The 70,081-nt window shown below is 32.4% G+C and overlaps 9 protein-coding genes, 1 non-coding gene and 1 pseudogene across 11 annotated transcripts; 7 read left to right on the forward strand and 4 right to left on the reverse strand.

Moving 5' to 3' along the window:
- The first annotated feature begins 201 nt into the window (after positions 1–201).
- On the forward strand, positions 202–1,001 carry LOC118043756 (zinc finger CCCH domain-containing protein 14-like; annotated as a pseudogene).
- Positions 1,002–6,129: 5,128 nt separating this feature from the next.
- On the forward strand, positions 6,130–11,631 carry LOC118043755 (delta(12)-fatty-acid desaturase FAD2). The gene is made up of 2 exons (XM_035051818.2): positions 6,130–6,288; positions 10,221–11,631. The coding sequence occupies exon 2, from the start codon at positions 10,232–10,234 to the stop codon at positions 11,396–11,398; it is 1,167 nt and encodes a 388-aa protein (XP_034907709.1). The 5' UTR covers positions 6,130–6,288; positions 10,221–10,231; the 3' UTR covers positions 11,399–11,631.
- A 6,113-nt stretch (positions 11,632–17,744) lies between these two features.
- LOC118043896 (VQ motif-containing protein 17) lies at positions 17,745–18,530 on the forward strand. The gene has a single exon (XM_035052006.2). It carries the CDS (start codon positions 17,865–17,867, stop codon positions 18,393–18,395), a length of 531 nt encoding a protein of 176 aa, XP_034907897.1. The 5' UTR covers positions 17,745–17,864; the 3' UTR covers positions 18,396–18,530.
- Positions 18,531–21,021: 2,491 nt separating this feature from the next.
- LOC118043895 (probable plastid-lipid-associated protein 13, chloroplastic) lies at positions 21,022–26,432 on the reverse strand. The gene is made up of 7 exons (XM_035052005.2): positions 26,088–26,432; positions 24,619–24,740; positions 24,448–24,531; positions 24,193–24,289; positions 23,462–23,678; positions 22,408–22,460; positions 21,022–21,256 (listed from the first exon to the last, which is right to left on the reverse strand). Exons 1-7 carry the CDS (start codon positions 26,346–26,348, stop codon positions 21,161–21,163), a joined length of 930 nt encoding a protein of 309 aa, XP_034907896.1. The 5' UTR covers positions 26,349–26,432; the 3' UTR covers positions 21,022–21,160.
- Positions 26,433–30,332: 3,900 nt separating this feature from the next.
- Positions 30,333–30,405, reverse strand: TRNAA-UGC (transfer RNA alanine (anticodon UGC)). The gene has a single exon. It is a non-coding gene; the product is annotated as a tRNA-Ala (tRNA).
- A 39-nt stretch (positions 30,406–30,444) lies between these two features.
- LOC118043892 (DNA polymerase delta small subunit) lies at positions 30,445–36,110 on the forward strand. Its single transcript, XM_035052001.2, has 14 exons — positions 30,445–30,594; positions 30,715–30,844; positions 31,458–31,564; positions 31,687–31,813; positions 32,401–32,508; positions 33,051–33,166; positions 33,255–33,338; positions 33,722–33,790; positions 33,907–33,978; positions 34,074–34,165; positions 34,244–34,371; positions 34,551–34,652; positions 34,759–34,826; positions 35,641–36,110. The coding sequence occupies exons 1-14, from the start codon at positions 30,448–30,450 to the stop codon at positions 35,698–35,700; spliced, it is 1,410 nt and encodes a 469-aa protein (XP_034907892.2). The 5' UTR covers positions 30,445–30,447; the 3' UTR covers positions 35,701–36,110.
- Positions 36,111–36,460: 350 nt separating this feature from the next.
- On the forward strand, positions 36,461–37,718 carry LOC118043894 (uncharacterized). The gene is made up of 2 exons (XM_035052004.2): positions 36,461–37,149; positions 37,336–37,718. Exons 1-2 carry the CDS (start codon positions 36,784–36,786, stop codon positions 37,423–37,425), a joined length of 456 nt encoding a protein of 151 aa, XP_034907895.1. The 5' UTR covers positions 36,461–36,783; the 3' UTR covers positions 37,426–37,718.
- A 2,234-nt stretch (positions 37,719–39,952) lies between these two features.
- LOC118043893 (probable protein phosphatase 2C 68) lies at positions 39,953–43,896 on the forward strand. 2 transcript variants are annotated; one of them, XM_035052003.2, is made up of 5 exons: positions 39,953–40,161; positions 40,655–40,977; positions 41,725–42,089; positions 42,977–43,213; positions 43,302–43,896. In XM_035052003.2, the coding sequence occupies exons 2-5, from the start codon at positions 40,665–40,667 to the stop codon at positions 43,569–43,571; spliced, it is 1,185 nt and encodes a 394-aa protein (XP_034907894.1). In that variant the 5' UTR covers positions 39,953–40,161; positions 40,655–40,664; the 3' UTR covers positions 43,572–43,896. The 2 variants fall into 2 exon arrangements, with proteins under 2 accessions (XP_034907894.1, XP_073266135.1); XM_073410034.1 differs by lacking the exon at positions 39,953–40,161 and having other exon boundaries at positions 40,190–40,977.
- A 1,126-nt stretch (positions 43,897–45,022) lies between these two features.
- On the reverse strand, positions 45,023–47,562 carry LOC118043891 (actin). Its single transcript, XM_035052000.2, has 5 exons — positions 47,473–47,562; positions 47,081–47,150; positions 46,586–46,979; positions 45,542–46,155; positions 45,023–45,242 (listed from the first exon to the last, which is right to left on the reverse strand). Exons 2-5 carry the CDS (start codon positions 47,138–47,140, stop codon positions 45,177–45,179), a joined length of 1,134 nt encoding a protein of 377 aa, XP_034907891.1. The 5' UTR covers positions 47,141–47,150; positions 47,473–47,562; the 3' UTR covers positions 45,023–45,176.
- Positions 47,563–59,917: 12,355 nt separating this feature from the next.
- On the forward strand, positions 59,918–64,018 carry LOC118043890 (nudix hydrolase 23, chloroplastic). Its single transcript, XM_035051999.2, has 7 exons — positions 59,918–60,415; positions 61,078–61,209; positions 61,701–61,777; positions 61,986–62,121; positions 62,210–62,350; positions 62,432–62,490; positions 63,633–64,018. The coding sequence occupies exons 1-7, from the start codon at positions 60,110–60,112 to the stop codon at positions 63,691–63,693; spliced, it is 912 nt and encodes a 303-aa protein (XP_034907890.1). The 5' UTR covers positions 59,918–60,109; the 3' UTR covers positions 63,694–64,018.
- A 1,744-nt stretch (positions 64,019–65,762) lies between these two features.
- Positions 65,763–66,676, reverse strand: LOC118043888 (small ribosomal subunit protein eS27y). Its single transcript, XM_035051998.2, has 4 exons — positions 66,520–66,676; positions 66,338–66,439; positions 66,216–66,244; positions 65,763–66,089 (listed from the first exon to the last, which is right to left on the reverse strand). The coding sequence occupies exons 1-4, from the start codon at positions 66,520–66,522 to the stop codon at positions 65,963–65,965; spliced, it is 261 nt and encodes an 86-aa protein (XP_034907889.1). The 5' UTR covers positions 66,523–66,676; the 3' UTR covers positions 65,763–65,962.
- Between the last annotated feature and the right edge of the window lie 3,405 nt (positions 66,677–70,081).

A 70,081-nucleotide genomic window follows, 5' to 3' on the forward strand; every position in this document is an offset into this window, starting at 1 on the left:
GAATTTCATTGGAGACTTGTTTAACTTATGAACTACAAAAAAAGATAATTGCTTGCTGGCACTGAAGTTTATGCTATGCTATCTTCTAATCTGTGATGAAGGTATTCCAGTTTGGAGTCTTGTTGCCTTAGTTCTTGGTATAATGGAGTCTTAGTTAAACATCACTTCAGCTGTGTTCAGAATTGACTTACTGGACTTTTTTTTTTTGTTGGTTATGCTTTGGATCGCAGCACTGCTGGCTGTCCATTTGGTGAGAGCTGCCACTTTCTCCACCATGTTCCTGGTGGCTACAATGCTGTGGCCCAGATGATGAATCTGGGACCTACTGTCACCCCACCATCCAGAAGTATGGGGGCCCCACTGCCAGTCCCTAATGGCTCTGCTTCGTCTGCTGTTGAAGGCCGGCTATGTAACAAATACAGTAGTGCTGAAGGTTGCAAATTTGGTGATAAATGCCATTTTGCGCATGGTGAGTGGGAACTTGGCAGGGCTTTGAGGTGTTCCAGGATATTTGAGCGGTCGTGTGGAGCAACCTCCTCCTGGCCGTGCCACCAGCTTTGGTGTTTTTGCCACCACTACAAGAATCAGTGCCGATGCCTCCCTTGCTGGATTCATCATTGGTAAGGGTGGTGTGCATTCCATACAGAAATGCCACCAAACAGGAGTCAAGCTGTCTATCAAGGAGCATGAACCAAATCCAAATCTCAAGAACATCGAACTTGAGGGGTCATTTGAACAGATTGCCCAAGCTAGCAAGACGGTAGAAGAGCAAGACGGTCATTTGAACAGATTGCCAATCCAGGAAGCAACTATAAGACCAAGTTGTGTGACAATTCTGCCAAAGGGTCTTGCACTTTTGGTCAAAGGTGCCATTGTTGCTCACGGAGCTGCTGAATTGCGCAAGACAGCAGCGTGAGTGTTAAGTTTTCCGAGTTTGGCTCCATCTGTTGTGCAGTCATGTATGCGTGAGAGGAAATTATGATTTTACATTTCTTGGCTTCTTCTATACTTTCTTACAACTATCATAGCTTTCGCCCTCCAATTTCCCCGCTGTCTGCATCTGATGTAACATACTTTGCCAGCCTGTCCGTGCCGGCCATAGTTCCGTGTTCCGAGTAGATGATAGTAGCTTTGTCTAATTTGCTAGAAACCGTTGAATTTTTAACTTTTGTAGAATTACTTTAATAATTAAAATACTTTAATAATTTCTATTGCGAAGTGCGATCAGAAGCCAAAGCCTTTGTAGAATTATGTCATGGCATTCTCTGCATAAATCATTACCTCGTGCAAGATTTTCTATATCTGTGCAGTTTCTATTATGATTTAGATGGTTAGAACCATTGTTGTAAATCCTGCGCAGCCTGTGGATTTACCTGTACAACCTGAGGTCTTAGCAAGGTTTTAGGATTTACTTTTGAAATTGTAATAGCGGTTTAAATATTTTTTATTTAAAAATATATCAAAATTTAAAATGTTTTAAAATACAATATAAATACACTTATACGGAAAAAATCAAAGTTGCAGTTGTAGTTGGCAAAATCAAACCTGAGAAACGTAGCATAACCTGAGTGAGATTTAATTTATTTTTTTTAATAAAAAAGCAATTTCTTGAGTCTCTTTTATCAGTAAGTTCCACGGCACCTTGTGTCTTCTCCTATGCATCTGGAGGTTCTGGTCCCTTCGGAATCTTTGGCCGCAGATCTCACAAATACGAAGGAGAAGACGAAGAAGAAGAAGAAGAAGAAGAAGAAGAGAAGAAAGTGAAATTAATACACAAAGAACAAAGAGTAGTACCGTGTTAAAGACGGACACATTCTTCAAATACATTTCATGGATTGTGTAGGCTTCAGCGAACACGAATTGACGTTATGGTACCATGTTATTTAAATTACTTATTTTTTTTTATTTAAAATAATATTTTTTATTTTTAAAAAAAATTATTTTTAAAATCATTATATTAAAAAAATTTAAAAATATTACAAAAAATATAATTTTAAACAATTATTTTTTCAAAACTTGACAAAATAATAGTATGCACAACCAGATATTATGAGTATGTGTAGAATGTGGTTGTGATTGCTTTTCAAAGTGTTTTTTATTAAAAAAAAATATGTTAATAATATTTTTTTTTATTTTTTAAAATTATTTTTGAGATCAGCACATCAAAATAATTTAAAAAACATCAAAAATATATTAATTTAAAGCAAAAAAAATTATTTTTTTTTCAAAAACGCTTTTAAAACGTAGTGTCAAATGCTCTAAGAATTTGTTTTGTATTGTGATAGTTTTTGTTGTTGTGATTTGAAAAAGTTGTTTTATAAAAAGTACTTTTGGTTGAAGTTGGTTTGGTATTTATACATGTTTGCTTAAAACTGTGGTTGAAATTAAGTTTGAATAAAAAGTAATTTAATGTGTTTAGTTAAACATGCTTTTCAAATTGAGGTTATAAAATAATTAAAAAAGATATATATTAATATTGATGTTTTTTAATTTAAATATTGTAGATTTAACTACCATTCTTACATTATTAAATAAAAAAAAATATATCAAATGTTTTTATTATTCCATTAACTTATCTACAATTTTCATCACGTATGAAATTCATCTGATAAGGATTATAATTTTCATGGTTTTTTGAACATGCAACAAAATCATGTAAAATATCATCAAATACAAAATTGAAATTGTGATCAAATTTCACAAATGCTACATCATCATGCGATGTTTTTCTAGTTTATGTAATGTTATTAAATAATATTAAACGCTAATATTTCAAGTAAAACACAATTTTAAAAAAATAAATATTTTTTACCGAGTCAAACGCAGTCCAGTGAACAATGCCAGGTGAATCCTTCTTGCGTTGCTAGGTGAATTAATTCACCTAGCATGGGCACTGCTCACTTCAAGAAGTGAACATTGTTCAGGTAAATAACACAAGAAAGCAGTTTTCAGCTGGTGTGTGCAAAATGATGGTTTGAGAAAAACATTTATGTGTCTTACCAAACAGTAAATTGCTTTTTTCATATTACCAAATATGATATTTATAGGATTTGCTTTAAAAGCTAAAGTTACCACGTAAATAAACACCATCATGTCAGTTGCCTCAAATGAGGTTACAAATTCTATCATAAAAAAATTACAAAATAATTTGAAAACTAACTAAAATCAAAGGAGAAATAAAATGAATTAACAAACAAACCAAATATTTAATGAAAAATACCGAAAATTTAGCATCGATCAATTCACCTAAAACAAACCCAATAAAAAATCATTGTTGCATAAAGTTGAATAAAAATAAGTTATAACACACAATAATATATATATATATATATATATATATATATATATATATTTCAATAAATTTTTTTATTTTCCCTTTATTTAAAAGTTAATGAGCTATTGAATCACTTTAAGATCGGAACAAGGAAATTCACGGTTTTATTATCACATACATCGATAATTTATTTTGTTTATTATGCATGCAAAGTGAATAGTAATATTCTTTTTTTATTACATCTACGGTTTTTTTAAAATTATTGTTTTATATGAGTATGTTTAAACTAATAATATTTTTCTCTTACGAACTATGATTTTTGAACTTAAACCAAAATAAATGAAGTCTTTTTTGTAGAAATATACATGTGAAATAATGATCGTAGAAAATTACTGCAGGAACTCATGGATAGCCGAGCTTCGAAGTTTGTAGTATGTTGGATTTGAACAATTTTTTTTTATTCTTTTAAAGTTATTAAGTTTTTTTTTTAATTTGCTAACTGATTTTTTTTTCAAGAAACAAATAACATCATATTAGATGACCTATCTTGTTGCCTATCTTGTTGACCTAGCTTGTTGCCAAGACATAACATCTTCGTATTGAGATGATTGAACTTCAGTGATTATACATTAAACTGAAAATCACGCATGGATGGTTCATATGCCTTTTCTTATCGCCTCCCAATCTTGACGAAAACCTACATCCTCCTCCTTCTTCGATCCACCTTTTACCGACATAATAAAATGGTGATTATATTACCGATATAATAAAATACAAAATAAATGTCACCCAAATAAATTTCTCCAACAAACAATAACCGCCAATACACCCATCATAAAAATCATGCCGACAAAATCAATTTCCAACTATCGGAAGCGTATTCGATCAATAAATTATAAAAATCGGGTAGTGTGCCTTCTTGACTTTCCACAGTGAGAGACACCGAAGAGGCGTGAATAAGATGGAAGATGGCATCCATTTCTCAGGAACAATTATTGGGGTCTGGGAAACAAGATGGAAGCTTCTGTAAAGAATAATTCCTCATAATCCATTTCAAACTCAAATAATTCGAGTATAGTTCATATGGATTGTAATAATTTATGGAATATCTTTATTTATTTTAGTAGGAAAAGTTTTTTTTTTTCCTGTTATTTCACTCTTTAAATCATAGTTTTTACATCTAACTTAGTTCAAGGCCAGGGTTTCGGGTTGTGACTGGGTCACTGGGTTGTCCGGTTCAATTTTTTTTTAAAATCAAAACAACGTCGTTTTAGTTAAAAAAAATCAACGTGTTTTTAATCGGGTCTTACTGGTTCAACTGAGTTTCCTGGTCACACTTGATTTTTTCTTCTTTTATTTTTTTTTAACCCGACCCGATTTTTATCCCAGCTCGACTAGATTTCAAGTCAACTTGTTGAATTGGACTGAGTTTCAAAACTATACTTTAAATAATTATGTCATTATGAAATCTCATTTGAAAATAATTACGAATTTTTTTTCAGCGATAAGATTCTTCAGTTGGTTTTGTTAAAGAATCTGATAATAAACTAATTTCCTATTTTAGATTAAACAACACAATAATGAATCATCAAACGGATTTAATTTACAGCACAGCAACACACCAGAAAAGGTGAGGAGCCAAACAGACTATTTCAATACTTATCATCTCACGTGCGATGGCTATCAGATAACTGTAAATTAGTCAAACTAAGAGGGACAATTCCGTGAATATAGTCAGCAGATATTTCAACATCACGAATCTCAACCATATATTGTTGCGAGGAGCGGTTAAGATTGAGGCCACGTCGTCGCATAGATTGGATACATGTCTGGCAAAGCAGCGCATGCGACCAAAATACCACTGACAAGGCGACACGTTGAAAAGCATTTAAGAACTATAAATTAAGTCATGACGTCAATTTGAATTTGTTTTTAATACTTGGTATCAGTAATAATAATGATTTAAAGTATTTTTTATTTAAATATATATAAAAATAAATATTTTTTTAAAAATTATTATTTTTAATATTATTACATTAAAATAATATGAAAAAAATCATTTTAAATAAAAAAAATAAATTTCAAAATTTTTTTAAAAATAATTTACACAGTATTTTCAAACACATCCTAACTCTCTAAATTGTCATTAACCGTCCTTTTAAAATGATTTTTTACAAAACAAAATTAATTTTTTATATTTTTAAATAATTTTAATATCTCAATATTAAAATTTATTTTTTAAAAAATAAATTATTATTTTAATATATTTTCATATAAAAAACACTTTAATCAATAGCAATTACCCCACTTGAAAAATATCTGTTCTTTAGTACCCGCTTTATACTTTTCATAAAGCGTTTTTATAAATTTCTCATAAAGTAACCTTTTTTGGCAAAGTTGATATAAAAAAATATTAATACCCATTTTCTTTTATAAAAACCTGTACACACTAAAACACACATTGGTAAACTATCTTTTGGTATATATACTTTCTTATTTTATAAAAAAGCTCTATTCTAAAGGCAAAATTCAAGCCATCTATTGAGAGTGAAATTGTATTTTAATAACCCAAGTAAAATAATAATAATAAAATTTGAAATTTTTCTTTCATCTATCAACTCTCAAGAAAATGACATTAATCTAAATTTAGTCGAGATTAACAAGGAAACGCTGACATCAATCATCATTCAAGAAAATTACAATAGTTTGTAATTTGGAAGCGATCTGAAATATAAATAGAAGTTGAGGGACCGATTTGTAGTTAGGCCAGTCTAAATTACCTAGGAACAGATGGTATATGTGGGGCCCAAGTGCAAGAGCAAGTGTAGGAGGAAGGGAGCGTCGCGACTCGCGATATTGCTTCAAATACAGGCCTCTCCCCCTTCTGCCTTTGCTCAAGGGCCAGCTACGCCTATTATTGCACGCCCACAAGCACATAGAAATAGAGGGGATTTTGGGAAAAGGAGAAGCGAGGCTTCAAGAGAAGGAGAGTCACTCCCTTTCTCCCTTATCAGGTAATAATACATTTCCTCTCCTCTTTAGCTCTCTGCTCTGTTTCAATCACCAACCTGCATTTTTGTGTTTGATTCCTTTGCGGTTTTTGAGCGCGAATGCTTGTTTTCTTCTTTCCTGGGTCTTAGATATTTCAGATCCAGGTAAAAACGATGATCTTTTCTCTGATGTTTCTGGTATTATATTCGAGTTAATTACAGTATTATTTTGTAAGAGATTGGTTTTTGGTTAGATCTGTGTGCGGTATTGTGTTTTTTCTCCGTGAGGTTGGATTCTGCTTAATTCTCTCAATTTGCCGAGTCTGTTGCTTTCTTTCTTTTCTTCTTCTTTTCATTAATTGAAAATGGCATCTTTGCAAGCTATTTTTTAGTTTTAGTTTTTAACGAACTCCGTACTGAGCAAATTAATAATAATAATAATAATAATAAAATAGCATCTTGATTTTGAATGTTTTCAAGATATCGTCTGGTCGTTGTTTTTTAATGCTTTCTCAAATTAAATAAAATCTTGTTAGACTCAGGTCAAATAAAGATCTCAAACGGTGTTGGTGAATCTTTTAATAGTGACGGTACGGTGTGGGTGGGTGGCTCTTCGGTGGTGGGTAAGGAGGCCGGCCTTGTTAGATTTCGACTATAGCTGTTTTTGTAGGTTTCTTTGGCCTTGTTGTTTGAAAAAAAAAAATTTCTCCCACGCCGCCGCTCTGCTTGTGAATGATATTACTTTTAAATTTTTTTAATGTGCGGATTTTTCTCCTTGTTAATTTTTTTATTTTAAATTATTAATTAATATTTTTGATGTTTTTCAATATTTTAATGTTTTAATTTTAAAAAATAAAAAATATTTTTTAAAAAAAATAATAATCATTCTTCCACACATAAAATAAAAAAATCAACTTGGATTCTCAAGCTGTTGGCTTTGCGAAGGACGTTTATCTTGGAATAAAAATAATAATCTCAAAGTCCATTTTATAGCCTTGATGGAGAGGCGAGATTGACAAATTAGTAAAATTGTGTTTTTTTTTTTTTCAAAAAAAACATTTTTTATATATAAAAAATATTATTTTAATATATTTTTAAATAAAAAACAATTCTCAACTGACATGACATATGACATATGAATCGAGGAAAAGAAAAAGGGAAGGGAAAATCCATAGAGATATAGGCCCCGTTTGTTTGCAGGAAAGTGGTTTTTTTTTAGAAAGTGAATTCCGGGAAAAGTGAATTCCTGGAAAATGAATTCCGGAAAAATATTTTTCGATGTTTGGTAGTGTTATGGAAAATGAACTGGAAAATACTTTTCAGTGTTTGGTTGTGTTATGGAAAATAAACTGGAAAATAATTTAATAATGAATTAAATTTTTTTTCAAGTTTATCTAATATATATAAAATATTTAATCACTTACAATTGTCATAACCCAATTTTGACCTTTTTTATTTTTATTATTTAAAAAAAAATGATGAAAAATAAAAATAAAATAAATGAAGGATGAATTAAAATTTGGGTTAAGGGTAACATGATTGGAAGTTTAAAGATTTAATTAAACTCTTGACTAGTTTAATTAATTAAATCAAGGGTTTAATTGGAAATTGATTTAATTAAATTTTAGATTATTTTAATTAATGAAATCAAGAGTTTAATTGAAGAATTAAGTACTTAATTAAACGTCAAAAAAATAAAATAAACCAAGAGAACCGGCTTCGTCTTCATCTTTAGGAGCAGCAGACCACACCTTTGCATTTTAATTCACTGCTACATTAGCAGTGAATTATAATTCGTTACCTCTGCATTTTAATTCACTGCTACAGTATCAGTGAATTATAATTCCCTACTACAGTAGCAGTGAATTATAATGCACTTGCACGCCAAAGGAAAGTGTTTTCCTTTCTTTAACCGAAGGAAAACACTTTCTTTTCTCAAAGCAGTGATGTTATGTTGACTGGAATTAAGTTTTTGTTGACTTACTGTTTAAACTTGTTACCAAACATGGAAAAGTAAGGAAAACAAATTCCAGGAATTCGTTTTCCTTGAAACAAACAAAGCAATAATAGAATCAATTATCTAAAGAATTGGAAAATGAACTGGTAAACAGTATGTTAGAGTATGACCGCAAGGGCAAAACAGTAAACAGAATGTCAGTACATAGGCGGCGGATGGTCAGCATCCTTTCTTCAATATTTCAATGATTCATGATGTCCCTCTTTCATTTACCTCGTATAGTCGGTCGTTCAAGTGTGCGGGGTTGTTACAATCTTTATTGATTTTTTAAAAATTAGCACATAAAATTAGAGATATTGACAGGAGTATATTTTAAAAAAATGCATAAAATAGCACTGTTTATAAATTAAAAAAGTTGATATTTATAATTTGTTGCTATTTAAAATAATAATGGAGACGGGAGGGAGATAAAAAAATCTTGGAGAAAAATTAAATCTTTGATTATGATATCAAAAAATTTTATTAATGATCATTTGAGTGGGCTACACTTGATATTTAAAGATGGCGGATGGTGTACTTGTTTTTTTATGGCAAGTGTGATATACTTAGTTTCATGTGATTTTTTTTTTGTTGTTGGATTTATCTTACTAATATTTTTTTTAATTATATTAGTGGTGTTATAATTAGAGTTTTAGTATGTTTTTAGTGTTTTTTTTTTTTTTTTTTGTACTCATTTAATATTTTTTGTTGGATGTTGTTATTATGAATAACAACAAGTTATAAATATATTGTGCTTTTTTAATCATGACAAATGGGGTTATTTTATCAAAAAAATTTATTTGTTATTTCATCGTTCTAATATCTATAAATATCCCTATGTTTTTCAGCCGACTTTTCAATTTTGTGGGTGCCATGTTTGAAAAGTAGTTTACAATAGTTATTTCATCAAAGAAAGAAGAGAAATAAAAATATCATTTTTTATTTTAGTAAAAATATTTTTAACATTTATAATAATTTTTTTTTAAGTGTTCAATAAATAAACAGGGAAAGGTGTCCCTTTGTTTTGGTAAAAGTCCTCGTTTACATGTCTTACGTACCCCTTTCTTCCTCCTATCACTCCTTTGGTCACCCCTAACCTACCCCACATCCCACTAGCCACGAGTGGCATAGGCACTTGATCCCTTCTAAAGTGCTGAAGGGCAGCTACCTCACGTCTTTGGTCCACTCCCACCCTTCCACGTCTCCTCTTACTGTCCATATTGTAAGGAGTTTGTTTATCGATTGACGCCCGATACACAGTGGAGGTCGTCGTTCGACCTATAAGCTTTCTAGGCCAAGTGTGGATATGTTTATATGGCAGGACAACACAGCCTTTATTTTACAACCACAAAAGGGAAATATCATGATCTTTTTCTAGCATAAACTCCTAATGTATACAAGCTACTTGTCGATGATTGGACCGAGTCTGATTGTGTCTTTCGTACCAAGGAATAAAAAAAAAAGAACGATTGTGTCTCACCATTACTTCAACATGACCCAGTGGCCGAAATGATAAGCCATAACTATTGAGTTCTCCCCATGTGGTCATGGAGTTGATTAATCTCCGTCAAACTCAAGATCACTTCTTTTTCCGAGTCGTTTGCGTTTTATTTTGAAACAGTCTCCTTGCTTGTGCTGATAAATCCCGAGCTTATGCAAGTGTTTTCTTCTAATAACCAATTAATAAGAGCACCACCTGGCTCAAGCTGTACGGTCAAAACTTGGAAAAAAATCAAGGCAGTCTCTTTTAGTTGTCTTTGCTTGGATTGATACGAAGACAAAGAGGTGTAACTTGTTGTTCCTCGCACTGTACAGAAGCAGGAAAAGGTGGCTGTTGACGTGGTTGGATGTTTAGCAGCCGAACATTAATGCCAGTAGTTTTCCATATATAATCTTTGATATAATGCTCCTAAAGCTTCAGCATAGGGAAAACTAATGCTTGTAGTCTCATTCTTTTCAGGTCTTGAAACGATGGGTGCTGGTGGTAGAATGTCTGCTCCTCCTTCCTCTGCTAAGGTGGAATCTGATGTTTTGAAGCGAGCTCCTGACTCGAAGCCGCCATTTACACTCGGCCAGATCAAGAAAGCCATCCCACCTCATTGTTTCCAGCGTTCTGTTCTGCGCTCATTCTCTTACGTTGCTCATGACCTGATCATTGCCTCTATCTTCTATTATGTTGCGACCAATTACTTCCACCTCCTTCCTCACCCTCTCTCCTATGTGGCCTGGCCGATTTATTGGGCTGTCCAGGGATGTGTCCTCACCGGCGTTTGGGTTATAGCTCATGAGTGCGGTCATCATGCCTTTAGCGACTATCAATTGCTTGATGACATCGTTGGCCTTGTCCTCCATTCTTGTCTCCTCGTCCCTTATTTTTCATGGAAACATAGCCATCGTCGCCATCATTCCAACACAGGCTCTCTGGATAGGGATGAAGTGTTTGTACCCAAGAAGAAATCTGGTATCCGTTGGTACTCCAAATACCTTAACAACCCAGTAGGTCGTTTCCTCACCATTACCATCACTCTTACTCTTGGCTGGCCACTTTACCTTGCATTCAATGTTTCAGGCAGACCTTATGATAGGTTTGCTTGCCACTACGATCCATATGGCCCTATCTACAATGATCGTGAGCGTGTGGAGATATTTATATCTGATGCTGGTGTTCTTGCTGTCACTTATGGGCTCTACCGCCTTGCAGTCGCAGAGGGACTTGGTTGGGTTCTTTGTGTTTATGGAGGGCCATTACTTGTGGTGAATGCATTCCTTGTTCTGATCACATATCTGCAGCATACCCATCCTTCATTGCCGCATTACGATTCATCTGAGTGGGACTGGTTAAAAGGGGCTCTAGCAACTGTTGATAGAGATTATGGAATCTTGAACAAGGTCTTCCATAACATCACAGACACTCATGTAGCTCACCATCTGTTCTCAACGATGCCACACTACCATGCTATGGAGGCAACGAAGGCAATCAAACCAATTTTGGGAGATTACTACCAATTTGACGGAACTCCAATCTGTAAGGCAACGTGGAGAGAGGCCAGGGAGTGCATTTATGTACATCCAGACGACGAGGATGACGATAAACAGAAGAGCAAAGGTGTCTTTTGGTACAGAAATAAACTGGATTGAAGATGCCATAATAAATGTACCGGGGAGGGGAGGTTTCTGTTTGTTGCTAGGGATTATAGCCTCCCTGTCTTGTTGACATGGAGTTTGTTTCAGTTGTTTTTGTCGAACTTTAATCTTAGCTGTGCTCCTTTTTTGAATAATCATCAAGGTCCAGCATGCATCAGCATGGGACATTCAAGAGGATGCTCCAGTTCCATACATATGTGAAAAATATACTGGACTTTTTCCCCAAACCTGATGAGAGTGCATTTACAGTTTCAACATTTGTTACATACAGGTGAAAAACATGAAGTATTCAAAATGGGTGTCCTTAATTTATAAAATACATGAAGAAGTATCTTTCCCGGTCACCGGCAAGGTACCAACATTGGCGTTGACAACTAGATTTTTTCAACAGAAGTGCTGAATACAAACAATTGAGATCTTATTTTTCAAGAGGAATCCAACCCCTGTCAGCATCACGGGTATTTTGAAAGATAAGTGCAAAACTATTGATCCAATGGAATATAAGTGGGAAAAGAAATTAATTGATCAAATAAGAAATCATCTCGCACCTCACACACAAGAAAAGATAAGCATGATGATAAAGTCAGAAAAACTTCTAATGAATCTATGCCTTGAAACTATTTAATGGGTCTTGAATTATTTATTTATTTATTTTTTAGATTTAGGCTTGGGCTAGTAATCTTCTTCTTCTTCTTCTTCTTCTTCTTTTTTTTTTTTTTTTTTTGGGGGGGGTCAATTGGGCTTGTTTCCACCTCTTATTTGGGTTTCATATTGGACTTGTGCTAGAGCTATTCAGCGAGGTTGTGCTGGAGTTGTTTAGTTAAGTTGTGCTGGAGTTATTTGATTGGACTTCAGATAATAAAAAAAGTTGGTGTGGAGAAAATAAATTGAAAAGGGAAAGTAAACCTTTGAAGATTTTTTTTTTTTGGTATTTAGGAAACGCTGTCGAACTATTTTAGAAAAAAATTAAATTTTTTTTTAAATTATTTTGAAGTGAAAAATAATTTTTTAAAAAAAAAAAACTTTAAAAAAATAATTAATCAAACCCTACCTTGAATTTGTATTCCACTAGTGTCATCAACAATGACATGTTTCTATTTTTGTCAGCTTGTTTATTCCTCTCAACTCGACACTACACAAGCGTCTTTCTTCCCTGAGTAAAGTACTTAATCCTTAATTGTATGCAATTTTAAAATATAAATCAAAACACTTATGTCTTCTTTACACCTAAAAACCACATACTTTCAAATTATTGGAAACATCACAAATCATGGGTTTTGTCTTAAGATTATCTATTTATTTCTCTTTTACGGTGTGGTGTGATATATATTTTGCTAAAATTATAAATTTAAAAAATATTGGAACATAAATCTTACTAAAAACTCTTTTTTAAAATTTTAGCTAAAAAAATATTACAATTTATAGTTTTCTAATATTTACCTTTTCAAATCGCAAACACAAAAGGTAAAAGTATTACTCCATAACAAGAAAGACTATCCAAAATATTACCATTGTTAAAGTTATTTACTATGTTGTATATATTCATTTAAAATAAATAAATCATTATTAATTTTTATCCCATTTTTATCCCAAGCTTGACGAGTGGGTAATAAGTTGATAAGTTGATGAATGACTATATTGTATATTAGTCACTTTATTATTCAAGAATCCATGTAGAGTAAATGAACAATCATTACTTGTTATTCTAGGTTAATGACGAGTAAATAATAAATTGATATATTGATAAATAACTTTAACATGTTCAAAAATATTTTTATAATTAATATCATATTTTCCTTTTAATTCTTCTAAATAATAATAACAATAATAATATGAAAAAAAAATTCTTTTTTTTTCATCGTACATCCATACCTGTGGGTTTGAGGGTGCCCCGATAAAACCTTTCCAAACTATTATCTTAACTATCCAGCCATTTATTTTTTAGGTAGGATGTATATGATGGTTGTCATTTTTTTTTTTTGCATGGGTGTCCGGGTCAGCTTGCGCGCACCACGACTAATTTCACGGTCCACTGAACATCCTGCAAACCCAATAAGCATGTAAGGCACCGCGGAGGTGACAGCCGTGCACAATGAGGTTTGAACCCTGGTGTAGAAGAAGGGAACAAACCCCTACCACCACTAGGTCAAGACCTCAATTGCGGTTGTCATTTTTTTTTTAATTATATTACTAGTTATTTACCTAGAGTTTCTGAAAAGCGATTAGAATTTCTAGTTATTATTAAGCCAGATAATAATTTATTTATTTTTATCTTTTTTATATGAAGTTCACCTTAATTAATTTGCTTTATGAAAAACATGAAATTCTAGAAAAAACGAGCGTCCAACACCTATTTGCAAGGTGAAGAACCTCCCACTTAGTATGGGCTATATTTATTTTTATATGTTCTCATCATTAATTCATTATTGATCTCAGGGTCTTTTCTTTTTTCTTTTTATATATATATATATATATATATATATATATATATATATATATATATATATATATATATATATATATTTTATATATAAAAGAGCCTACCCGAGCGAGGTGTGGAGGGGGAACGATGATGGTGGCCACTCTCATAGCTCTGATTTATTGGTGATCTACTTTTGGAGACCACATTTAGGGTACCTAATTTGAGAGTGTTCTTCACGACAATGAGAGCAGCTTCTAGCTAGGTAGAGTCAGATTATAATGGTACTCTTGTCTAATTTTATTTTCTTTATTGTGTTCATGAAAATGGGCGAGCGAGAGAGGATTTGTTTGGTTGCTTGGCCTGAGCTCCCTCCTTGTGGTTATTTTTTAGAGTGAATTCCAGGGAAAGTGAACTCCTGGAAAGTAAATTACAGAAAAGTATTTTTCGATATTTGACAGTGTTATAGAAAATGAACTGGAAAACACTTTCCAGTGTTTAGTTGTGTTATGGAAAATGAACTGGAAAATAATTTATTAATGAATTAATTTTTTTTTCAAGCGCCGCGCCTTTCCTGTGTCTTTGTTGCTATTTGGGCTTAATTTTACAACCATGTCGCCTGACAAATTTCATGAACAAAATAAAGTATACAATATGCTTAAAACTCGATTGATTTACATCGTGTGTGTGTTTAAGAATATTATCAAGGCATTGGAGGATTAAATTAATTTGAGAACAGAAGATCGTGCAAAGGGCAGAGATGCAGAGAAGATTGCAGTCCTGCAGCCCCTCAACAATGGCGAAGAATAAATGGGTCCCTCTCTTTCTCTCAGAGACACACCTTCTTGTCGTCTGTTAGGGTTTAGCAGGGTGGCTCCCGCCGAGGAAACGCAATCCCCATGGCGCTCACGTCCCCACGTGGCAGTAACGTCTTGCAGTATCAATGTACACGATCTACACGGTTTGTGTGGGCCGGCTGGCGCAGCCGGCACGAGACCCTTTGTGATGATCATGATGACTTGAGCCTTAACCGAGCGTCCGATCTATTCGAATCTCTACTTGGCGTGCACATCCAACGGTTATTATTATCTCTCTCTCACTCGCACGTATTAGTCTTAATGCATCGTTCAATTTATTTGCTCTGGATTTATTTATTGCCTGCTATCATGCCCTCCACCACCCTTTTTCTGGGATTTTTTTTTTAAAAAATTTAATTCTAAAATATGCGTTTTCTTCTGTATTACAGTGGATTTGCCAGGACGAAAAAATTTCAACAAGCAATCTATTGATAGAGACTGCAATAGGATAGATGAAGGGGCAAGGAAATGTACCATTAATTTATAAATATGAAGAAATCTGATTAAAATAATGAGTTTTTAATTAGCGTTGTAGTTATTACACCAAGGCACAACTGCCCCCCAGGATTTGATGGGTTATGGAATTTCCATTTGGAATGTGAATCTGCATGCAGTTTTGTAATGGGATCCAGGTGGGTACACATTCATCTGAAGAGAATTAAATGCACAAATACAAAACCCTAGCTAGCTAGCTACTCTTCTTAATTCCGTTGTAAATATTGTAATGAGCCTGAAATTGCTATGGAAATTTATATATAGACTTGTTTTTCATTAGTTACGTATATCATCAACTGGGGGAGCTTTGAAATTGATTAAATTTTATGCAATTTAAGGTTGAAAAGGGAATGATTCTATGTAGTATAGTTGCTGGGTGCTAAGAACTAATTATCACCATTTTCCTGGTCCATTGTAAGCCCAGCAATTAAATTAATTGATCATGAGACTCCCATTTGATTTGTTTATACATAATCACTTGAAGCATTTATAAAATATAAGTGGTTTTTGTCCAAAATATTGCTGGAGATCTAGCTGTCCATCCATTGAATTATACAAGATTGGACACATATAGCTAACCTTATTATTATTTTTGTCTTGAAAAAGTTGTGTTTTGTAGTCGAGCTCTTGGAGATCATGGTTGTTTGGATGTGAAAGCTCCATTTGTGAGCATTGACAAGATCAAAGCTTGGAGACAAAGGAAAAACACATCAAGTGATCAGTTACAGAATGAAGAGATTGAGACATACCATTAATTTATGCATCCCTACTGGTTTGGTTCTTTGATATCTAACTTGATTTGAGACAGTGAATTGAAGAATATGATTTGTTACTTGTCTTGAGTTTTGAATAGGTAAACATGCTCGAATATCATTTTTCCTGGACTTTTTTATGTGGTTCCTGCCGGTTTAGAGACCGAGTAAGCATTTGCCTGGAGTGTTTTCTAGCTATAAAATCAAATTAACCCTAGCTAGCTAGCAGATTAAATCATCATGTACACAATCTTTTATATGAAATTACGTATGGTCTATGGACCGACCCTGCTGGTTGTGATTTGCCCCTAAATTTGATCTCTCGTGTTTTCTCTTCACATATCTAGCCAGAGCTGGCTTAAACCTAACAATATGAGGGGGGGAAATTGATACACTCGTTTTAGTTTAAAGAGGGAAACATATATAGAAAGAGAATCTTACCAGCAAGAACAGCCAACATGCACGTTAATAACAAAAAGAACAGTGCCTTTTTTCTTTTTTTGTTTTCTGTCTGGTGCAATATGCATATGTGTGGTGGAGGGTAGAGAGAATCTTTCACCATAAATGGATAAAGGGAAAAAATTTGTGTGGAAAAAATAATCGCAACATCATTTAGCGCTGACGATCGATGTGTTACGGCTGCCGTTCATGGAGGCCATGACACTCGTTTTTGTTCCTTCCGACCACGCGGATTCTTTGTCATCACAAGTAGTCGTAGTAGTAGTGGAATCACTGTAAACAAACCTAAAATTACACACTTCTTGACCTCCCTCCCATATTTAGGATGTTGCTCATTTTACAATCTTGGGCTCGTCAACAATGGTGATGCTAAGTATAATTGTTTTGGTTAATTTGTCCTTTTGTTGAGGGTTCTATGTCTTCTGCTACATTGATAATAGAAGAAGACGAAGAAGACGAAGAAGAATCTAACATATATAATATATATATATATATATATATATATATATATGTTGCAAGAAGGAGAGCAACTCTTCTTTAGATTAATTGTCCAATAAGAATGATGCATTAGTTGTTCTGTAATTAATGTCTGTAAGATTTTCCACGTCTGTGTGTGTCTTAACCAAAACCCAGTTTGTTAATTGGTGTTTATTGCTCTCTATATATAAATTATAATTAATAAATCAAATCCTACTTAAGCTCCCAAAAACTTGATTCAAGGAACATTAAATAATGAATAATACTGTTGCAGCAAGACTAACCGATATCAAACCATGATCATGTATAGTTTTTTTAAAATTAATACTGGTCAATTTTACGGGTTCTAAAATTAATAAATTTTTAGCGGTCATAAAATTTATAAAACTTGAATTATTAATTTTTAGAAAATAAATCTAAAATTTGACATGTATTCCCAAGAGTTATTAATTATTTCTCGTTGAAGTAGAGTGTAAGGGGAAACAATTCGTCTGCTGCTGATGTCTTGCTAGCGCTAGCATATGCGTGAATTTGATGAGAGGAAGTCATGAAACAATTAACCACGAGAGCACATTTTTCTTTCCGAAACACAGGAAAACTATGGAATTTAAAAGCATTACGAACGAGCCCAGAATCGACCTAGATTCAGAGAACAGGGTCTTTTCAGTCATTTCAAGCATGATTGAAAACATTATCATGTAGAAGAGTACAGTTGTATATATTCAAATTAAAAATTTGAAGAGTTCGATCTTTTTTTTTTTTTTTTTAATTATAAAGATCGTGGGACCAAAATGGCTTCTGTTACTTTATTGACTCTCTTGGCTCACACACAACAGACAGCTATAGCTTGTTTTTCTCTTCAAAATTTCTCCCTTGTCCTTCCACTGTCAGCTCTCCTCCCCTCCCTCTATATATAAGGAAACCCTCTCCTTTCCTCTAAACAACTCCACCAACTCCCTGATCACCTCTGACCTGATCTCTCTTTAATTCTCTCTTCATTAATGGAGGATCTTATGATGAGGAAACGACCAGCCTTTATGCCTGGTTCAATCACTCCTGCATCACCACTAACCATGCATAGAGATTCACACACAATAGACAAAGTAAAGCCAAAGATACGCATAATTCACATCTTTGCTCCTGAAATCATCAAGACGGATGTTGCAAACTTCAGAGAGTTGGTGCAAAGACTTACGGGGAAACCAGCTGTTCAAAAGGGGGGTTGCAAGAAGAAAGCAAGAAGCGCAAGAACACAGGATCAACCAAGAAACTGCAGCAGCAGCAGCAACTACTTGTGTGACAACAAGCCTGTTATGACCAAGAAAGTTGAGCAAAGGAGCGGGTTTGGGAGTACTTTGGGGTCTAGAGAAAGAGTTAAAGAGGAAGAAGAAATATGGAATGGTCCAAATTCAGGTGGGTTCTTAGGTGGATTTACAGATTTGGATGGTTTTATTCAAGAGCTTGGTGAATTTCCATTGCTGCCAATGGATGCTAATCACATGCAAGGGTTCGGGGAGACTCAACTTGCCTAAACGATCCTTGCAAATGCTTGATTATATCTGGCTTTTGTGTTTTTTTGGGATTATATAATATGGATCTAATTTAGATATTGGTTTAACTCATGAATTCTTCTGCTTATTAATTTGTTCATTTTTCTAATTCATTTATCTCTATTTCATCTCTCTCTTGATGTAAATAAAAAGGAAAACTTTCGCTTTTTAAATTGAAGAACAGAAATTGCATTTTCTTTTATATATATGCTTCTGCCATGTGGAAGTAATCGGAGTAAACTGGAGCTGCTCTTTCTTTTTTGTTAATTTCCCAAGAATTTCTACTGTAGATTGCTTTTGTTTCTTTTGACCATTGTCTTATCTATGCTCTCTCTCTCTCTCTCTCTCTCTTCTCTGATCAGTGATGAAGAGCACCATTGTCTGGTTTGGCAGACCAAACATGAACGTGCAAAACTCTTAACACATTTATGATAATTATTAATAAATTACTTTTCTTGCATGACTTTAATTGCATTTCAAGAGAATTTTTTATTACAGCTAGTTGTCTCTCCATTATTTATCTTCTTGGTACATTGTGCATTCTCTCTCTCTCTCTCTCTCTCTATCTCACACTATCGCTAATTATCTTAAAAATATTTAATTTTATGTTCGGAAAGTGTTTTTAAGAGAGAATTTAAAAAAATTTATTTAAAATTAATTTTGTTATATTTTTAAATTGTTCTGATGTGTTTATTTTAAAAATAAATTTTAAAAAATATTATTAATATTATTTTAAATAAAAAAATATTTTAAAAAATTATTATTATTATTATTACTATATTAAATAAATTTATATTCTCAACTTGAATGACTCGTAAAATTAACCTAAAGAAGATGTATATTCCAGTAATTTTTGGAATAAATTCCTACACAAGTCCAATGCTTAAAATCGTTTGCAGTCATGATCAATTAAATTAGGAATTTCTTACAACAGCATATATATCGATGTGTTAGGATCTGGCAACGTATGATATGGCTATGAGTGACCATATAAAATTAAAATGAGATAAAGAAGAACCACATTCTATGTACACTCTTCAATTTTTATTATAATTCCACCAATAAGTTTATATGATGTTAATCTTGTTTGTTTGTTTGTTTTCTATTAAAAAAAAATGGTTTTTATAAAAAGTAAATTTTAACTTTTTTTAATATTTAATAAGTTATAAAAAATAAATTGAAAAATATTTTTTAATGTTTGATTATGTGGTTAAAAAAAATAAAAAATAACTCCTTAACATTTTAATTTATTTTTTCAAGTTTATTTAAAGAATAATGATCTAATTAGACGGATAAAAAGATTGAAAGAAAATAAAATTTAAAAAATTAAATTTTATAAATTATTTTAAATAAAATAAATTCTAGTAAAAACCAGAAACTAAATTTTTATATATAATTAGAGAATAATTTCTGTAAAATTAATCACTTTTCATGTAACAAACAATAACTTAATACCTGGATTCCAATTAATCATGCACAAGGAGCAAATTAAAATATCGTTTTTCACTATTATTACTTATGTGTTGTTCTTGAACGAACAAGCATTTAAGTGATTTGAGACATGTCAAGATGATACACTTACTTGGCCATGAATTTCCATAAATCCCCACAGGAAGAATCTTCCACTTTGTTACTGGATGCGTCTTTTTTTGAACATTTACAAGAGATAATGTGGATGATTTTGGGCCATTACAACTACTTCACGGTCTGGATTAGCAGCCTGAGGTCATAAAAACCCTAACGTTTTTTTCCAGAAAGAGGTTAGAAATTCACAGGCTATGAACTCCTCGAACCCTAGGCCATCAAGCCCTGACAACTTGTGCTAACACTTGCGGATTAGGTTAAACTGAATGTTGGAAAGCTTCCACTGGGTTTTGAAGGCATTACGGGTTAGAACTTAGAGGTGGGATTGTTTCAGGAAATGGCATGTCTGTTTCTGATGCGTAAAGCCTGCCATTAGAGCCCGATCGATGCAAGCCAGAGCAGTATAAATCAGGGAGGCTACAGGTTTCCTCTATTTTTCGAGAAGCCAAAAACAATTTACATAAAGATCATCATGGACGTGCTTCCCCCATGGGGACGTACAGAATGCAAGTCAAAGGGGCTAAGCAAACTTACAATCAATACTATCGACCCTTTTGCTCCTCCTTTGTTTCCAAAGGCCACAAATGGAGCTTCCCATGCTCATTTTCTTTTTTCTTTGTTATTTATTTATTTTTGTTATTTTTTATATGGAAGTATTGTTATCATTGATCTAAAAACATCAAAAAATATTAATTTTTTTTTTTAAAAATTAAATACTTCCGTGAATGGCGTGAAGGCAAAGTTTTGAAACAATTGATGCGGTGAGGTTTTATCAGCATTAGAGCAAAGCATGGAGTCGCACAGCACGGCACCCTCTTGATCAATCATATTCACACTCGTCACCAAACTTTTCTCATTATGTTTTTCAATCCTCTACAACTTTTGGCAAAAGGCTTTCAATTTCAACCAGTAGAACATACCCTGGGTCACAATTTTATGCACAGAATGGAACCATATAGTATGCAGATTGAGTGAATTTGAGAGATGGACAAGAGCCACGAGGGTTGAAAGTATGCGCAGATAATGACCCTCAAACAAATCCACCCACTAATTTTGTATTGAAACCAACAACTTAATCTCAGCAATTATCTTGAAAGTATGTTTAGTCTACATTGTATTAGAAGGGTGAGAAAAAAAACAATAAACAGTAAGTTTTCACATCTCTAGCTCTCATACTCTGCAGTTGGTTCTGCCATTGGAGAGGCTGGTGCATCCAGCCTTGTAAGAACTTCAGGTGCTCCAGCAGCATCCCTTACTATCTGTGTCAAAAACCAGGAAAAATACTCAAAATTTGATAATGTCTACTTTCCTGGTTTACGTTCTTACATATCTTTCACAAAGCTAACTGCTAGTTCTTTGAAATTATCCTTTTGTTTTGCAAATATATATTTATGACCATGCAAAATAGATACTTCTGCATGACCATCCTTTTGGCAACAGCAGTGCAAGTGGTCATATTATACAAGCTATATCTGTAGTGAAAGCCATGTTATGTGTTGAACCTAAAATGGTCGCAAGAGATGATAGGAACATGTAATGAAAGAAAACCAAATAGGTAAATTCAGGCTCCTTGTAACCAATGGCGGATCCTGAGAACAATTCTTGAGGAAGTAAGATCAATAATATGATATTATCTATTTTATTGTTCATAGATATAGTTTATCTACAAATTGATCATTTTTAGTGGAAATCACATGCATAAATTAAACAAGAGTTTTTTTCATCAGCTTGAACAAATATTTTTGACATGTGCGTTAAAAAAAATCTAATTTTTTATAAAAATATTTGATTTAAAACAATCATTTTCTTTCATCATATGTATTTCATAAATACACATAAATGTTATTCATAAAAATCAAGGACCAACATACAATTTTGCTATTTACAAGAACGCAACTAATTAAACAAATTTGTTTGACATTAAGAATAAAATTTGTTACTTTTAAAAGCGCATGGACCAAGATGTAATTTTCTCAAAACCTAGAGGGGCTATTGCCCTCCCCTGTGCCTTCTAGGATCCGCCACTGCTTCTAAGGGACCCGAGAGAAAAGCTGGGAGAGAATGTATGAGACTTCATGAATCTTGGTAGATGGAGACATTCATCCATGATAGGGCTCCCAAGTTAATAATACAACAGATAGTACTCTAGAATTCGTAAAGCTCCTTTTTTTGTATATTATCGCATGAGAATGAAATATGGCATCTACTTTTGACATTTTCATATTATTTCCTTTTAAAATATGTGCAAAGACTACTCTTGATGTGCTACTGAAACAAGATTCAGATGGCAGATTAATCCTATGTGCAGTTTTCATCCACTTCTGCAATGAGAACATTTGAATAATAATTCAAGGGAAAAAATTCTATGCTTCAGAATGATATGATAAATTATAACAAGTTGAGTACTTACAAGTATTTCATCATCAAGATACGAAATCATGAAGAGTCTCTGGAAAGTACTGGCTGCAGGCATAGACAAATAAACTTAGCAATTTAAAAACTCCAAGCACGAAAAGCACAGGGCATCATTAAGTATTATAAGTTTATAAGCCCTGAAATTCAAGTTTCTTCTCATTTAAAACTTGTTGTACCAAGCAGGATATTAGCAGTGAGTAACTGCCACTGTGACAAAAAAGAAAGAGGTAGAACTTTGAAACAAGATGATCATCTCGTATTCATAGACCAAGTTCAACAAGGGATTCCAATAAATTGAAAGAGAGTGAAATTTCTGGACCTGTGAAACTTCATGGATTGAAATAATGCTAAATTGCTATAACATAATTGTAGGTCTAACACAACACAAGCAGTTGGTTAACAGCAGCACACAAAATGTATGGCAATTAATCAAGTCTTGATATATGCTGCAGGGTCAACTTTCTTGAATACAGAAGAGTGTTGGAAACCAGCCTTGAGGTTCTTTACATAGCATGACCTCAAATCAGTGTTCTCAAAAAGTGCCCTTGGTATAGCAATGGAACACGGTTCACAAACACACAAAAAAGAGAGTACATAAATAACTAATCATCGATGAATTAAAAAGAAAAACAGTTTTTTGTTTGGAACTATTATATATCTACAAAGAAGAAATTCAAATGAAAACATCAGGGATGCATATGATATTTACAAACATCTTGGGGTAGGTTTATGACCCAAAATTTGAGTATATCCATAAAAGAATAGCAGAAACATTTCCTAGAAAGAGTTAAACAACCTGAAAAGGTAGACCAGATGAGCAATATAAATGTCAAGCTACAATTACAGCTAAATGAGTTACTAAAAGGGAGAATCCCCAAAATGTCCAAGACAATGGTAGGAAGGGGCTGGGGTACGGGGACAACAAAATGGCTAAAGCTTCAGATCTTATATGACTGAGGTCTAGAGGTACCCTGTTCTTCTTTGTTGGCTAGGAAGGAAAATTCTCAAATAAGATAGAGAGAAAATGATCCAAACATCAAAATGCTTACTTAGAGGAATTTTCAGCCCGCTAGAAAAGGAATCCCTAATAGGAACAGGAAGTTGTTGCACTGTGTGAACCGCCTGACCAAATGCACCTTTTAGCTGTTCTGGTACTGTTTCTTCAATGATGGTTGGTGTCTCAAGAATCCCTTCAACATATTCCTCTTTCATTCTAAGAGGTCCCTCCACAGTTAACTTGGAGAGCAGAATGAATTTGCTTTCTATCTGCATTACACAGAAGAGAAAAAATCAAACAAAAGCTCAAAAATATACAAGAGCAAACATAAAATATTCACACCTTAATTGGAAGTTGTCTTCATCTGTGCTTGGAAAAGATTTGGTGATATATCTCAAGGATGGGTTCATGTTTGCTAAAACTTCAAACCTTCCATGATATTTACAGGCAGGTTGAATCAAGCAATTGTTTGGGAGAATACTTCATTTCTGTTACACAGATATTATTATCAATGGGTATGTTGTTATTATATATGTTGAGAACTTCAGAATTTTGAGGTGTGATTTTGATCATGCATAAACTTCGGCCTTGATTTCAATACACCTACCCAACATCTACATGAAGTATGCATCTCCAGAAGATTATGCTTACTGCATAACAGGTTTGAGAAACTTTCCTCCTTTATTTGTAAGAAATTCAGTGCAAGAGAATTTCTCTAATTCTATTATTGGTAGCAAAATTTTGCAAGTATTGCAACAAGAGCACTAAAAGATAGAAGGGTACCGAGTATAATAGTTTCATATTTGCTGTAACCTTTGCATTTCCATCCTTAATCACCATGTCCATTTTAGACAAATCAGCGAAAGTTTTAGGAAATCTCCTACAACAACCAAGATAATTAACTGTCATTTAAATTGACAAACCCAGCGAAGTAAAAACTCCCATATAAGTTGCAACCATAACAATATCACATTCCTTGTAGGAAATAGAAAAGGCTGGAAGATGCAAAATAAGAAACAAAGACCCATCAGTACTCACTCGGATATAAATCTGGCAGCAAATAATCCAGGGCTTCCAGCTCCAAACCACTCAAAACTCCATCTACCTTCCAAAAATGGTGACCTGCGTAGCTCAATAACAAGTAGACATCTCAAAAAAAATGACAAAAACAACATATAAGCAAATGGAAGTGCTTTGTTAAGCACCTACGTAGTTGGTCGTGGAGTTGGATTGAGCCGCTCAAGACCATTTATCCTTTCATTCACATCAACCCGCTGCATATCTGTTGTCTTTCCAGTCACCAGAGCTTCAAAACCGCCAGAATCTTTGAACTAAATCATTGGAAATGCAAAAAAAAAAAAAACCTTTAACAAACATCAAGAGTTTCCAAAGCAATACTATTTACTCCATTAATGAAACAAACCATAAATGACCAACATTTAAAGCAAGAGTTTTGTTGTCTGCTATACAAACTAGTGCATTAATACTGTGAAATTAGTAAACTGGTAAAACCAAGGAAGCAAAAACACATGGACTATGAAAGTGCCAAGGGATTCCTTTCAAAGCTGGAGAAATCTTAGGCCATTAGCTTGGAGTCATATTGATTATGCTATTTGTAGTTTCAAAATGACATTCTGTTGGTGAGACAATTGGCAACAAGGGCCTACTGATAAAGGCTTGTGGGAAAAGGTTTTTTCTTTTTCATTTTGGTATCCAAGGGAATGCAACAGTTGTTTCTGTTATTCAAGGAAATTATTGATAATGGCTTCCTGAAAACTCTGAAGCAATGGCAGAATAACAGGCCAAAATTTGCGGCTTAATCTTTTCCAGTTCAGATCAGGTTGATTGGCACAAACTGTTATGGGCCTCTCTAGACATTCCCAAGAACCAGTTTTATAGCTTTATCAACTATCCTAAACAGGGAGCATCAACAAATGAGAGATGGATATGTACAGGGAGAAGCATTAATCCTGTCTATATCCTATGTAATCAAGCATCACAGAGCAAGAACATTCACTTATTTTTCTCATGTCGAAATACAAAAAATAATTTGTTTGGCACAGAATCTTACATACGGGATTGGGATATAAAATTTATCTGGGCCAAGAAGAATCTGAGAAAGAGTCATTTGTGTCTGTTCTGCAAAAACTAGCATCCCACAATCGCTAGCTTTTGTGCATATGGTCTCGAAGGAAATGGAACATTGGGGTTTTATTTTTACAAAGAAAACAGGTAATGAAGGTTATTAGAGCGGTTCTGAATATTTTGATCAGAGTCAACATTTTCTTTATGCAGCAATTGGAGACTTAGTACTCCAGTTTCTTAGCTACTTCAGTTTTAGTCGATTTTACAGCATGGTTTTTGCTTTCTACTTTTTATTATGTTTGGTTTCGCATTTTCTGCTTCAGGAATTGGGGATTTTATTCTGTTTCGCTTAGCATATATATATATATAAAGAAGAAGCAGTTTCTTGCACAAAATCTCCGTTTTGAATTCATTTCTTACTTTGAATCCACTAACTGCGAACTAAGAAATGACTTTAATTTTTTTAGGATTTGAGATTATCCACTCAAAAGCATTCAACCGTAGGTCAAGATCATTGAATTGCATCGAACTTAACTTCAATACAAAGAAATGAATAAACTTTCTTATAATTCAGGAAGGGAGGGAGTAATTACAGCGAGAAGCAGAGATTCTTTAGCAGAGAGTCTCTCCATTTCCTTAGCATAAATAGCTGGAGCCCCATGTACAGCCTGTTGTACCATAGCGGTGCAGGCGATTCGCCGGTAGCCTGAGCTCCTCAGGCTATTATCTGGTAACTTGGTCAAACATAGAAAAGAATGTGCCGAAGATGAATGGCGTGAGCGAATTGCAGAGAATGAAGGAAGTGAGCCTCCTTGGATTAAAGATGATGATGACGACGATGAAGAAGAAGCCATTCAAATTCCAAGAGCTGCTGAGATTTTCTTTCAGTGCTGTGAATTGTGTTCGTGTGTACTGTCATGTTCTGAGCAAGAACCGGTTTTTACCCTTTTATTTTATTTTAATAATTCTATATTGGAAAGTGATTAGAGCAGAAAACACGTTTCGTTTCATGTGGGGCCTAGAAGTGGGAAATTACATTACTCGAAGTAAGGTAGTTGGGTCATGATAACGAGAAAGTGCGTTTGGTAACGCGCTAAGCATGCTTTAAAAATAATTTTTAATTAAAAATATATTAAGAAATTAATTTTTATATTAACACATTAAAATTATAAAAATATACTAAAAATTAATAATACAATGTTTTTTAAGACAAAAACAATTTAAAGACATCTTAAAAAATAGAAATTATCATTATGCAAACTTATTGAATACATAGCCAAGCGATCCTCCAATAAAGTTAAAATACAACCCAAAAAGCTAAAATAGATATGATAGGATTGTGATACGATGAAAATCTATCATAAGACACCAGCATTATTAGAATAAAAACTCATACCCTACGAGTATTAATTCGTAAACGAGAAGTATAAAGAAGACGCTACAAAACCAATTAATTTTTGATAAATTAATTTAGTTTGTTAAAGAACTAAAGAAATTGAAAATCTCTCTCACACAAGCTAAATACACTCGGCAATAGTAATATTATCAAGTTTAAATATTTTTTCCTTACAAAGAGTATTTATACTCATGAAAATAAAAGTATGATAAAACTATTTTTGTGGATTAAATTTGCTCACTTATAAAATTGATACAAAACCTATACCAATACACCGGAAAACATAGATCCAAACAAGTCTTAGGCCATAGTTGAAAATTAATTAATAATTAAGTTCAAACAAGCATGGGTCTTAGCTAATTAATCAAATCCAAAAGTTTAAAAATTCTCTCCAATCAACCAAAATAAATAAAATATAATTGAAACTAAAATATTTATAGAGCTCATAAAAGTCATACATATCTAAAGAAAGAAATTACTTCAGTTCTTTAATGAATTTAAACCACACTAAGAACTCTTGTAGCCAAAACTAGATAATAAAAAACATTTTATCATCAAATTGCCAAAATAGTAAAAGCAAATGCAACCAGTTTACATAATATGTTATTGAACTCCAATTAACTTGAATTTTTACCACAATTTATTCTGTATGTCTAGTATCTTCTTATAAGATTTTAGTTTGATTTGATGTGTGGTTTGAGAGATATATATGATCTCATAAAATTAATCATTAGGCATTTTCATGCAAAATTCAGAACTAATTTTGTTTGTATATCACCTCCCTCTTTGAAATGATTTATCCTTGAATCCAAATCAGAAAAATTAATTTGATGCTCAATTTTTTTTTATAACAATCCACTAGAAATCTCATTAAAAAAACATGTTACCAAACTCTCCAAAATAATAAAACACAAACACTTGGAATAGAGGGGTTAAATTTATTACTATTAAAATAAACTTCCTTGTAGAAAAGTAGGATTAATGGTTGGTTTTAATAATGGGTAGATTTAACTCACCCTATTTAACATAAAATTGAGATTATTTCTTTAATTTTTCTACACAATTTATACTTAGCTCACTTACTTTTTTCCACTAATTAGGTCTTAGTTCCACTCTCAATCAAATTTGGATTTGTTGTAGAAGTTCCTCGTGTGGTAATGATTGGCTAACCTTATTTATTTTCAAAGAGTTTTACCTTGCATAAGTGAAGACTGTAGAACCACTACAGAAGATGGAAGAATTGTTTTTGTATGGCTGAGTTTGGAAATGCGGGTAATTTGTATTTTTAATAAATTTAAATTTTTTTGTAAAAAATTAATTTTTTTATATATTTTGGATTGTTTTAATGTACTGATTTTATAAATAAATTTAAAAAAAAAAAAAATATATATTATTTTGATGTATTTTAATATAAAAAATATTTTAAAAAAACAACTATACACATATTTTCTAAGAAGTATGGAGGTGATGAACTATTAAACGTGGGTAATTTGTATTTTTAATAAATTTATTTTTTTTTTTGTAAAATATTAATTTTTTTATATGTTTTGGATTGTTTTGATGTACTGATTTTAAAAATAAATTATAAAAAATAAAAAAATATTATTTTAATATATTTTAATAAAAAAATATTTTAAAAACAATTATAAATATATTTTCCAAGAAGTATGGAGGTGATGAACTGCTACATAGGATAAGAAAAAGTTCATGCGGTAAGATATAACAAGACCATCACCTGTTTCTCAAGCTAAATCATCCACTGGCATTTGGAAGTCTTTTCACTCTTGAGATCCAAAATCTTTATTTTTTTGTTAATTATAGTTTTATTTAATGTCTTTTGTTAATAAGTAAAGGGAAAGAACATGAATCAACTAGTAAAAACACGTGTCACATGATTAAACAGGTTGTCATATCATCCATCATGTAATTAATGAAAGGAAAATATTAAACAAATTTATTTAATAAAGTGAATTAATCAATTTTGAAATTGATAGAGGGATTTAATTAACCAATTAATGTATTACAAGAATAGTTCACTTAAAAAATAAACTAAGTAAAATCAGGAGATGACATCAAAAGTCACTATAAAAGGAAAAACAAATCATACAAAATGTATTTTATCCCATATTAAATGCTTGAAGGCAGTAACAAAACAATTAATTTTGTTTAAAAAAGTTTAAAACTTCAACGTACAATAAAATTGTTTTTTTCAATTAGCTAACATGAAAATAAAAATAAAATAGAAATTCTTATCACCTTTCTTGTCATGGAGTAATATTTTTAGTGTGTATTTGATATTGTGGTAATTTTTTTTTATTATAATTTGAAAAGTAAATATTAAAAAAACTATAACCTATAATATTTTTTTAACTAAGAATTTTAATTTTTTAAAGTAAGATTCATGCAAAACTGTGGTATGTATTTATTAATTAAATATTTTTAAAATTTAAAATTAAAACAAAATATATACCACAACACAAAATAGAAATAAACTAAGATAATCTTAAACAACCCATGATTTGTGATGTTTCCGCTCGTTTTGAAATATGTGGTTTTTAGGTGTAAACAAGTAGGGATTTAACCTAAAGTGTTTTGATCCATTTTTTTAAACTGCATGTAAAGATAAAGTACCGTTTGGAAATATAGTGTAAATTATATTTTATAAAAATTTAATTTATTTTATATGTTTTAAATCATTTTGATATATTAATTTTAAAAATAATTTTTAAAAAATAAAATAAAATAATTTTAATATATTTCAATATAAAAAATACTTTAAAAAATAATTACATTTTCAAATAATCACGGAGTATTTTACTAGGAGAAGAAAGACGTGCTAAGAGTTTCAAGTGGAGAGGAATAAACAGGTGACAAAAAGAGAATCATGTAATTGTTCATGAGGCTGGTGGAATACAAAGGTAGGCTTTGATATTATTACAATGATTTTTTTTTAAATATTTTAAAACAATATTTGTTTTTTAAAAAATCATTTTTAATATTAATATATCCAAATAATAATAAAAATTTTAAGCAAAACAAATTCAATTTTTTAGACCGTGTTTTCAAGTACCACAAAAAAATTTAGCTGCTGTCATTTGTATTATAACTTAGTGTTGAAATATGATTTGAAAATTTCTGAATTATTTTTTAATTTTAAATTAATTTTTTTTAATATATATATATATATTTTATTGTTTTAATATACTAATATCAAAAATAAAATTTTAAAAATAAAAAAAATATTTTTTTGATATATTTTTATATTAGAAATACTTTGAAAAAATATCTCTACATCAATTCTAAACATGAAAAAAAACCATCAATCATAGACTAATAAAAACGTTTTTCTTATTTTTATTTTTTACCTAGAACTACTTTGTCGTACCACCAGCTAGACAAAATCGGGGAAAACCAGTAACAAAGCAATCCTGAGTGAGAACATTGGAGATGCGGGGGATCGAACCCCGTGCCTCTCGCATGCAAAGCGAGCGCTCTACCATTTGAGCTACATCCCCGTTTTATAAATGCTATAAGAACACTTTATATAATTAATATATATGATGAGCATAGTACACACTTTATATACTTTTAATCTCTCTGTGTTGGCTGCTGCCGCTACTTGTTTCCGTTTTCCCGCCATGACTGGAATGGAAATCGACAGAGAGAAAAATATCCAGAGAAAGCATTCTACTTACCAATCTCTGGTCGCTATTTCCCATTATCTCTTTCTTTCTCATTCTTCTATGTCCCAAAAATATCATTTGTTTCTTACTTTTTCCTTTTGTTTTCTAGGAAGTGTTAACTTATAATTGCTAAAATTGCAGGATGAGACCTTTGATATTCAAAAAGAGACCTATAGAGGCCAGCAATATAGTCAAATATACTTTGCTCGTCTTCACTTGATGAGAACTCTGCTTTACTCTCTCGTTACCGATTGGAAACCCCATGTCCCTGGTACCTCTCTTTCTTTCTTTCCTTTTTTTCCCCTTGTTGAATTGAAGTTAAAGTTTGCTTTTTTGTTTGATTAGGTGATGTGTGTTTGATTTGTTTGTGTTTTTAGCTTACTTATGGCATTTAGTGTTGTAATTTTGGAGGTGGGGGAGGAGTAATTTCTGATATATTTCTCTTAGAGCAATTTTATTTTTTAACTGAGTTGTCTTTTAGAGTAAAGTTGGGGTTTTATGTGGGTTTCTTATTATTTTGCTGATTGGTTGGTAGGTAAGAGGGAATCTGTAGGTTATGGTGGTATTTAGGGCTTAGGGTTTTGGTATATTTTTTTGTTGGTTTTTGTTGATTTATTTCATAGAAAATTTGGAAATTTTATCTTTTTGTAATTGCTCCTAGGATTTCAATGGAATTGGTTGTGAGGTTTACTATGTTGATTGACAGAGGCCAATTGTACATGGTGTTGGTAAATTTCCTGAGTGGTTTATTTTTCAATTTCTCCTTTTCCCTCATTTGTAAAGGTCTTGGATGTAGGTAGTTTGGATTCTTAATGATTTGATGATGTGACATTGTTATAAGATGCATGGAGTGGTCTTTATTGACCGGCATCTTTTTGTTGTAGTTTGTACGGTTTTGGGGTTGGAAGAAGGCAAGGAATGCATCATTGTTGGGACCCTGTACAAGCACATGAAACTTAAACCTTGTGTCCTTGATGAATATTCTAAGGAGGTATTTGGTTGTTAATAATGAATTTCATGACGTTGTCATTTATATCTTTTTTGTTTGAAAGTGAGAAAGAAATTGTACGTTGCAAGGGTGTTTGATTTTTTAAACTTGAGTGCAATGTGCAGAGATCTGCAGTGCCTCTTGTCAAGCCTCATAACTTCATGCATCCGGATGATCATTTGGTTTTGGAAGATGAAAGTGGAAGAGTTAAGCTTGGTGGCACCGTGCTTTCACCTTCAAAATATGTTACAGGTACCTCCCATGTACAAAAATAATAAATTCTTGTGAGGTCAAATGCAGTTTGTTGGCAGCTATTAGAGAGGCACAACTTTTTTTTTTTTCAGGAACAAATTGGTAAAGTCTGCTTAATCACTGTTTTTTCCAGTTGTTGTGTTCATGTTTTTGTCAAGCATTATCTTTCTATGACATGAAAATCGTGTGGTAATAATTTCGGTCTCCTCATGCTTTTGTATTTAATGATGAATCTGTGGTTGGACTGGAGTTGTGTTGATGACTAGCCTTGTTTGGCATTGCAGTCTAACCATGTTTTTGAAAAAATTTTGAATTTTTTTTTAGCTTCATTTTTTTTTTGATATTTTTGAATCGTTTTGATTTGCTGATATCAAATAAATTTTAAAAAAATATAAAAAAATTATTTTGATGCATTTCCAAGTGAAAAACACTTTGAAAAGCAACCCCCACCACACTTCCAAATAGGCCCTAAGGTAAGAATAGTTCTCATGAAAATACTTGTTTTCCACAACCTTTTAAACAATATGATTTTGAATATTTTATTTGTCTGACAAACCAGTTTCACATTGATATGATGCATTTGATAGGTGGTGTCGTTGCTTTACATGGAAAGGAAACTACTGCTGGTGACTTTTTGGTTCTAGATGTCTTTGAAGCTGGTTTAGCACCACAAATAGAGCCCCAACTTAAATCAAGTATGATATAAATTATATTTCTGGCATGATTTCTACTTGGATCAGATATATACAAATCTTTATGTTTCTTGGTTATCACATCCTTATTCATTAAGTCTTTTTGAAGATGTATTCATCTGCATTGTCATCGTCATCTATACGGCTTTAGAATTAAAAGAATTACATACAACTGAAGATAAATTTGAAATTAACAGAAAAAAGATTATATAGACAGAAGTATTTTGGAATTGGCATGGAGTTTTTGTTACAAGGGATTGTAACATATGAGAAATGCATCTGGGACTAATTTCACAAAATATTACTTGAAAGATCATAAAAATGTCGACCGAACACCTAGTTAGCTGTTGAAACGCCAAATGGGAATTTCAAGTTGCTTCCTTTGTAGATGAATCACTTAATGCCCATTTGAACAGAGTAGACTTTGTCCATTCTTAAGTTCGATATTTGGACTCCATTTACCATGTCATCTTTTGGGAGCCCCTCCTTTTACTCTTCTTTCAGAAGTCAAATTGTCTTTTAGACCTGGCACTTATTATTCACAGGAGAGGACAAGTATGTTGTTTTTGTTTCTGGGGTAAGTGTTGGAAGCAGCACATCAAATCCTCTCCAATTTCAGCTTCTTGTGGATCATATAACAGGACATCTGGGAGATGATCAGGTTCTTGCAGTTTCTTTCTTCCCCCCCCCCCCCTCCCAAAGGTTGTTCTGCTGCTTATCTTGCATACTTGAAATGCTTAAATGACCAGGAACAGGGTATTGCGGCAGAGATAGTTCATGTTGTGTTTGCAGGTAATTCAGTGGAAATTCCATCTGGTCTTCTAAATGGACAGGTAATGGTATTATATCTTTTCTGTCTGCTTTGTGCGTGTTCAGTTCTGAAGTTCTCCTTCACAATTCTTGTCTCATCTTTTCATAAGATGCTCTATGCTATTGTCTTTCTATTTTCTTACCTGTTTGAAATGGTGCAAAAGTGAAAGTGAGTGCTCTGCTTGGATGTTAGAAGTAGCTTCCCCGATGGTAGTGATGCTATTTTTGCAACATTGATTAAACCTGACTGAGATATTAATGTCTGGAGGGGAGAGAGAGAGTAGACTAACCAACTATTATAAGAATTAAAAACATGTAAATAATTTGCTTTATGGACTCAAATATTTGATGGGATTTTTTTATGTCATGTCACCTAAACAATTTTGTCCCTTGGTCATTTTGGCAGAATTTGGCTTCAAAGGATCAATCTAGGCTCTCTGAACCAGTTCAAGAGCTGGATATTTTGTTGACTCAGGTTTTTTTTGTTATTTTGACTAATAACTAACAACTTTTATTTACCTTTTGTTCTCCCATTTTGTCTTTCTTTTGGATCTGTTTGTCATGGTCTCATTGTTTAAAACCTCTGTTTAGATTGCTGCAGGTGTGTCTGTGGATATCATGCCAGGATCTAATGATCCAGCAAACTTTGCTTTACCTCAACAGGTTTGCCCTTTCTTATCTTTTTCCTTCTTTTGGGAATTTATGTACATCCTCACTTCAAATTGAAAGATTTTTTTTCTCTATTCATTTCTTTTCAGCCTTTGAACAGATGCCTTTTTCCTGGATCAAGAGCTTATAACACTTTTAATTTGTGTACTAATCCTCATTGTTTTGAGCTTGATGGTGTCAGGTAAGAAATGAGTGCATAATTCAACAATGAATTGTGATAATTAGATGCATTTTGACAATTGTTTTTGGTCCGTTTCAGGTTTCTTGGAACATCAGGCCAGAACATTGATGATCTGAAAAAGTATTCAGAAGCAAGGGATGGGCTTGAATTTATGGAAAGGACATTAAAGTGGAGGCATCTGGCACCAACAGCACCTAACACACTCGGTAGAAGCACCTGCTATGATTTGGCAATTCATTTTTCATTTTTCTTATGTTAGCTTGATTGTTTGAAAACTTAGATAACACTATATTCAAACAAAGAGAACAGGAATACATGCAATTAAAATTCTGATTTCTTCCATGAGCTCCTAGTTCAAGAATGCAATCTCATCAATGTCTTTCAGGTTGTTATCCTTTCACTGATAAGGATCCTTTTTTGATCGAGAGCTGTCCGCATGTTTACTTTGTTGGTAACCAAGATAAATATGGAACTCGCATTTTAAATGGTATTCTCTCATAAACTCATACATAATAAATAAGGAAAAACAGATCTAATCTGTAGTTGAATTTTCTTCAATTTACAGTTAGATTTAATGTTGAGTAAAATTGCAGGTTCAGAAGGGCAGTTGGTGAAACTTATTTCCATTCCTAAATTCTGCGATACTGGAATTGCGGTTGTGGTAAGTTTTTGTATGTTATTATAATGCTCAAAGTTATTCAAGGATCGGAAACAACCATACCTGAACTTTATTGTGCAAATTTTAGCATGCATGATTACATGTGGATCCATGTCTTGCATTTTGTTCTTTTCCTGGGTTTGGAAGATATGTAATACCTCCTCTTTCTGATTTACTTATCTTTTTGTTTCATTTGTTTTACTACAACAACAAAGCCTCCATTGCAAACCGGTTGTCGTCAGCATTGTGGATCTTCTGTTTTTTTCTTTTAGTAGAGGAAGTGAAAAGCACTAATGTTAAAATTTTTAAAAAGAGAGAAGATAAGTCTATTGTCAGAAAGATGAAAGATAGAATCATTTAACCTAAATTTTAGGATTGTTAGGTTGCTTTCTTTTTGTTTACTCAAATAAGTTTATCAGAAAGATGAAAGCAAGAGATGGATTTGGTGGGACAATAAGGAATGTCAAAATCATCAGCGTTACTTAGTTAATATTATTACACTGCTAGTAACAATTTTAAAATGACTAGATTAGATACATGAAACTATATTACATTGTAGTTCTGCTTGAACACGGCCTCTGATCACTAATCCTCTTAACATTTTAAATTTTGGTTCATTCGTTTAGTAGGGAAACTAACCAAAGAATGATAAGAGAGGTTAATAGTTAGAAATGGGCACAAGAATGTAGTTTCATTACTCTAGTGTTGTGAGATAGGGAGCACAAAGTTTACACCTTTTCTTCTTTTCTGTTTCTTTCTTTGGACTTTTTCTTTCAACAATGTTTGCCATTAACAGTAATTTTCATACATTTTGCAGCTTAATCTGAGAAATCTGGAATGCCATACTCTCAGTTTTGGTGCTCAATTCAGCCCTTAAAAACGTTCTATGATGTATGATATCTGTATTACTGAAGGGACTAGAACTGCTAGGACGTTATCACTGCCTAATGTCTGAAGCCTGCCACCAGTAGATTAATTGGACTATACATAATCTCCATCGGAAGATGTGTATCTGCCAGCAGGTTTTCCAACTGCCTAGACGGTATTTCTTTCTTGCTGGATGTTTTGTAAGTTTGGCGGGCCTTCTTGTGAATTGTATGTAGGTCTTGCATATTTTGAAATGTAGTTCAACCCTCTGAACTTAAAATTCCAGGACGCATTGCGGGACCAGAAAGGAATGGTGTAGGTATTGTCATTGTCTAAACTTTGTTGTTTTTCAGGGCACAATTGAACTCCATGATTATAGTTTTAGTGTCATAAATCTCCCTCTTTTGAGGGTGGACTTGAGCTGCTGAGGTCTGGATCAACATGATGACAACTTCTGTAGCCATGAATTCATAAAAGGCCCTTGATAATAATAATCATTTCACAAAATGGAACTAGCGGTCAAGGAGCTCTTTCCTCTACTCAAAGCACTTCACCTATAAAACGTTGTGTGCAAAGGCATTTTTATGGCAGTCTCATTTGCATGGAATAATAGTCCATGAATCAACCTTAGTAGCATTCGATAAATCAATTGGGTGGCACAAAACAATAACTGGTAAGCAAGCCCATTCTGTCAAATCCCAAATCATGGGCAGCCCGATTCTTATTACATGTTCCATTCCCTCCTCAGGAAAAAAAAAAAAAAAAACCCAACCTTGCTACTGACAATTTTATCAGCTAGAACATGGGTGGCGCACAAATCTAGTCGAAGTTGGAATTAATGTAAATCTTATCATTGTCATGCACCAATAAATCCCATGTCAATGCCAATTTATTGTCCCGTTAACCCCATTATTCCCTCCTCTAACGGCTATATTTTCTATTACAATTATTCAAATCATCCCTCTGCCTCAACGGTCCATTTCTCACATAACACCAAAGTCACTACCCTACAAAACCAGCTCCTCCATATATACACATTTCCCTGTCACCATAACTTACCCCTCTTCTCTCTCTCTCTCTCTCTCTCTTCAAAATGGTCACTGCTAATAATGACTCTAGTAGTACTACAGTTCAACATGTAACCAAGAAATCTTCGGATGAGTTGCTGAGGAAATTTGCAGAAGAAATGAGTGATGATGACGCTAATGAGGCTAATAAATTGGAGCTGGCAAGGGTGTTAAAAAGGAGAAAAAGGAGGAAGACAAGAAGGGATCTCGAAGGTGGTAATTTATCTGAAAGTCCATTGCATTATAAGTCGAGTTCCAGCTTAGTGGAGAGGAGGTCACTTCTTCCTCCGGTGACAAGGAAATCTGTATTGCTGAGGCAACTCGGGATCGGAAGGTTACAGCTCAAGGCAAGGGATACCAAGAGCAAGTCAATCTTGGCTTCCATTGAAAAGGTGAGACGTTCTCCGGTCATTCATCATTAGAGCAATATCTCATTAACTACTAATAGCGTTCTCGAAAATTTAATTATTATTTTTTAAATTTTTTTTTTTCGAGACTTGTAAATTTTAATTCGTGATGTTAGCTCGAATCAGGATCCAGATGTTTTATTTTACTAATCAAAACTTCTTACAATGCAGACATGGCGCAGGACTGTAGAAGGAGCCTCAAAAGTACTCATGGAGAAGCATTACAATCGACACAGGCGTTTGATTAGCGATATGATCTAGCTCATGGTATATTTAAATAGCAGTTATTTAAGTATGAACTTAAAAAAAGAAAAACAGATAGAAATGGAGGTTTAATTTTTGTTAATATCAAACGTCAAATTTACACATTTCTTTTTTACTTGTATTAATTTTCAAGCTTTAAGCTAAATTCCAAGTCGATCAATCTTGCTTTTATATTTTTTTTCCTCTTGTTGTCTTCACTACAGCAACTACTGTGAGAATGTAATAATACAAGTAGCTGAGATAATCAAGAAATCTTATTACATCTTTTATTTTTCTTGCCAATCATAAGAATTGTGGTAGCTTTTATAGTTATGATTTGAAATAAATTATTTTATAAAAAATATTTTTAATTGAAGTTAGTTTAATATTTATATATATTTGGTTAAAATTATAATTGAAATTGAAATTAAATAAAAAATAATTTCATATGTTTGGTTAAAAAAATATTGTTTAAATTAAAATTATTGATATTAATGATTTTTAATTTAAATATTGTAGATTTAATAATTTTTATTAATAAAATAAAAATACTTATATCAAATATATTTTTATTGTTCCATTAAATTATCTATAATTTCATCACGTATAAAATTCATCCGATAAGAACTACAGTTTTTTTAACTTTCTTAAGTGCGCAACAACATCAAGTAAAAATACCAATTAAAAATAAAAATAATTTTTTTTTAATTAGATCGAACTTGATTTAATGCTTTGAATCGGATATGGTTCGGCCGGAACAGTGAAGAGTGACTCCACTCTTCACGTGAACAGTAAAGTCACTCTCTCTCCACTATTCGCTTAAGTGAACTGTCACTTAAGTAGATAGTGGAAACTCTCCACTGTCATGTGATTTAAAAACATTTTGTTTTGATCCCGCGTGAACAGTAAAATATTTTTTTAGCATGTGCGGTTTGTTTTAAAAGCAAGAGCTACCGCATAAACAAATGAATACTAAGTGACGGTTTGTGAAAGCATTAAAACTGGTGTTTCTTTAAAATTTAAAATTTAAATATTTTATATTTTAAATTAATTTTTTTATATATTTTTTAAATAAAAAAATACTTTAAATTACAACCGATCACATTATCCAACACAATTTTATTTTAAAAAATAAAAAATTATTATTTTAATATATTTTTAAATAAAAAATATTTTAAATTACAAATAATTATATAATCAAACACACATACTGTGCTAAGAAACGCAGAACAAGACATGATTAGTGACTGCCACTCCAAATAACATATGTTTATTAATCAATTCAATACATCAGCAAATCTTATTCGTAATCAAATCAAATTGATGGCCCATGAAAAGATCACAAGATGCTAATTACACGATCTCAGCAATAATAGTCTTCAAAAGTTCATCTCTTTTGCACCTCTTCTTCCTTGATCCATTGGTTAGTTCTTTGCTCCATTCACCCAAGTCATATATAATTCCTCACCTAAGTCTAAGGCAAAGTGCATCCACGAATCGCTGGCAGCTAGGCTAGATTAGACCCATCACCTAAGTCTAAGGCAAGAGCCTCGACAAATCGCTGGTAGCTAGGCTAGACTAGACCTATAAAACGGCTAGAGCAGACGACTCAGCCCACAGGAACTACTTTTCCATTTTGAAAGTCACCACACCACACACCTGGGAGCATATTTTCAAGCAAAAAAGAAAAAAGAAAAACCCTTTTTCATCAGATAATGTACAGTGAAGAAATCAACCATATCTTTTATTGCAATGATATTGTTGGCAACTCTTAGTTAGAAATAGATTGGAGGAGATTTGCAGGTAAGAAACCAAAATACAATGACAGTCATGTGATCCAAAAGAGCCCAATGTCACATGTCTCAAGTGTTTGCCCTAACCTTTAGATTATGGAAAACAACTTGCCTCTACCACTCTTGCTTGTCTTCCTCCCCTCTATTAATACGAACAGCAAAGTTGTAATTGCCATTCCACCTACTCAATCACACACGTCTTTTATCAAGCCATTTCATTCGATTGGACGGTCAGGATTGCCTTGCCCATGTTGTGCTTGTCACCCCCTCCCTTCTTCTTCACTCCCCAGGTCCCCTTTTCTCATTTGATTCTGTGAAATGCAGAGGCAGCCATGAGAGCCAAGAGAGACTTGGATCTGTTACTTACTAACTAGCATGGAGCATCCTCACTCCCATCATCTAAATTGCTTGTTTGGTCCATGGCTTGCAAATGATTAAGGATCACGATGATGTTATTAGGTGCTAAAACCTTGCCAAAACTAGTTTAGGAATAATGATTTGCTATAATGGTTAGGGTTTGAGTAAAGTGTGTTTGCATCTTTATAATCACTCTAATGATCACTTGTAGATTTTTGCTAATGAATTTTATTGTCATAGATTTTCATTTTAGTGTGATGGTATTAAAAATAAATTTTTAAAAATTAAAAAAATATATTAATATATTTTTAAAAATTAAAAATCCATTATATTTCCGTACAATTCAACCAAATTGATAAGTTTTCACTCGAATGGCTGAAATCTTATCAAAAATCGAAATCTTATAAAAGGTCATATCCCTTATTAAAGGGACTTGCCAAAATAAATACAGTATCTTTCATTTCATACAAGGAGGCTACAACACTATGTGAGCACAAACAATTTTTCTCATACAAGGTTCATCACTCCCCAGCAATCTGGAAGCAAACTATAGCCTTTTAGATGTTTACAATTTTAGTTCAAGTTTTGAAGAAGAAGACCAAAGGTAAGTGGACTTCTGCTCTCTTGTCTCTTTTAATAATTAAAAATAAAAAAAGCACAACACAACAGAGAAGTAGTAGAAGAAGAGAGAAAAAAACAAACAAAAAAAAACAAACCCAGTGTCAACTTTCCCCTCTGCAACTCTCTCCTTTTCGTCTTAACTGCCCAAAGTCCAGATCTTTCTCCAGTCTCTCTCTCTCTGCCTCTCTCTCTCTGAACCAAAGTCTGCAAATTTTTTCACTTTTCACTCTCACTCCCAGTCTCCCCAACATGAGCCATCAATCTTTTATAGTTTCTTGTTCTTGAATTATTAAAATCTCACAGTTCTCTTTACATTGCCTTGCTTTGGCCCCTTTCTTTCGAGGTTTCTATCTCGAAGCTCGAATCTTTATTGACCCAAATCTTGAAAACTCTCAATCTATACAATATCAAGGCCAAACGGTTTATTATTATTTTTTTTTATTAAAAAAAGTGGGTTTTGTATTGTTTCTCAACAGGAAATGAGGGATGTTGTCGTGGCTAACAAGAATAGCAATGGCTTGTTGGAGACCGGGGAGGCAATATGCACGTATGAGCAAGGATGACATTTTAAATGATGATGATGATTCTACTACTGGCGACTCTCTTCTATGGTCTAGAGACCTTGAGAAACACTCTTTTGGAGAGTTCTCTTTTGCTGTAGTTCAAGCCAATGAGGTTATTGAAGATCATAGTCAAGTAGAGACTGGTCGTGATGCTACTTTTATTGGTGTTTATGATGGTCATGGTGGACCTGATGCGTCTCGGTTCATATCTGACCATTTGTTCTTAAATCTCATGAGTGAGTATTTTTTTCTTCTTTTTTTTTTTGTTAATTTTCAGGTTTGTTCATGTGCTTAGTTGTTGAGTTGAATTGACTTTTGTTGTATGATTAGTAGTTTTACGTGTGATGTTAATGTGAATTGATGCTATATGCTTTAGAACAAGTTTGGATTTTGTATGTTAGTTTTATTGGCTTTTTGGTGGAATTGATTGTAAGTTTGGGGTTTGACTAGGTGAATCTGTTTACTTTTGTAGCTGGTGCTAATTTGAAGGAATTTGTACATCTCTTCGATACAATCTGATTGGATTCGCTATGAATTTAATTATTGTTTTCGTGTGAGTCGAATTGATTTCTTGTGAGTGATTGTTTCCAATGTCAACTGCTTCTAGTGTTGCTGTTTTTACATTAGTTTGTGTGGTTAAGTTTAGTATTGTGAGGCAAAATCTTGAAGATCTATGGTAACTGGTAAGAGTGGTTTTCATTATGATGGTTATGTGGATGGATGCTTCTTCAGCCTGCTCCGTAGTTTTGTGCATGTCCGTTTCTCTGTTTGCTTGATTTGCTAGATGATGGTTGATTACCAAAATGGAACATAGTCCATTGTGTGGTAGCTCGTCACCCATTATTTGTTTTTGGGAAAAGAATTACAGAAAAGGAAGTAAATAATGCTTTCATTGTAGAAACTCTTACGACATGTATTCTATTTAATGCTTTTCCAGGCAACATTCTCTATGTGATGAACCATAAGCAATTATTGCTTTGTAGGGCATGCCAGAGAAAGAGGAACCATCTCTGAAGAAATCCTTAGAAGTGCCGTCTCTTCAACTGAGGACGGGTTTCTTACTCTTGTCCGTAGGTCATGTGGAATAAAACCATTGATTGCAGCAGTTGGATCTTGTTGCTTGGTTGGAGTCATCTGGAGAGGGACATTATTTGTTGCTAATCTCGGTGATTCTCGAGCTGTAATTGGCTCTTTAGGTAGATCGAATAAGATAGTTGCCGAGCAGTTGACCAGGGATCATAATGCTAGTATGGAAGAGGTTAGACAAGAACTAAAATCCTTGCATCCAGATGATTCACATATTGTTGTTATGAAGCATGGAGTATGGCGAATCAAAGGCATTATTCAGGTTTGCTTCTATTCTTATGATATTAACTGCCTTCTCACTTTGAAATTATGATGCATATTCGCTGTCTCTTCAATTCATTCTCTCTTAAAGTTGTAATTCTATCTGGAAAAGGCCCTCCTTCCTTAAGCAAGTGGATACAAATTTTGGTGTTCATAATTTTTCATTCTCTAGCTTAGGGTTTCACATTTTCTTACATAATGCAGAATAACATATGCTAGAAAAAGTCACCATATTTCAATTATCTAGGATTGCATTCATGAACAATTCTGATTCATGATTGCTTAACTAATGCTTCTGAAAAAGTTTGGAAAATGATATAGAGATACTGGCACAAATATAAGCTTGGACTCATCTTTATCAAAATCCCTCCCTCCCTCTCTCTCACTTCCCTTTTCAGTTTTCCAGCAAATCATTTTCTTAAAACCATACATTTACCTAGTTCAAGACACTTTAAAATGGAAAATTACTTGGTTAGCTGATGTTTGCCAGTGGAGATTTGCTACCTGGAAGCAATCTTCATAATGAGACAATCTGAATCTGAATATGGTAGCCCCTTTTTTTCTGGAATTCCCTCTTCCGGGGAGCTGTAGAATAAAAGAGCAATATTCAAACGCTGGTCATATTTTCTTTTACCATTTCACTATCATCTAAATGAAACTCAACCTTTCAGAGTATATATGTTGCATGTGTACCTTACGTGCTATGCTCATTCTGCAAGCTACTAAAGATAAGGGATCTTTTTTCCAAGATTCAAATTTATTTATCTTGAAGTTGATATCTTTTTTAGTTTCCTGTTAGTTTTTCTGTTTACCCCATTCATATCAGTCAATTTTCCCCAGTGTTAATTAGTTATATTTCCTTCTGGTTTCTCTTGTTGAATTGAGTAGGTATCTAGATCTATAGGTGATGCATACTTGAAGCGGCCTGAGTTTTCTCTTGATCCTTCTTTTCCACGATTTCACCTCCCTGAACCCATTCGTCGGCCTGTGCTAACATCGGAACCATCCATATACTCAAGGGTTTTACGACCCAATGATAAATTTGTCATATTTGCATCCGATGGGCTGTGGGAACACCTAACAAACCAGGAGGCAGTGGAGATTGTGTACAATAATCCACGAGCTGTATGTATTCTTTTATCGCACCCAGTTTCTTTTCGACTTTTTAAATTCAGGACACTGATATTTTGCTCCTATTTTCTTTACATGTCAGGGAATTGCAAGGAGACTAGTCAGAGCAGCTCTACATATGGCAGCTAGGAAGAGGGTGATGAGGTATGATGATCTTAAGAAGGTTGATAGGGGGGGCAGGCGTTTTTTCCATGATGATATAACAGTAGTTGTGATCTTCATAGACCATGAGTTGCTAGGAAATAGTACATCTGTGCCAGAGATGTCAGTGCGAGGGTTTATCGACACTGTTGGACCATCAAACTTTGACTTTCTTCAAGGAGTTGACGCTAATGCCCGGTCCATCATCTAAACGAGCATCCGGGCACTTGAAATGGGCAGTCTAGTAGTCTAGTCAAAGGAGCAAACTTGGCAAGTTTCTGCTGTCAGTTCCCTTTTTCTTTTTTTGCAACAGCTTATATCTTATAGTGCTGGTACCTCCCCTTCTCTTTTCCATGTTTTTGTGGGCTGTCGAGCCTGATTTCTTTCACTCTGATACTGTGCTCCATGTTGAAATTCTTACGAGGGAAGTTACAGATTTTTTGGGTTTGACATGTGGGCTCAGTATACACCTGAAGTTTGTACTCTCTTCATACGCCATGTTTCAATAAAAAAAGTGTGTTCGTCTGGTTATTTTCTATTGCTTGTATTGATGTAGAAGTATGGCAACCTAATGGAGCAAAATGATTGGATTCGAATTCTTTCAAACCAATAATAATGAATGATTGATTATACAGCATGATCCGCGGACATAATTAAGAATGAAGTTAACAACTCCAAGCCCACTTATGTACCATTCAACTAACTGTAACATTTAAGCTTCAAAACATTTCCATGCAAATTGAGTTCTGCTCAAAGTTTTTGCAAGTGTGTTTAAGAGTTTTTAAAAAATTTTTTGAATTTTTTGTTTTGTTTTGATATAGTATATTTTTTATGTTTTTAAATCATTTTGATGTGCTGATTTTAAAAAATAAAAAATATATTATTAACATATTTTTTTTAATAAAAAAAACTTTAAAAAACAATAATAATTATACTTTCAAACACGTTCAGTCATGCTGCAATGGCTCCATCTGCTATCTGCTATGGTTGTGTGGTTTTCAAGTCACTCCTTGTACTGACAAGAAGCCAAGTGCCACTGAATATTTTCTACGGGAATAGCTTTCATTTCAATTGCACAGGTAGATAAATCTTGCTAGCATCGCACTCTTGTTGAGCCTTATATTGAGAGATGCTACAGAAACGCCCGTTCTCCATGCACCACTTTTGCTGGGTCTGTCGCCATCAACATATGATCAACAAGCTGCTGTATTCGAAGTTCCAGCAATTGATTTTTTTATGAAAAACGCAGAAACACTTCATAGTGACCAACAACAGCTGAGAACATTCGCTTTCTCAGAATAACAATTCCTTCTCCAACCCTTGAGCAGACTTTAACATGTCATCAATAAAAATCCTGCTTGTTTTGTGTGTGTATTCACTCGAGCATTTGTTGGTACATTGACCAGAAAGTGAATAACAAAACGAACAAAAGTTCTCATCCACCAAAGGTAATCATGCAATGATGCACTGAGAACATTTGAGTTGCAAGTACACATGTATATGAATATAAATACTGGTTTTATTTCATAAAAATTTCTTAAAGAAACAATAAAGTAATGAATCCGAAATTAACCCAAACCAAATCAGTTAGATTCCACAACTCTTCTACAAATCAAATAACAAAGTAAAAAATCAAATCTTGAATTTTTCCACTCGACCTCATTTGTCCAGACTTTGACAGGGCAAAACACAAGTTGAAAGAGCAAACGAGGTAACGAAATGCAGAAGATAGTTTTGCAACCACTTGATTAGAAGCCTTTTGTACTACAAAGTGTATAAAGTATGTTTTTGACCAATAGCCTCTTGCTTTGCACGATTAGAAGCACTTCCTGTGGACAATTGATGGACCGGACTCATCATACTCTGCCTTTGCAATCCACATCTGCACTCAAAAGAAAGCAAGTTTCTCCAACCATATTAGAAAAGCACAGTCCAAAAGTGTCGTCCCTGATCATGAATTCAGATATAACTTCTAACTACTTAATGTCCATCCGAAGCTTCACTATTATTCTAGTAACTCCCAATCATTGCAATTAAAATTTCATATGGTTAAGCATTTAACACATAATGATGCTAAACAATACAACACAGGCATAACAATGAAGACATCAAAATGTGCAGAATCAGGTTTAAAGTCCGCTTCTGTTTACTGCCCAAATATATAAGAAATAGACACAGTACCTGCTGGAAGGTGCTGAGGGATGCCAAAATGGAGCCTCCTATCCAGACACTGTACTTCCTTTCTGGTGGTGCAACCACCTTAATCTTCATGCTACTGGGAGCCAATGCTGTAATTTCCTTGCTCATCCTATCAGCAATGCCTGGGAACATAGTAGAGCCACCACTGAGAACAATATTGCCATAGAGATCCTTCCTAATATCGACATCACACTTCATGATAGAATTGTATGTTGTTTCATGTATGCCAGCAGCTTCCATCCCTATCATGGATGGTTGGAAGAGGACCTCTGGACAACGGAATCTTTCTGCTCCAATGGTGATAACCTGCCCATCTGGAAGCTCATAGCTCTTCTCAACAGATGAGCTGGTCTTTGCTGTCTCCAGCTCTTGCTCATAATCAAGAGCAATGTAGGCTAGTTTCTCCTTCATGTCCCTTACAATTTCACGCTCTGCAGTGGTGGTGAAGGAGTAGCCACGTTCAGTCAAGATTTTCATTAGGGCATCAGTGAGATCACGGCCTGCCAGGTCAAGACGCAGAATGGCATGTGGGAGGGCATAGCCTTCATAGATGGGAACTGTGTGACTCACACCATCTCCAGAGTCCAGAACAATACCTAGCCAAAACACATTGATAGTGAAAAGTATCAATTCATATCATTTATCTCTATAATTAAACACTCCAGATGTAAATCACCAAGCTGGATAAACTATATGCTTGTTGAAGAAACTTCTTTGGTTTTCATGATCATGATCCCAGCAGATATCATATAAAATTTCCAAAACGAACTGTGGTTGTGACAAAGGGTGAAATACGTTGTGCCAACTTACAAGTTAGAAATATTGAGGGCTTGACAAGTTCCCAGTAACACATTTCATTTTTTTTCATGATCTAGATGTGTTTCTTTCCCAAATATTTTGTTTATCAATCAATTAGTACAACTCCATTTTATTTTGAAAACTCGCAAATGCAATAAACCAATAACAACGTTTTAACATGCATGAATTTGATCAAAAAGCAGATACTAAATGGATTGTATCACTTACCAGTTGTACGACCACTGGCATAAAGGGAAAGGACAGCCTGGATAGCAACGTACATTGCGGGAGTGTTGAAGGTCTCAAACATGATCTGGGTCATTTTCTCACGATTGGCTTTGGGGTTAAGAGGAGCTTCCGTAAGGAGAACCGGATGCTCTTCAGGAGCCACACGGAGCTCATTGTAGAAGGTGTGATGCCAAATCTTCTCCATATCATCCCAATTGCTAACAATACCATGCTCAATTGGGTATTTCAAAGTCAAAATACCTCTCTTTGATTGTGCCTCATCACCAACATACGCATCCTTTTGACCCATACCAACCATCACACCGGTGTGGCGTGGGCGACCCACAATGCTAGGGAAAACAGCCCTTGGTGCATCATCTCCGGCAAACCCAGCCTACAAAATTTCCATCCCAAATCAGCAATCACTACCAAAATCGCTTTAAGAATCGAATCTTTAAACTCCAAAATAGATCACAAATGAATCTAGCTTAATACCTTGACCATTCCGGTACCATTGTCGCAAACAAGAGGCTGAATATCTTCACTTTCTGCCATTTCCTCTCACCTGCCACATTAAAAATGCCAACTTTACATTAAAATGCTGTAAAAATAGGGAATCACAACAATCTAATGTACTATTTTGACAAAAAAAATCCAAGAAGAAAGCAAAATAAAAATATCCCATTTCCTTTTTACAAGTAAAATCAAAATCTGAATATTCATTTTGATAAAATCACATCAAAGATCAAGACCTTAGCAATGCTGAATTACAAAACTGAATTGGCCCACATTTAAAGATAAATTCTTTTAATTGTTTGAATCGATAATGCTGGATTCTAAGCTAACCCCAGATTAACAAAGAAAATAATGAAACTCAAATGAAATACCGTTTAGAAATCTGGATTCGATCTCTGTGTGGGCGTCTGTTCAAGGTACCCGCCCTCTAGTTTTAAAAAAGGGGGAGATGTGAAATGAAATTTCAGCCTCAAATGAAATTCAGCTTAAATGAACCTCAAATCTTCTTTGAAATGATCTTGGCCGTTGGTTCTCAGTATCTGATCTACGGACCCCATGACGCGTCACGCTCATTGTGTAAACAGCTGGCTCACTTTCAGTTGTTTTGTTCGCATGGACGGATTTGCTCTTGGGATTGTTCTCATGCCTCCTCTAACCTTGGATCATAAAAACAAGGGCATTTCGGGTATTGCTGGCCTTTAATCGTGGGTTTTTGTTAAAGTTTTTTGACCACTCTCTCAAATCTCAATTTGACCGTTTCATGCTTATCTCATTTTGGTGTCTAATTTTCTTCTCTTTTCACGGGTAGTTCGTTGATATAGAGGCCTTTTTTAAAATAAAAATATTATGTTACAAAGTCTAAAACTCAATCATATGTGAATATTATTTATTTAACTTGCATATTTCAAGAAATACAATTTTTAAATATTTATTCCATCTCGTGATTTCATATAAAGTATTCTAAAAAACTGTAAAATATCTCATTTTAACAAAAATTCAACTATTCTACTAGAGATCATCGTACGGATAGTATAAAAATTAATAATATAATTATTTTTTAAAAATTAATAATGTAATTATTTTTTTTAATTAAAGTTTGGAATTTTAAGCTGAAATTCTACGTTTTTTTTTCTCATCCTCCAACCAATTAGATTATCTTTGTTCATGCTTGCCTCTTTTTTTATATATGACTAGTAAATTGAGTTTAGGATCCCTGAAAATTCCCTTTCAATTGGAAGATGAGAGCTCTTTAAAATTGTGAAATGGTGTTTTTTAAAATATTTATTTTTTTTAAAAAAATATTATTTATATTTTTATTTTTTTTGATAGGTTAATATTAATAATAATTTTTTAAAAAAAAAAATATTATTTAAATATATTTTTAATTTTTTTAAAATAACTATTATTATATTGTCGAACACTATTGAAGCACAAAGGAGCGAATTAGTCTCTGAGAAAGGACTAAAAACCCCTAAAAAGAAAAAAGAAAAAACATTAATAGCCAACTCAGCATTCCGTTTCCAACTGTCTGGAGATCATGTCGGTCTGTGTTTTCAGGTGGTGTCATGGCCATCATCACCTGTCTGTTACACCCTCGATTGTCGCCTTCAATTGCAACGGAGTCGTCATTGACTAGAGGAATCAGTCAAGGATCTGACGGTTGACATTGTATCATGCTAAATGAAGCGTATGACGTGCCATGCATAACAAACACAACGTGGGACGGATTATTGGTCCGCTAATTGTGGTTCTATTTTCCTTTTTAATTAGAACAGGAGAAGATAAAAAGGCGACTGAGTTTCCTTATTTAGCCAAGAGTATATTTGGTAATGTGGTAATATTTATTTTTTAAATAATTTTTTATATGCTGAAATATATATTAATGATAATTTTTTATTTTTTAAAAATTATTTTTGATATCAACATATCAAAACGATCCAAAACATACAAATCATATTAAATTTTAACAAAAAAAAAAAATTGAATTTTTTGAAAACATGGTTTACACCGCGTTTCCAAACACTATCTTCTTCTTCTTTCTTTTTATAATTTTTAGAAAAGGGCAAATTCCTCTTCTCCTCTTTTTTTTTTTGTGCTAGTTATGGTTAAAAAAGCTTTTTTTTTTTTTTTTTGGAGTTCAACGTAAAAAAAGCTAGCTTTAACCATTCGTAAGCCACTCTTAAAATAGTTGCTAAGAATGATTAAATTTTTTTTTATTAGTCTCTACAATTCTGATTTATAATTGATAGTGTTCTAGAATTTAATATGCTTTGGATAAGATTTTTTTGGTGTTTAGATAGTAAGTAATTATATTTTTATGTTAATATCAAATTCTTTAGAGCTTAAGAAGTTGATGATTGATGGTAGAAGGTCTAACACCTGTAAAAAAAATGTTTTGGCAGGGTTTAAAAATCCTTAGATGATAAAATTGGTAACTTTTAAGTAATTGATTATAATAAGCAAGATAATGAGCTTTAAATTAAAAGAACAAGAGTGTTTATTCTTATTTTTTGTATGATAAATGCTCTGAGATTTAAAAATGTTAATGTTTAGATAATAAAAATTGTAAATCATTTACTTGAGAGTTTAGAGAGATATTTATTACCTCTAAACCTTGCTAATTTTGTCGGAATAGAGAGGTTGGAGAGTCATTTTCTCCTAATAGCATTAATAAAGGATACATATCATTTACACAATATGAATGAGAAACCAATATCCCTCACACAATATTAATAGCGATGGAAATATGGTATATCCTTAGAAAACTTTTATACATCTATGGGTGTAGGGAGATGAATATCCTTAACATTAAATTTTTATGTTAAAACTCATAAAAATAAACAAACAAACCTTTATGGCCCAACATGAAATGTATATTGATCTCCAAACTTTATCCTTTCACGTTTAGCATACTACCAAGCCCAAAGATGATGGGTTTGACAGATCGTAAGATCGATGCCCAATTAGGCTTAGTGAGCAACCAAGTCCAAGGGTGCTATCGTGCCTAGCCCATAGACAGTGGGTTTGACAACTTGTTAGACTCATGTTCACTTGAATTCAGTATGTAGCAGATCCCAATGATGTTAGGTCTCGTAACTCACCAGACCTATACCCACTTAGGCTCAACACGTAGCTCAATCTGAGAATGTTGGATTTGATAGCTCGCTAAACTCATGCTCGCTCGGGATCAGCATATTGTTGAACCCAAGAACGTTAGATTTGACAAATCATCAGACCTATGTTTTTTAGGCTCAGCATGTAGTCGAATTCAAGAATGTTAAGTCTGACATCTTACTAGATCCATGTCCACTTGGTGCTTAGCATGTAGCTGAATCTAAGAATGTTGGTTATGAGAACTCATCAGACCCAAGAATTTCATCATCAAATTATCATCAATAGCAACGTTTTCTCTTTATGTTGAAATCTAGCGAGTCTTCTATCCTCTCACAAGAAAGGATTGAAAAATAAGGGAAATGAACTTTGATACCAAAATGATTTTTTAACAAAATGACTAATCACTTACAAACTAAAAAAGATAAGAGATCAAAATAAATTTTTGTATGAAATTCAAAGTTAGCCTATTTTACATATTTTTTTTACTTTGATCCTTTATCTTTTAATTCAATCTAAAAAAAAGTAATTTGATTCTTATTTGGGTTTTAAAAAACTAAATTATGCAAAAACAATCTCGAGAATCAAATAAAAAAATCTTTAAAAATTTAACTACTTTACCCGGGAGAGAGAGCAGAATGCATCCTCAATAGTAATATCACCACTCGGCTTAGTGTTTTTTCAGCAGAACAAACAAGCATCATTGAACGAGCAAGTGAGATCTGATGATTTGGATGCTTTGGACATGTGTATAATCGTCCTTTTTCCAATCGATCTCATTATTGCAAGTATTTGGCCCCGCCATGAAAAACTTACATCATCTTCTATTTCGAGCATGGTCACTTGTGATCCAGCTTTACGTTGCAGGAAGATAGAACTTTTTCCTGAAAGTTGACGACAGCAGACCTCTTTTTTTTTCGCACATGGATGTTACGAAATTAAGTGCTTTCATGTACCTTCTCCCATGGCTTGTTTGCATTTCCAGGTTTACTCGTGTACCTTCAAATCTAATTTATGTGATGCGATGTTTATAGGGTGCTTGAGATACTGGTGTAATATGCCTTTTTTGGTGGAATTCATATAAAATATATATATATATATATATATATATATATATATATATATTTTTTTTTTTAATTTGACGTGGGTGTTCGGACCAGCTTGCGCGCACCTCGACTAATCCCACGGGTTCTAAAGTTAACGACCATGTAAGCCTCTAGTGGCCATCATATAAGTAATCACAGGAGCTCGAACCTGAAAAATAAATTTTTTTACTTTTATGGGATGTAGTTTATGCTTTAAAACAATTGTACCTTAAAAAAAATTTAATTACATCTCTAAGCCAAACATATACTAAATGTTTTTGAGGAACCACATAACCCAATGACCCCCGCGCTATTGTAGATAGCCTTGTAGCGAGAGCATGACAGTATAATTACAGTGCTTTTTTAAAGTTTTTTTACTTCGAAAATATATTAAAATAATATTTTTTTATTTTTTATATTAAAATATTAAATCGGTCTGAAAATATAATAATTAAATTTAAATTTTACCCAACTCCCGTTTAATATTTAAAAGTATTCACTTTAGGGAGAATGATATGATTTTTTGGGTTTAATTTTCGAGATTTTAATAAATATTTTCCTTTCTTTACCACGTGCCAGAATTGTTAACTTTTATTGAATGAGTCCTTCTCCATTTACCTAGTTAAGAATTCGAAAAAACCCTCAAAATCGTACCCTGAAATGAGAGCACTCATAAATCCTGGGTTGTTTAGAAAAAGTAGATTAGTAATTACAATGGTATAGTTTATTATGCAATTATATATATTAATAGAAAATCTTAGCATATATATCGTAAGCTTACAATAGAGTTTAAAAGAAAATCCTAGTATATATGTTCGAAATTTATTTAATTGGCATGATTTAAATGAATTATGGGATGAATGAAAAATTAATCTTAAAAAAATCTTGGTTTTCCTACCAAAAAAAAAGCTATTGATTTTTATAATGATTTATGATGGTTAATTAAAAATTTATCATGATGGAATTGATTATTATTAATTCTTTAATATTTTAAAATTTAAAATTCACTTAAAAAACAGGGGGTGAATGAAGAGTTTTCAACTTAAATTTTCATACTTCTCACCTCTTTTTTGGTGTTTTAAATATCTTTTATGGTTTGGTTTTTTCTCTCAAATCTAGAGTTTAAATTCATACTTTGTTGAGATATATTTGAGTTCTTTTATTTTGGTTCAAAGACGTTGTTTAGAAGTGTATCAAAACTAAGATGGTAGTGTTGAAATCTTGAAAGATAACACGACCAAAAGATTGATGTTTTCTTCCAAATGTAAGAGTGTCGAAGTAATAAATAACTCGGCAAGACTCGGGTCGAACCACAGGGAGGTTAATTGTATACATTATAAACAACAATAATTCAACAACAATAATAACAATAACAATAATAAAGAGGAGGAAGAAGAAGAAATTGATGAAAACTTTGAGATGAAAGATTAATGTAAGGATTAAACAATGATAAAAATAAATGTCATGGTTAGACGATCCGCTAATGGTATTCCAAACAAGTATAGTATAAACTCTTATTACTCAACTAGAAACCACATACAAAAGAGGTTCAAATTGGATGATTTGTCATTAATAGCTCATTATAAATTATTAATATGATCATATTAATTATCTTATTTAAGTAACACCAAACTTTTAAATATTGTGATGAATTCAAGATGTTAACTTATGTTAACAACAAATCAAGTTTCTTTCATAGCATAGGTGTAGGTTATACCATACAGTTGGGTTATGAGAGTGTCAAGCATTTGTTGTCCCAAGTGTTATACAACACAAATCTAGATTAACTATTTAACAAGCAAGGTATTAACAATTAGTAAGATAAAAAGATAAGACATGTTAATATTAAACATTAAGGTCCATGTTGAGTTTACACTATATTTATTCTTATACCATTAGTGTAACCTTTTTACCTTGACATAATAAACTTAGCTAAACATAATGAAGAAGAGAAACATAAATAAACAAAATAAGAACATAAATAAGATACAAGTTAACTAAGTAAAGAAAAGGAAAGGAAAAACATAAACAATATTAATGAAAACAAAACTTAAGAATTACAAAAAATATAAAGAGAGAGCAAGAACAAGTTCTTGATCTGAACAATCAAGCTCCTAAATGCATGAAAAATGCCTCCTTTTATAGGCCAAAATTTAAAACTATTGATTTGATGACTAATTGTTGAGTGGGTAGCCAACTCTTGACTTGGTGAAAATCCTTATCTTCTTATATGAATAAAACATCATTGTTAACATCAGAACTGGAACCAACTATACTCATGAAAGTTATAGGAAATTGTTTTATCTTTCCAAGAATAAAAAATTAAGGTCATTTGGACTTTTAGAACTCAAAATATGGGTTGGACATTGAGCAGTGTCTGGGCTGCAGGATAGATTTGAACTTCTCCGTTGTTGCTATAATTTGGACTTGAAAACAACTTTTTTAAATCTTGGACTCCACATGAAAGTTATAGACCTATATCTTACTTTTCCATCCATATAAAGCAGACCTAAATCTAAGATCTACAGCTCCAGATATGATCTAATTACCGAACAATGTTCCAATTTGGACAGCATCAACATGTCTTTTCTAAGTTTACCCTCTCTTTGTCCTTTCAATTTCAATACTTAATCTCATCAATCAATCCCTTCATTTATATGATAAGCCTGCATTTAAGATGAACATTTACCATAAATTAAAGGTATCTTATATTATTAGATATGTAATTATAAAACATGTTTTAGTTAAGGAGTTATTGATACTTCAAGTGCAAAATGATGATATAAAACCTTGATAAAAATGCACTTTTAAAACACAATAAAAAGACATATTGCAAATCATAGTTTTAAAACCTGACCTAGCGGGTCGATCCGAGACCAAAACCAAGCTAGGTTTAAGAAAAAAATAGGGGAAGGTAACGACCCGGGGTGACCCGATTAAAAACCTAGGTTGACCCTACAAGACCTAGTAAAAAACCCGGTTGCAACTTGCTAACTATGTTGTTTAAACAAAAACGACATCATTTTATTTTATTTTAAAAAAAAATTAAGGGTCAAACCGGGATGACCCGGTCAAAACCTGTGACCTAAGCAAAATGTAAAAACTATGTTCCAAACATTCTAGTTGCACAAGTGAGGAGTAATAAAGTTTTATGGACAAATAATTCATTCTTGACAACAACAAAAATTTTCATTCCTTAAAAGTACTTTAACGAGTAAGTACCATTCTTTATTTTAATTTAAGCATTATTATCTATTATTAGTATACATGCTAGAACTTTAATATATATATTCCAAGTTTGTATACATGCTTATGCATGCTATTATTGTTTTTATTATATTTATGTTGAGAATACGTTTGTCTTGAATTTTATTTTGCATGTTTATAAATTCAAAATTATATGCTTTAGAGGATTACCTTGAACAATCTTTTATGTTTTGCGTGCTCTTGTTATGATAAACTAAACATCCTTACTCACTAGTGTAATATAATATAACATATTTTGAAACAATCTTAAGGTTTTATTCTTTATATTAGACTTTGTTTAGTTTAACTTATGAGAAAAAAATGACAATAATAATAATAACATTGATTTATTGTGAAAGAGCTTTTTAGCATCTTTAAATTTTAAGTTATAATTCAACTTTTTTTAATTTGCTATATTATCACATGTAAATTTAATTTTAATTCTATATGCTTTCATCTATAACCTTTTGGTTTATTATGATTTTTTTTAATGTTTTTTAAAGGTTTCTATAAATCTTTATTTTAAAGTTATAGTTTATCTTCTAAAATTTTTTTTTTATGCAATTTGGATGTTTTGATGCTTGTCATATATTTTATTGATTTATATTTTTTCAACAAGTGAGTTGTTGTTTTTTCAAAACGTGATTTTATATTTTCAATAATTTATGTTATCTTGCTTGTATGATCATGCCTTTTGCTTGGCATGCTTAAATATTTTATAATGATATGATGCATGTTAAAAAACAACTCAACTTTTTAATGTGTGTTGATTTTATCTTGCATAGTTTAAATATTTTTATTTATCAAGTTACTATATTACAAGTTTTATTTTTTACACTACTTATTTATTGCGAAGTTGAAATATTTATTTATTAATATTAGTGGCTATTTCTTTTATAATTAATATTATATTTTTAACTCGAGAATTGATTTTTTCCAACCAATATCGCTTCGACAAGTATTGTTTTGATAGTAAGAATTCAACTATCATCTTTTATGGTGAATAGTGAGAAAACCTGAAAAGTTCAATGGATTAAATTTTAAATGGTGATAACATAAATGTTGATTTATGTGCTCACCTTAAACTTGATTAAGTTCTTGTAGGACAAAAAAAGTGTTAAAGTTGTCAAATAATAAATTTGATTTCATTATTATGATAGATTTGAACATATAGAATCATAGTGGTTTTGTGCATAAAAAACATATTTTGAATACAATAATAAATACAAAATATGATGTGTGTATTGCAATAAAGAGTGCAAAGGCACTTTGAAATTTTAAACAAAAAAATTCAAGGTTGAAGTTGTCATTATGCAAAGGTTCATAGTCAGTAAATTTCTAGATCTAAAATGGCATCAAAGTTATCTGGTCAAATTTGTTCAAGTATACAAAATTATTCATGTATATGTTACTATTCATATATATATAAAAAAGTTAGTGTGATAAACAAATATGATCTAAAAAGTTTTGTATAAGAAGATTGAGTTTTGAACAAGATCATTTATGACCCCTCTAGTCCTTCATAAGAACTTCTTTAATGAAATTATTATTCATATGATACTATTTTCATATATAGTATGGTTCGTAAGTGAAATGATAATAATTGAACAAATCACAGAGAATAAAATATGGCTCAGCAAAGTAACCCAATAAAGAAAATGACTGTTAAAGCCAATATTAATAAGGTTGAGTACCTCGCTAATGAACATTTTAAAATGAACATTTTTGTTGTTTTCAAAGTCAACCTGAATAAACAATCCTCAACAATGTATTGGATGTTGTTGATATTAGAAAGAACTTAATGTTTGACTTACTGTTGAGAAAATAAAAAGTTTTACGATGATTTTCTTTAAAGTGGTAAATTTATACTCTCTAAGAGTAGTGTATTTGTAGGAAAGAGGTATCTTCGTGATGGGCTCTTTAAAATGAATGTAATGATCAATATAACCAAATAACCAATGATGAGAACAATAATTAGATTGTCTTTTCTTCTTATTTGCTTGAGTCTTGTGAAGTGTGACATGAAAGTAAGGTTATATGAATTATAATTTTATGAAAAGATTAATAAACTATGAATTATTACCAAGTATGATTTTTTAGAAAAATCATACATGTGAAATTTTTATAAAATTAAAATTCACAAAACTTTATTTTCAAACAATAAAAAAAAATAGTGAAGCTTTAAACTTAATTCACTAAGATATTGGTGATTCAAAATTTATGCAAACTTAAAGTGGAAAAAAAAAATACTATATTATTTTTATAGATAATTTCACAATGCATTGTTACACTTATCTACTTAGAAGCAATGATGAAGCTCTTGAAATGTTTAAACATTATAATAATGAAGTTCAAAATCAACTTAAAAAGAAAACAAATGTAATAAGAAGTGATAAATATGGAGAATACAAAGTACCATTTGGTGAATTATGTTTTCAAAATGGTATTGTTAACCAAATTACTCTTCCTTATTCACCACAATAAAATGATATTATAGAATATAAGAACCGAGCATTAAAAGAAATGATGAATGACATGTTGTTAAGTTCAGAGACACATTAGAACTTGTAAAAGGATGCAATTCTAATTGTCAATTAAATACTTAACAAAATGCTCTATAAAAAGTTAGAAAAGACATTATATAAATTGTAGAAAAGTAAAAGACCTTCATATAAATACCTCAAAATATAAGATTGTCTTATGAAGGTAGCAATACTTGATTCTAAATAAGTAATGATGGGATCTACAACTGTGGATTATGCATTTATTAGATATGAATACAATAGTAGTACATCATGACTTCTTGTAAACAAATCAAGTATTAAGGATATTCATCCTAATACTATTATAGAATTAAAAAAAATGTTATATTTCTTGAAGATATGTTTCCATAGAAGAAAGCACGAGAAAATCATTCACTTAAAGGTAGCTCAGGTAATTATCACCAATCAAAAAATGATGATGTTGATATTAGAAGGAGCAAAAGGGAAAAAACAACCAAAATATTTGGTTTATAAATCTCAAACCTACTCCAAGATAATATCTTGTTTAAAAGCTTTTTATTGGAAAAAGATAATTAATAGTGAAATTAAATCCATTATGAATAATCATATATCAAAACTAGTGGAAGAAAGCACTAGAAAATCATTCACTTAAAAGAACGATTGAGGTTATAGCTCAAGTAATTATCACCAATAAAAAAAATGATGAGGTTGATATTAGAAGCAGCAAAAGGGAAAAAAACAACTAAAATATTTGGTTCTAAATTTTTAACATACTTTCTAGAAAATAAATCTCGAACCTACTCCAAGACAATGTCTTGTCTAGAACCTTTCTATTGGAAGAAGGCAATTAATAGTGAAATTAAATTCATTATGAATAATAATACATGATAAATAGTGGATCTTCTTTCTAAAAATAAATCATTAGGCCATAAGTGGAAAACGATGAAACTTGATGGCACTATTGGCAAATATAAAAATAGAATTGTTATAAGGGTTTTAAACAACAAGAAGATGTGTTATATTTTGACATATATTCACTTGTGTCAAGAATAACTTCCATACAAATATTAATAGTTACTAAAAAAAATAAAGTACAGTGGATGCAGTTGTTGTGGCTGTAGACAGTAAAGAATAATAATAATTAAAAGTGAAGTGAAAACCTAACATAACATTTCTTATAGACCATTCATTCTTTTTAATTGAATTTATAGGTAGGCAAATAACTCTAATTTAACAAGAAGTGTGTCTTCTTCTTCTTTTTTCTTTATTGTTTTCACTTTCTTACTTAGTAACCCTCATTACAATCATAATTCAGACTCACATAAGTAAGGAGAAGGAAAGTAAGAGATTATCAATATTACAATAAGTTTAAAAAACACTAACTTTATTTTTGTCAAAGTAGAGAGCAAAGAGGAAGGAGAAGCATTTTGCATTATCGGCTGGTTGGTTAGGGTTTTTATTTTTGAAGTATTTATATATCAATATAAATTTATATACTTGGTTTGATTTTATTGATTTTATAGTTTTTATTTTATAGTCAAATCTAATTTTGTTAATTTTTAAGTTTTTAATTTAATTTTATACATTAGATATATGATTCTATGAGTGATTTTAACAACACTTCTTTATAAAATATAAGTTAGCACCAAATATTTTTTATGTTAAAAAATCTAATCAATAACATAGCTTGGACTAATGATCCAGTGCAATTCTATACCAAGGAGAAACTCATCATTTTTAAACTCGACCTAATAATTGACCCGGTATAATGATCGGGTCACGGGTTAGATGGGTTGACCCGGATCAATAAAAAAAAGAATTTCAATGCAACGCTTTACCAGTGGCTTCAAGCATCCCCAGTCTTAGTGTTTAGTCATTTTACTCTTTCATCAATATGCACACGTTGAACAATAACAAATTATTAAACTAAATCTTATATATTCTGCATAATACATGCTTTTATTGCTGCAGATGAAAATAGAAATTTTAATAAATTCCTTATAATAAAATAGTTCAGATCCCTTTGTTTTGTGTTTAGATTGTTTCATTGAAGAGGATTTGCATTACTACTTTCGCATCTTTGTGCAACATAAACAAAAATCAGCAATTGAAGTGAGCAATTTTGATGGCTTCTTGAAACAGGTATGGTAGATCAGAAAATGTTCTGAGACTAGTTTGCTCAAAACTAAGGAGATGCAAACATATAACTAATTCATGAAACATGAATTGTCTATTTAATTAAATGACAACGAATTAATAATAAAAAAAGCCAAAAACAAGAAAAGCTAGAAAGCCACAACAGAGATCTATTGGTGATTTAATAACCATCATACTATTTTACTTGGAAGAATCAAGCAATGAAGAACAAAATACTAAAGAGAAACATGTAACAACAAATGGTTTTGTGTATTACCCAAAACCCAGGATCTATTGGCTTTGCACTCTCTAACTCTTGCAGCATCTTGTTAGCATCTCTCTCTCTATTGCAAGCCAAGAAGATTTTAAGATTTGAGGAGGATGCAAAGGCAAATAGGCAGGCTTTGAAGACTCAATAGGTTATGTTTTTGTGATTTTGTCTTTATGTTGCAAATGGCTTGATAAATTGACAATAAAACGGTGATGTTTTATTTATATATGTATATATAAAAAAATAGTCGGGTCTCGGGTCAATCGAGCCAAATCCTTGGCTAGTTTTTTTTTTAACCCAACGCGATTCTAGCTCTGGGTCAGCTAGGTCCCATGTCGACTCGCGGGCCAGGCCAGGTTTTAAAACTATAGAGAAACTTATTCCATGCAAGCAACTATAGGTTAAAAAAACACATTAACACGTGGCTTGCAGACATAAGAGAATATCACTCAACAAAACAAATGTAAATCAAGTTTTGCAGCACCAAAATGAAATTCTCTTATCTGGAAACACACCAAACGCAACTGAGTTAACGCGGGTTCTGAGTTCTGATTCGCATTACCACCACCAAACAGAATCATTCATACTTGCTAAACAATTCTCACCGAACATCAAGATTCTTTGTCACAAATACAAGAAATTGGTGAGCTTTTCAATGCTAAAAGCAATACAGAATCTTGGTTCATCAACAACAACAACCACAACCACAACAACAACAAAAGGGTTTGTGGCATCTTTTTATAGATTGAAACCACCACATGCCACCACAACGAGTGCTTTTGTCTCAATTTCTTCCAGCCTGTTATCCTATTATTCTCCAAGAACCAGACCCACAAAGCCTCTTCTGTTTTTGACTCGAAAGACTCGATCTTTGGAACCTGTTCGTGCTCACTCAACTCGGTCTGAGTCTAAGATGGATGGCACTTCTTCTTCTTCTTCAGCAGTTGCTGTTCAGTCATCTGTGAGTTTCTTTTATTTGAGTTTTTGCTCTGTATTGTTGAAATCCTGATACTCTTATTGAATTTGTAGATAAATTAGATACTTAGTTATGAATATTGGGCTGTTGGGATTTATGATTGTCATTTTCTTGATTGTGTGGTAGAAATTTCTCTTTGTTTATTCAGTCCATTTTTTTTGGTCACCTTCATGCTTTAATTGAAGTTTTATCTTAGTTTTATGCCTCCATTGTTGTGGAATTTGATCATGTTTTACTTGTTTTCATTTATTGTAAATGTTGAGTTGCTTATTTGATCGACTTGGAAGCTACTTAATCTTGGTTGACACACAAGCTAGGTCGAAGATACTTGAATGAAACAAATAAGAGGAACCTTGTAACTAATCTCATATCACATAGTATTCTTTTTTGAACATCACTGATATATATATTTTTTTCTTATTCAAGTTTTGTCAGTGCTTGTATCCACAGCTAGGTTTAGAAAGAGACGGTGTGAATTAGATTAATTGGTTCAGGATATCATTGATTGTTGATGCCAGTGGTTTTTTACTTTTCTTCCCTTTTTGTCTCATTCGAGATACTTGCATTCACATAATCCTGTATGGTGCTCATTTTTCTTTTCCAATGCCCCCAACGTTGTTCTTTGCTGATGATAATCTGGTTTTCAGGGAAGTGTACGCAAGATCAATTTCTGTCAGTGGTGTGGTGGCCAGACAAAACATGATATACCTGATGGGGAGGAAAAGATGAGAGCTATTTGCACAGTTTGTGGGAAAATTACCTATCAAAACCCTAAAATGGTATGGTCATTCATTATTACAATCAAATATGTCATGTATGTTTCTGCTGTCTTGTCTGATTACAGGTGTCATGTATGTTTATTCTAAAATTGATTTTAGCATCCTGGTTCTCACCACAGCTGGTCAGGTATCTCCATTTAATGTGAAGTGCATGAACTAGCTAGCTTCATTTATTCTTTCGGCAACTAGTAAAATACAAACCATGGGAGGACTTGTTGTGAAATAGAGATTGTATGCAAAAAAGGTTTTTAGGGAGCATAAGCTGTTGGACTCTGAGTCATCTAATAGTGGAATTGTGTGTGAATTATTTTAAGTCTACTGGTTATTTTAACGAGTACTGAAAACAAGGAAAACCTTGTAGGCATGAAGCCAAAAACCTTGCAATGTGTTTATATCATTCTATTCTTGGTTTTCTCTCCAGTTTGTTTGATACTGCATTTTCAATGAAGGCAATGGAAATATTGTTATCTTTTGTAAACTGGTTTGAATAGGTGGTGGGATGCCTCATTGAGCATGATAACAAGGTCTTACTCTGCAAGCGAAACATCCAACCATCATTTGGCCTCTGGTATGCGTCTGAAAATGGAATTTTGGTACAGAATGGAACCACTGCGTTCTTTCTCTAATATAAACTCTCAAATAGTAGTTAAAAAGAAAAAAAAAAATGCATTTACTCCATATGGTACTTGGTCCTTTCTTCTTTTCATTTTAACTAGTTTTTCTTATCTTCATTATCCATGATGGATAACCCAGATAATTGTATTGTGCTGATGTAGGACCCTTCCTGCTGGTTACTTGGAAATTGGTGAGTCTGCTGCAGAAGGGGCAATCAGGGAAACCTGGGAGGAAGCACACGCAGAAGTGGAAGTCGTGTCACCCTTTGCTCATTTGGACATCCCTCTTATTGGCCAAGTAAGGGAGAGATGCCTCTCATTTCTCATATTGATTTTTCTATGAACTTGCTTAACGTTTCAAAGTTTATTGTTGTTTTTTGGAGCAGACTTATATAATTTTCTTGGCAAAGCTGAGGAAGCCCCACTTTTCACCAGGTCCAGAGTCATTGGAGTGCCAACTTTTTTCGCTAGATGATATACCTTTTGATTCTTTGGCATTTTCATCGATGGCAGTTACTTTAAAGCTGGTAAGAGCCTGTTTTAGCAATATACAGTTTCTTCATTTACTTGCTTTTGTTACTCATATATATAATCTCCTGTTGTTGCAGTACATTGAAGATGTTAAAGCTGGAAGTCGAAAATTTCACTACGGTACAATTAACAAAAGGTACTTTACAATGCATTTTTTGTATTAGAAGCTCAAGTGAACTCCTGTGAGAATGGATAATCCACTTTTAATCTCAAAACCAGGAAGCTTTGGATTGTCTATTGTCTCAATAAAATGCGTTGGCTATTCGACTTATTTTTTGCCATTTTGCTCTGTTGTAAATGGTTTTGCGAAAGGAAATGACCATCTGATAAAAGTAGTGTTCATTTCAGTTTCTGAGGTGTCTATTTTGAATTGTTATGATGGTGGTGGTTGTGGTATTGGAAGCAGGCAGGTGCTTACCGGCAGTTTTAGGTGACTGCCAGTGCTTCTACCTTTTCCAATGTTTACGAAAGAAAAGAAATAATTGAATAACAGAACACCTTTCTTTCTTTCTGCTGTCATGATAAAATTTGGCTGATCTTTAGCTTGGGAATGAGGCTGAATTTAACATGACCAATTTCTCTTTAGCAAAATTAGCACCAAAAGTGGGTCCTTTTCTTTTCAGTTCGCTGTAATTCACGTTGATTCACTCCCTACACCTTTACTATTCCCTCAATTTTGAAGGCGGTGTTTGCTTGGCGCTGTAGGATTTTGTTCCATTAGGTGGCTGTGGCTTTCACGGGGTGGAATTTACCGTGTCTTGACCCTTGAATCATTTTTTATATCATTCTTTATTGTTAGTGTTGTTAATATTCTAGGCTTGATTGTTTAACCGAAAGTGATTTCTCCTAAACAAACTTTCTTGTATTTGTTTACCATTATAAAAATTGATAAATGACAAAACAATTTTAAATCAAAAAAAAATTTAGCTTGGTTTTTAGAAAAGTATTTTTCTTTTATTTTGATTGAAACTCTTTCCAGAAATTATGAAAAATTCAAAAATATCTTTTATTTTGGATGGAAAATTATTTAGCTTGGTCTTCAATTTTTTAATTGTTATATATTTTATTTTGATTTTTTTTTCAATTTCATTCTATAAAATTAAATTTTTATATTAATTTTGATACTTATTCTTTTGATTATTATTTGTTTTTCTATTATCTTGATTATTTTTTTTTTTTTTATCCATCAACAGAGATTGTTCTTTCTTTGTAGAATACTTGATTGGTATGGAAAGCATGCTCATGTTTGTTGAAGTCTTTTCTGATACTTATTTGCAGGCCTGGCTCGAGCCCTTCTGATACCCATGCCTATACTCTCGATAATCATTTGCAGTCTTGAGAAATGGGAATCCGTTTTCCTTTTCCACATGAGGTGTTTAATAGCTGGGATTGACCTTCTTTGATCTTTCAAATCCATGGCGGAAGCTGAGGATGGTGATGGGACCCAGCATTCTGATGCATTGAAGCCATCGAAGACCATTGAGCGGATGTCTTCTGTGTGACGACGGAGTGTGTGGAAGAGGCAGCCATTTCATCGTACAACTTGTGTTTAATTGTTAGCTTCACCCTACTTTCCATCCAAAATGTACAGAAATTTACTTCACTCTTTTGCATTGAATAAAGACTTGTTAGCGAGGCGTCCTCTGAGTTCTCATGTTTGGAAATGGTTCTCTCATCCTCCAACACTTCGAAACTTATTTTATTTTTTATTATGAAATCGAAAATTAATTTTATTTTTATAAATTGAAAATGATTATGAAATCGAAAAGTAATTTTATTTTTATAAATTGTTTTAAAAAAATATTTCGATGGAAATAAAAGAAAAAATATCAATTTAAAAAATTAATAAAAAAAAAAATCACAAGAATCAACAGTGTTATTTTTAAGACGAGCAAAAAATTATACATAAAGCAAGAATGGAACTTTGTCTCCAAATAAATAAATGCTAAAGGGTGAGAAAAAATGACTTAAAAAAAAAATTAACTTTTTTTTTTTCAAAAACAAAACAAATATTAATCAAACCAAAACGAATTTGAAAGATAAAATAAAAAAAGTGAAATTAAAAAATAATTTTAATTTTATAGATTATTTAAATTAAAATACAGTAATAAAAGGATATGGATTGAATGTTAAGGAAATTTTAAAGGGCTGAGAAGACTGAAAAATGAAAAAGGCTGCTACACCAAACCGGAGGTGAGTTTTACACACATGATGCCCCATTGCAGTGAGGTGCTTAGACCTTTCAAACACTGATAAGCAGAATTGCTCGTGCAACTTTCTTGGCAAGCATAAACTTTAGAGCACAATGAATAGGTTGATGGCTTGCATAAAGGTGGATGATTGCCCGATACTAGAGTGCCATGAGCTTGGTTTGATAGTAAGGATCTTACAGTGCAAACCAATTATGACAGAAATTCTTCCATTTTAGATCGAGTTAAGCCCGTCATTTATATTTGCAAATATACATATAAACAATTCACACCAGCGTTACTCTGCTCTTTTCATTCCTTGTCTTGGCTTTATCCATAATCTCCAAGCCAAATGAAACAAAAGCAATAAAGAGCATGAAAATAGAAAACTGAAAATCCAGTCATTATAACCACAGAAAATCTACAAATTAAAGTCACACGATGGTCTTTAAAAATCTAGGACCCTGTAGTAGTGAATCAACCTGGACAGCTTGAACATGCCAGTAATCAGCTTTCGTTTTCATGGCTATCAACATGAATTACCTAAAAACAAAAAGGAACATGGGGTTTTGCTTTATCTTTGTTCCACACAAGAAGCATTAAGATTGCCTAAAATTACCTAAGTTGCACAGCATAGCACCACAAAATCACCTAGCAATCTTTAAGTCAATAAAGCTCCATATCAAAAGTAAAACACACACATGCATTATCACCACACAATCACCTAGTAATCTTCACAAGCTCTATATCAAAGTAAGGAAACACATATCATCCAAAATGAAAACCCATTCAACGCAAAAGATGTCATCCAGTGGCGAGCAAACTGGAGAAAGTTAAGACACTTTCTAACAGCTACAACAGAGTACAGGACATAGTAGATGTGTCTAGGTGCTTTGACTATCAACGTTAGTAAAACTCAAAACTAAAACTCCAAGATTATGGAACTAGTGTGCAAGAATGCCAAGGATTACATTGCCCTCGTCAACACAGAATGCCCAAAAAACTAAGTGCTCAACTAATAATAATAGCATTATACGGGGTAGGTATGCATCGACATTCACTCGTGGACCATCAACTAATTTTGACAAACTAGCAGATAAAAGCTTGAAACGCATAATGCAGGTAAGAGCTTGAATTCCCCCAGACCCACAAATGAGGCATAAACTATAATCAACTACAACATAATCAAAGGCAGTAACTACATAACAATAGACCTGGGTTGATATTCAAAACATTTCTCACTGAATAAAAACCAAAATCTTATACAATATTTATAGTCATAGAGAGCCTAAGACAATTAAAAATCAAAATTATCAAAACAACTTTGTTCAATTCATCACCATCGCGCCTAAAAAAGAACTCCAGAACAATTTACCAAACAGGGCAAAAAGATAAAAAGAAAGTAAATTATCGTAATCTTCACTCGCTCTTCTTCCTGAAGGAGCACCCCTCTGTAAGCTTGGCACGACCCCCTGTTGGCTGACACAACACTGTCTGGCAGTTCCCACAAACCACAACAGTTTGCGAATGACTGAAAACAGTGGTTCTGCACACAACATATTCATTTAAGTAAATAAATAAAACCATCGACGATCCCTTTTCAAACCAAACAGCTAAGAAGGAATGCTTAAATTCATCAAGAAAAATATACAAAGGTCATGACATGACTTACATGTTGAAGCAACCCTGGCACTTCACATCCTGCAAGTTTTTACAAGAAAATATGATAAAAACATAATCAGAAGGGAAAATAATAGAAAGAAAGGCAGGAAAATGTATGGTATTTGTAATTACCATAAAAAAAGAGTTTGGGGACTGAACAAGGCGCTTGAGCTTATGCTTCCTTTTCTCATGCTCTGCTGGCGGGTTGAGCAAATCGATATCGTTTTGAAGAACCTTTCATTAACAAACAGATCAGTTAAAGAGCGAATCAGATCATAACAGATAACGAAACCAATTCACATCAACTCACTCACCATTGGAAAATTTTATTTTATCTTTGAAACCGCTTCTCTCTTTCTTTTGCGGGAATACGCCAACCTAGACTAGAAAGAAACCCTAGAGCGCCCGAGTAGACAGGAAGAAAATTTATGCAAAGCGCTGTATGGGGCTTATAGCCGTTGATTATGAGCAATGTCACATCCTGGCCTTTCATCTCGAAGGGTCTAGGGCAACATTAAAAACAGGGGTATAATCGTCCATTTGGTCAAACAAAAAAAGTTGAAAAGACAAGGTATTATTAACAGAACTTATAAAGCACCTACATGTTTTACTGTCTCGAAACTCAGCCGGCTGGTTGACCCGGCCGTATTAAAAAAAAATAAAAAATTTTAATATAATCTGATAAGACCCGTTTAAAAATCAAGTTATAATTTATTAATTTTTTTTTTTTACTAAAACAATATTATTTTAATTTTTTTAAAATTAATTTGATAAGTCGATTAAAACTCAATAACTCGATCAAAATTTAAAACCTAAAAATTTGGATTTATTTGTATAGCCAATAAAAATTAAAATTGTTGATTAGAATTTTTACTGATTTTTGATGGTCTTCCTAACAATAGAAGTATGTAGTTAACCTTTGATAAGATAAAAAAAAAAAATAAGATTTGCTTTTATTGATATTTTTGTATTTTTATTCGAGTATTTAGTGTAATTACTAGGGTCATAGAGGATATTTTGATATTTTCACATTGTTTAATTTTTTTTTTAAAGAAAAAGTTTTTTTAAAAAACATGTCAACGAGTGAGTTGTGTTTGTCATTTCAGGCGGCACATGAGACACTACTCGATAACCAACAAAGCTTTCATCGTCTCTTTGGATGTGTTGTTGTGTCCTTTTCAATGTGGAGTGGCGAATTGTATCTAAAGGTGTTTGAATTATCATTGGTGATCATTTGATTCCCCCACTTTTTTCTCTCTTTTAACAGGTAATGCATGCAATTATCTTTTTATTTTTTTTTTTACTTTTCAATTTAAGTTCTCATTCTTTTAATTTCTTATTTCATTCTTAGTCCATTTGTATACTTTTTTCTTTTCTTTTCAATTTAGCCCTTTAATTATAATTTCCGATATGTTTTTTTTTTTTTAAATTTCAGTTTTCATTCTTTTAACTTCTTATTTAGTTCTAATTTCTTTTATAAAAGTTTTTTTTTCTTTCAATTTAGTCCTTCAATTGTAGTGATGACAACAAGTACCCGCATGTCAGATTTCTTGATATCGATACCCCACCTATTATCCAATGGATAAGAAATTTAGATACTTATAAACTATCTATTGGATTTTAGGTATTCATTATATACTATCATTTATTAATCATTTGTATTTATCTTTTAATTTATTGATATTTTAGGGTGCGGATTTATTGTTTTAAATAAATAAGTTTAACAAATACGATCGGGTGAGAGTCTTATTTTTTATGATTGAATATCTTGATCTATATTTATCTTTTAAAATTTTTTCAATTTTTTAATGATTTGTTTTTTTTATTTAATTTTTTTTGATTTATTTAATTAGATATTTATATAAACTTTTTAATTTATACTTTTAATATTTTTATGTAAGAACATACATTGAAATAGCTTTTATACCCCATAATTGTTTTTTAAAAAACAATTTATAATTATATTCCGCGCGAATCACATATTACACAGCTAGTTCATCATTAAGAATTGTCATTCAGGTCCAAGGTGTTGAAAGACAGATTGGCCGAAAAAAACTACGTAGGATTCTTGTTGAAGCTCTTTTGATCCTAATTTATTATTTATTTATTTTTTTATAAATTTTCAATTATGTAGTTTAGCTTTACGTCTGTAACATCTATAAATGTTTCTTGTACTTTTAGACATTTTGTAAGCAAGATTTATCCTACATGGTGGTTGCTTTTTGTTCAATGAATTTTTATTTACGAAGAAAAAAATAGCAAAGATCGATTTTTTTTAAAAATTATCATAGCAAATTAAAAAAAATTTATAGAATAGTACAGTTTGAATTTTTTTAAAAAAAAAAATATGGTTGAATTTATCGCAATTTAAAAATGTGATATTTCATAAATATTATCATTCTATAATCTATATCAAGATAATATAAAATATCACGACACGTTGTAAAATATAACCTCTGCATGTTTGGAAAATTTTATAGTACCCTTTTTTTAATCATTTTCTGCTTAAGAGTGGATGTTCAGCTTGAATTACGAGAAGCTATTGATGTGTTATGAGGGTTAAACATGTTATTGATAAATGATTTGTTGGAAAGGGTGATGATAACGTGTTTGAGAATTCATTTATTGATCATCGTAGATATAATTTATATAAGCCTAGTGACAATAAAGATAATGATATATTGGTTTGGATGAACAACAGATAATGATGATGATTATATTAATAGTATAATAAGACATCTTATTTTTTAACTTGAAGATGATGATCATGAACCCACATTTATTGTTTTATAATAATTATACACTTAGTTATAAATATTTAGTGAGAGGTTTTGATATGATAATTAGATAAATATTTAATAATAAAAAGTAATTTAAATAATATAGTTAAGCTGGTATACATCGCATATTCACTAGAATATTGAGTTTAATGGCCGGCCTTGATCTTTGTTCAATTATAATGTGTACAAGTATTATAATGTCAAAGGTATTTACATGGAGGTAACATAAAATATCATATTCTTTTAAGACAACAAAGTTAAAAAGACATCATATATATTTATTTTTGTCCATAAAAACCACCATTAGATTAATGCAAAATTCATTGTTAATGTTGTTTGAACTCTTGTGATGAATAATCTTTTGATGACCATTAGAAGCATTCAAGAAAAAAAATAAATTTCTATTACAAGTATAAAACTTCCTTACATCACAATCTCTAGCTAAGTGTCCAAATTTCCTTACCATTGAAATATTATATGTTCCTTTTATACCAACAATTTCTAGACACATGGCCTGATTTATTACAAGAATGACACCTTCTATGACTTGTATCATTAGCAATTACTTCCTTCCCTCCTCTCTTTGATTTCTATCTCTTTCTCTATTTTACCTCTCTTGTATCCTCCACCTCAAAAGAATTTAAGGAGCAATTATTTTCAGTTTGGTTTTTATTAAAAAAAAGTAATTAAACTGAATTTTTTTTAAAAAAACCAAAACCAGTTCAAACCGACTGGTTTTGGTTTTGTTCAGTTTTTTCGGTTTGACTTAGTTTTTTTTTTTTTTTTTTTTTTTTTTTTTTTTTTTTCCGGTTATGCTCGGTTTTTTCGGTTTGGCTCGGTTTTTTTTTCTTAATTTGGCTCGGTTGTTTTTCAATTTTTTTCAATTCAGTTCGGTTTTTTCAGTTTTAGGCTTGTAAAACCAAAACCGAATCAAACTAGTTGGTTTTTTCAAAATTCTAATCGGTTTAATCATTTTTTTGATTTTTTGCTGATTTAACACCTCTTCTCTTATCATTTGTAGATTCCTTCTCTTGGCTTTGTTTATCAAGAGTGTGCTTTAATTCAAAAACATCCTATATTGACTTTTCACACCTCT

The sequence above is a fragment of the Populus alba genome, chromosome 6 (assembly GCF_005239225.2).
Source record: "Populus alba chromosome 6, ASM523922v2, whole genome shotgun sequence".
NCBI lineage: Eukaryota > Viridiplantae > Streptophyta > Magnoliopsida > Malpighiales > Salicaceae > Populus > Populus alba.

Coding starts and splice junctions, on each gene's coding strand:
- LOC118043755 (XM_035051818.2), top strand. CDS start 10,232: ATGGGTGCTGGTGGTAGAATGTCTGCTCCTCCTTCCTCTGCTAAGGTG.
- LOC118043896 (XM_035052006.2), top strand. CDS start 17,865: ATGGAGGATCTTATGATGAGGAAACGACCAGCCTTTATGCCTGGTTCA.
- LOC118043895 (XM_035052005.2), bottom strand. CDS start 26,348: ATGGCTTCTTCTTCATCGTCGTCATCATCATCTTTAATCCAAGGAGGC. Junction 24,532..24,618: donor CCAACTCCACGACCAACTAC/GTAGGTGCTTAA, acceptor TGAGCTACGCAG/GTCACCATTTTTGGAAGGTA. Junction 22,461..23,461: donor CGGGCTGAAAATTCCTCTAA/GTAAGCATTTTG, acceptor CTATGCCTGCAG/CCAGTACTTTCCAGAGACTC.
- LOC118043892 (XM_035052001.2), top strand. CDS start 30,448: ATGATGAGCATAGTACACACTTTATATACTTTTAATCTCTCTGTGTTG. Junction 32,509..33,050: donor AGAGCCCCAACTTAAATCAA/GTATGATATAAA, acceptor TATTATTCACAG/GAGAGGACAAGTATGTTGTT. Junction 33,979..34,073: donor ACTTTGCTTTACCTCAACAG/GTTTGCCCTTTC, acceptor ATTTCTTTTCAG/CCTTTGAACAGATGCCTTTT.
- LOC118043894 (XM_035052004.2), top strand. CDS start 36,784: ATGGTCACTGCTAATAATGACTCTAGTAGTACTACAGTTCAACATGTA. Junction 37,150..37,335: donor TCTTGGCTTCCATTGAAAAG/GTGAGACGTTCT, acceptor CTTACAATGCAG/ACATGGCGCAGGACTGTAGA.
- LOC118043893 (XM_035052003.2), top strand. CDS start 40,665: ATGTTGTCGTGGCTAACAAGAATAGCAATGGCTTGTTGGAGACCGGGG. Junction 40,978..41,724: donor TTTGTTCTTAAATCTCATGA/GTGAGTATTTTT, acceptor ATTGCTTTGTAG/GGCATGCCAGAGAAAGAGGA. Junction 42,090..42,976: donor GAATCAAAGGCATTATTCAG/GTTTGCTTCTAT, acceptor TGAATTGAGTAG/GTATCTAGATCTATAGGTGA.
- LOC118043891 (XM_035052000.2), bottom strand. CDS start 47,140: ATGGCAGAAAGTGAAGATATTCAGCCTCTTGTTTGCGACAATGGTACC. Junction 46,156..46,585: donor TGCCAGTGGTCGTACAACTG/GTAAGTGATACA, acceptor TGTTTTGGCTAG/GTATTGTTCTGGACTCTGGA. Junction 45,243..45,541: donor CCCTCAGCACCTTCCAGCAG/GTACTGTGTCTA, acceptor TTTTGAGTGCAG/ATGTGGATTGCAAAGGCAGA.
- LOC118043890 (XM_035051999.2), top strand. CDS start 60,110: ATGCTAAAAGCAATACAGAATCTTGGTTCATCAACAACAACAACCACA. Junction 61,210..61,700: donor CCTATCAAAACCCTAAAATG/GTATGGTCATTC, acceptor TGGTTTGAATAG/GTGGTGGGATGCCTCATTGA. Junction 62,491..63,632: donor TACGGTACAATTAACAAAAG/GTACTTTACAAT, acceptor ACTTATTTGCAG/GCCTGGCTCGAGCCCTTCTG.
- LOC118043888 (XM_035051998.2), bottom strand. Junction 66,245..66,337: donor CCCCAAACTCTTTTTTTATG/GTAATTACAAAT, acceptor AAAAACTTGCAG/GATGTGAAGTGCCAGGGTTG. Junction 66,090..66,215: donor TGCCAGGGTTGCTTCAACAT/GTAAGTCATGTC, acceptor TGTTGTGTGCAG/AACCACTGTTTTCAGTCATT.